The 72,089-nt window shown below is 38.5% G+C and overlaps 4 protein-coding genes across 4 annotated transcripts in view; 2 read left to right on the forward strand and 2 right to left on the reverse strand.

Moving 5' to 3' along the window:
- Positions 1–2,700: 2,700 nt before the first annotated feature.
- On the reverse strand, positions 2,701–7,001 carry LOC149815673 (universal stress protein A-like protein). The gene is made up of 4 exons (XM_089990603.1): positions 6,818–7,001; positions 6,374–6,477; positions 5,486–5,604; positions 2,701–2,791 (listed from the first exon to the last, which is right to left on the reverse strand). The coding sequence occupies exons 1-4, from the start codon at positions 6,999–7,001 to the stop codon at positions 2,701–2,703; spliced, it is 498 nt and encodes a 165-aa protein (XP_089846729.1).
- A 5,099-nt stretch (positions 7,002–12,100) lies between these two features.
- LOC149815674 (MAP3K epsilon protein kinase 1-like) lies at positions 12,101–51,415 on the reverse strand. Its single transcript, XM_089989955.1, has 24 exons — positions 50,976–51,415; positions 50,162–50,296; positions 49,495–49,515; positions 49,315–49,388; positions 49,031–49,121; positions 48,874–48,957; positions 45,551–45,652; positions 38,730–38,861; positions 38,401–38,472; positions 38,072–38,178; positions 36,291–36,405; positions 35,433–35,903; positions 32,929–33,258; positions 32,714–32,758; positions 31,292–31,471; positions 31,050–31,133; positions 30,791–30,882; positions 30,630–30,713; positions 29,595–30,439; positions 18,530–18,930; positions 18,294–18,428; positions 13,049–13,455; positions 12,832–12,946; positions 12,101–12,499 (listed from the first exon to the last, which is right to left on the reverse strand). Exons 1-24 carry the CDS (start codon positions 51,036–51,038, stop codon positions 12,323–12,325), a joined length of 4,362 nt encoding a protein of 1,453 aa, XP_089846081.1. The 5' UTR covers positions 51,039–51,415; the 3' UTR covers positions 12,101–12,322.
- Positions 51,416–55,341: 3,926 nt separating this feature from the next.
- LOC149815675 (uncharacterized) lies at positions 55,342–56,049 on the forward strand. Its single transcript, XM_089990604.1, has one exon. It carries the CDS (start codon positions 55,342–55,344, stop codon positions 56,047–56,049), a length of 708 nt encoding a protein of 235 aa, XP_089846730.1.
- A 3,915-nt stretch (positions 56,050–59,964) lies between these two features.
- LOC149815676 (desiccation-related protein At2g46140-like) overlaps positions 59,965–72,089 on the forward strand; it is a 13,415-nt gene continuing 1,290 nt past the window's right edge. The window contains exons 1-2 of the mRNA XM_089989956.1: positions 59,965–60,119; positions 61,404–62,350. Coding sequence (XP_089846082.1) covers positions 61,406–62,350 — 945 coding nt within the window. The 5' untranslated portion in view covers positions 59,965–60,119; positions 61,404–61,405. The remainder of the gene's footprint in view (positions 60,120–61,403; positions 62,351–72,089) is intronic.

The raw sequence follows: 72,089 nt of genomic DNA on the forward strand, positions 1-72,089 counted from the left end.
TCACCTAAGGATACCCAACCTAGAGCGTTGGAGATCTCACATGCCTAGGTTCAATGGGAAACGAAATGGTGAATGACAGATATTGAGCATATTTATGTGAGCTCGTTACTGATGTTTGCTCATGAGCTGTAACTAATATAAGGGTTGAGCTAATAGCTCTTAATGAGTTTGTGGGCTTTAAGGCTAGGGTATCTGTTACAGTGCACCTAGACAAACTCACCTATGTGAGTGTAGAAGTGTAAGCCGCTTCTTATGAGATTTGGCGATTCTCTAGAGTACTCATGAATCCAGGAAAGCATAAGGCTCAAAATGTGTCAACATGAAATCCACACAATTGAACTTTTGGAAACCTATGCATGATTTAAAACCCGTTAACAATATAAGGAACTAAGTTCATGGTAGGTCCACTTAGCACCTTGGTTAATTTAGGTTTTCTTTCAATGAGTTGGGGTTCAAGTCATGCAGACACTCTCATTGATGCATAAGTTTCTATGCAAGCCAACTATATTTTAAAACTAGTGAGGGATTGTTAGAAAAGTTTTAAAATATAACTATAAAGTCTTGGTGATTTATTGCTTCCCACCAAAAGTGCTTTGAAAATGTTTAGTCTCATATCTAAGAGAGATAAGTTTTTCTGGTAGTTTAAATAGAGGGTTTGTTCTCTATTCTTTACTTTGGTAATCCTTTGAGTCTTTTAGATGGCTTGCGGATGTTGTTGTGCATCATGCAGCAACAAATGCACTATTCACACACACACGTGTGTGTGTGCGCAAGGGCGCTTGAGGCGCAATGTGGCATTTTGATGGCGCACTTCACACGCTCATTGCGGCATGAGGTGCATAGGTCCATTTTGACTTTTTGGTTTTGAGTTATCTGGCCATTTGAAAGGCTTTAAAATGCATTTATATAGATATTATGGTGTTTTGTGGCTGTTGAACGGTTTTGAAGGCCTTTAATCAATAGTCAAAGGTGGGTGACCATTTAGGGACCTTTTTGTCCTAATTTCAATCCATCAGATTTATGGCCATTAATCTCATTTATCGCAAAAAGTTTTGGCCTTTCTAAAAGTCTATAAATCTCTTCGTTTTTCATCTTTTGAGGCATCCGAATTTCTGACTCTCCAGTTTTCTTCTTTCTTTCTTCCTGTTTTGGCTTGCAGAGTTCAAGTGTGGGAGAGGTCATCTATTCTTGTGAAGCAGCGATACTTTTAAGGTTCAAGCCTAGTTGTATCCTTGGAACTTAGTCGTAACAAACCCCTTTTCGCATCTTCGGAATTCCCGGAATGGGGCGATTAAAGTTCTAAAGATAGCGATCTTAAGAACGTGCTTCTAGGCTTGAGATCTTCATTTCTTTAAATCTTTATTTTTTCACCTGTTTGCACTAACGGCTGTATTTATGGTCTTTTAGGGGGGCAGGTTGTATGTCCCCCCCCCCCCCCCAAACACGTCGAGCGCTACGTTGGTGCTCATTCGTCTTTCGTGTATGGAGGAATATCTTGGGACCCATGATATTCTTCCTTACACACATGAGCAGCCAAATGAGCACCAATTTAGCGCTCATTCGGAACACCCCCCCCCCCCCCCCCCCTCGTGGGGAACATACAACCTGTTCTCTTCTTTTAGCCCGGTATATCAGTATTGGCCCTGAATGGTCAAAAAATAATTTTAAAAAATATTTCATGTCAATCAAAACACGTGTTAAAACTATTTAAATAATATTAAAAACTAATTTAAGCATTTTTATATTTATTAAAAAATAGCCAATTGTGGTTAGTAGATTTTTGGTCGATACATGTCGGCAGATTCAGGCCGATAGTGACAACATTGGGTTGGACCCGAGGGAATTGAAGTGGTTATGGGGAATCAATGTTTACATTATAGGATGTTTGGAACAAATCGTTAAAATAAGAAGAGATGCTCACCTGTAGATTTCTAATTTGTGATGTCCTGTCTGTCCATGGGTCACCCGTAGCAGATGAGTGTGGCCCACGAGGGCTAAATAGTTTGGATATTGGTAAATGTTAAATACCACATAAATGGATATGGATGGCTTTACGTCATACTTTTGGATTCGGACATGAAACCTCTAAAACAGATCTGGTGCCGGATAACTGAGCTTGGGTATAGTCAGTATCCCGTTTGCCGGATATCCTGCAGGCACCTGATCCACCAATCTGGCTCCGAGGTTTCTCATTACAACATGGATTCCTTGAAACCGTGGCCTCATTCCCACTAGTGTATTTTCATTCCTGCGAACCAGGGTCTAACTGGAAATCCATAATCCAAATATCGCCATAGATAAACATAGGGGAACTTTGCACCTCATTTCACGCAATGAGGGGGACTTCACTACTTAAGCCTTCAAAGAAAAACAACAAAGGAACGATTTATATGTTTAGTGATCTTAGTAGCATTTGACCAATATGCAATTTGTGATTAAAGCAAAAAATTTCATGGGAACCAGCTTGCTAATAAAAAAAAGGAACCTACAATCATTTAGGGAGACAACATTAACAAGTTTGGATTATCTTAAACTTAATTGCACTCAAGAATACTAAAGAAAGCTTCAATAAACACTCTAGTATTATGCTGATAGAACCCCAATGGCTGGGCCTACTCTTCCTTTAAATCGTCTTGTTGTGCAAGTGGGATTATGAAGACCCTTTAGCCTGGTGCACCTACTTGTACACAGACAAAAGAGTCAAAAGTCTTGTTGAGCTCTTTTTACGACAACCACAGTACACTTGGCATGATCAACACAATATTGTCCAATGTTACTTCCTGTGAAGAACCTGAAAAAAAATAGAAAAGAGATAAATGCTTCTGGACCCTTGATTTATGAAGATCTTAAAAAACATAAATGTAAATCACAATCACATGATCTAACAATTGTTCCGTACTAGAAAATGTATTTATATCCATAGGATTTAATCAACAAAAACACTAAACAATTGAGAAAAATAATGTGCCTAGGCTCTCCTACAGAACCTTTACCATCTCTCTCTATCTAGAGATGGTAAAGGTTCTGTAGGAGAGCCTAGGCACATTATTTTTCACAATTGTTTAGTGTTTTTGTTAGGTTAAATCCTATAGAACCTCTCTCTCTCTCTCTCTCTCTCTCTCTCTCTCTCTCTCTCTATATATATATATATATATATATATATATATATATATATGTGAGAGAGAGAGAGAACTGGAATATGAAAACTAGAAATATGATCATTTTCAATATTTTTTTTGCAAATCCAACCACGCGGATGTGCTTAGCATGGTGAATTTGATAGGAATCAACCATTGGATGGTATATTTTTTATGAAAAAATGTGATTTTTGAATGCTTGAATATTTATGAAGATTATGAGCCATTGATTTTAAAGCCTTAAAAAAATCTTGTTTATGCATCAAAATCCGATGATTCAAGAGTGTGTTCTTATAAAACCAAACATATAGATCACATCCATATGGTTAGATTCAAGAGAAAAGAACAAAAAACCTATGAAAATTGCAGTTCACACATTAGTTCTCATAATTTCAGTTCTTATAATCTAGTGACTAAATATATATACATGAAAACCCATAAACTTGATACATGGATCACATTTGGAGGGCCAGATGTGCACAAAAACTGAAAAAATGAAAATATTATATTTTTTTATGAGAAAGTTCCTTATATATATAATAATGATATGGTGCTCCCGAAGTACCTACTCCCTCTTATTAGCCGTTGGATCTTTTGAGATCCAACAGCTGTGATGCATGCGCTCCCACTTTAAATTTGCATGCAATAACTTAAATGACACTCTCTCTCATCCTTTTCCATGCAACAGCCTTAAAATTACATGCTACCACCCATGTAGTGCGTAAGAGAGAGCCATTTAAGATCCACCACCGTATCACTTAAGAGAGAGAGAGAGAGAGAGTCATTTAATGCAATTGCATGGAAAAGAATGAGAAAAAGAAAGAAATTTTAAGGTTGCTGCATGGGAAAGGATGAGAGATTGTCATTTAAGGTATTGCATGCATCACAGCCATATCTTTTGAGATCCAACGGCTGTGATGCATGCAGAAATATAATTGCTCCCACTTTAAATATGCGCATGCAATGCCTTAAATGGCACTCTCATCCTTTCCCATGCAGCAACCTTAAAATTTCTTTCTTTTTCTCATTCTTTTCCATGCAATTGCATTAAATGACACACTCACTCTCTCTCTATCTCAAATGATACAGTGGTGGGTCTTAAACGGCTATCTCTCACACACTACATTGGATGATGGCATGTGCATACGCCATCAGCCATGCCCATGTATGTCATTTGGTTTTCTAAAAAAAACGTTAGTTTCCAACCACCTCTCTCTCTCTCTCCTGCCATGTCCATGTATGTCTTTAAGGTCAATTGTATTTGTATCCAGAATTCTACCATGTGTTGCAAGTCGGATCCAGATACAAACCGGACCCAATCATTGAAAGTCTGATCCAATGCCAGGTCAACGTCTCAGACCCATTTGAAACTCTATTATGCAATATTATCATAATCGAATCACAGTCACCAAATCGATTGGCTTCAAGGATGAATCAAGCCCTACTTAAAATTTCTCTGGGTTGAAATCAATAGAATTGGGCTGAATCGCCCCAGTTCAAGTTGATTCACGATTGAATCAGCCATTTTTCTTGTATTTTTTTTATGATTTTTTGAATTAAAAAATAAATAAATCAACTGACCCAGCCCGATTCAAGTCAGCCTGTACCGGCTGATTCCCTAAATCATTTTGAATATCAATTAGGGTCAGAAACCAATTTCCAACATCGTACTCTTTGATGCATCAATTGGGACCATATGTCTATCAACACGAATGAACCTGTCCTCCATGGATCAGGTTTTGACCAATCACCATCCCGATCAGTGTCTACTAGAACCAAAATTGAAACCAATGAAATGGATCACAATAGTTATTTGAGCTGCACCCATAAGATCCGAGTAGTACCACAGACTGACATCTGGTTTGGGATATTCTAACCAGAATTGGACCCAACTCTGACCCGAGTTCCGGTTAAGATTCACTGGTTATAAAAGCATTAGGATTAGGCTGCCATAGGTCTTTGGCATGAGACATACAACGTCCATGTCCAATACCCACCACAGTTTCTATTTGTGAGAGGTAGAGAGTGTCATTTAAGGTTGCATGAGAAATGATGAGAAAGAGAGAAATTTTAAGGCTGATGCATGGGAAAGGATGAGAGAGAGTGCCATTTAAGGTATTGCTTGCATATTTAAAGTAGAATCAGTTATATTTCTGCAGGCATCAGCCATTGGATCTCAAAAGATCCAACGGCTAATAAGAGGGAGTAGGTAGTTCGGGAGCACCCTATATATATATATATATATATATATATATATATATATATATATATATATATATATATATATATATATATATATATATATATATATATATATATATATATATACAGAGAGAGAGAGAGAGGACCTTTTCAACCATCCGCCATCTTGAGTACCAACAACAAGAAGGTCCACCCCAAGCTTTTTGGCCATATCGCATATCACAACCTTTGCCTCACCAAGGAACACCTTCACTTCATATGCTACCTGCCAAAAGCATTGTACGAATAATTGCACTAGATGCAATCACTGCTCATCAATGTACGATTAAGGTATCTTCCTGTGCATTTTTCAATGACCTCTCTTCCCCCCAACAAAATTTGCACCAAGTTGCTTTGGGGATTTTCTACTTTCTAGTTAAGACCGTGTATCCAAATTGAAACCACAAGGTGGATTTATATACCTTGACTAGAAAGCTAGTTTTTGTGAGGTTATCTTAGATTCTTCCTTGAACTTATATTTCCTAGTGCATTAGAACTTTTGATTACGGTTGTGTTCCTTAAAGAAAATATGGAAATTAAAACCTTTTCCAAACAGAATTTTCTTAGAAACCCATTCTAAGAGAAAAAAAATTAATCCGACCTTTTACTTCAATGAAAATGTCTCCAGGCAACTTAACCAATAAAACCATTTTCCAAACTTCCATGACACACGTCAAGAACAGTTTGCTTGGACAAAAGATGCTGGATCTCAAGGTAACATTTTTTTCTGTTGGTTTACTTTCTTTTGCATCAAAGGACCGTTAAAGAGTATGATTTGGCATCATTTAAAAGATACCAAGTCATGAACTCTGATTTTTACCATTTGACACCACTACAAACAAGAGATAGTACGTAGGTGAAATGAACTGAAATTGTGCCGTGTGCACTGCCCAAATACACTCATGAGAAACTGACCAAAACTAAACAGGAGACCCAGTAATTTAGTATTGATATTAATGTACTTCACTATAAAAACTTAATCATAATGTCCTCACATCATGTTTCTCACACAGCTTCCTAGCTTGTTCGATCACTTTCTGCGCCGTTCGCTTTTGATTCCTCTCCAAGATGCTCAAGACATGGTTCGTAAATGCAACTTCTGCAATAAGGAGAAAACCCAATTTTTCTTTTAGTTTGTTTTGCGAAGAAACCACACTCGGGATCAGAGGCCTAATAATGCTGGTCTTAACCTACCATCACTGTCCTAATGGTATAAAAACCCATAGGAACCCCCCTGGAACCCTAGGAAGCATCCTTGCAGAAGGGGTGCCGATATGGGGATTTGAATTGCAGATGGGGAAGACCTCCCAATCCACAAGTCTGAGACCATGTTGGCAACCCCTTGGGGTCTGATAAACACAAGAATTAAGAGAAGACTTTTCCAAACAAAAAGAAAAAGGAAATTAAGAGTCATTTTCCAAGCAAAACTATATATGTACCTTTCCCTGTTAATGGAGTGCTTGACATAGCTTCTGGAGCAACATATAAAAGCACAAACCCACTTGAATTGGAACCAACAACTGGAGATGCAAGATGATTCAAAGCCCATTCCAATGAATAGATGCTCTCTTCATTATCTTCAAGGGCCACCATGATCTTCCTTGTTGGTCTTCCAACATCCATTTTGGTTTATCAATTGGAAGGGGAAAGATTTTCTGCTTCACAACTCTCAGGTTTTACTTGCCTCTTCCCCTTCCACAAAAGCACATATTTGAAGACCAGAAAAGAGTTGCAGAAATACTACACTTGATCTTTCACACATGTAACATCAACTTGGCTTTTTGTTTTTGCTTTACAACAAACCATACAACAAATATCTCTGAACAAAACGTGTATTATTTCTCATTCTCTTTTCAAAAGCTGTAGTCCAATTGTCATCCTAGAGAAAAGGATAAGTTCAGAACCCAGCAGCCACTTTTGAAAATCTCTCTAAAGGAAAAGGATACACTTCTCTTGAGTGATTTCATTCTATCTTAAAAAAAAAGGTAATGGGGGTGTGCCCTTCTAGCATTGGGTAGTGGGGGGGATCTAAGTAGTAGAAATTGGCAAAAGGGAAGGATCTTGGGGTTCACACCACACTGCCTGGAGTCTGGAGATGATGATGGATATCATGCCCACTACTCTGAGTGCTGGTAGTTCATGATGGGACCCACATAATGGAAAATCATTGCTTGTTCTTATATTCTATTGATGACCAGCAATTAGAAGGTGGCTAGAAATCAAAGATCCGTTTAGGCTATATTTGGGAGTCCACATTGGAGTGCAGATGAGAGGGTGATCAGAGTGGAGAAGAAAATGGGTGATGAGGCGGGTGTTGTCCACTACATCCTTATAATAATAAAGTTGAAAATAGCCCATCTACACTCTACTCTCCACTCTCAACACCATTCTAATTTCCCAAATCAGGGTTCCCAAACGCCTGTACAGGTAGGTGGCATTACCCTTCTCCTAGAGCCTTAATTGTGAAAGTGCCAAGAACATTTCATTTCAGTTAATCAAGGAGCTTTTCATTGTTTCGAGAATTCTAGTATCTAACGGCCTGATTTGGCATGGGGCCCATACCAGATCCTAAATTTTACAAACAAGGTATCTCAAATCCTTGATTGTGAGATTCTCAAAAACCCCAAAAAATACATGGATCTTTGACTCACCGTGACTAAGACCCGAAGCAATCAAACATAGAGACTTTCTATTTCTGCAGAACCATAAAGAAGGTTAGGTGAAACTGACTTTGGAAACTTTACTAGAGAAAATTATCCTAACTGAGGACATATGTTGATGTGCGTTATATGTCAGATTTAGCTGCCCAATTGATGCATCTGGATGGTTAGGATTAGTCTGGTTGGTGTGAATGTGAACCAATCATATCTGTGGGTTGAATACTAGGATGGACATATGATGGCTCCCACCGTCATACTATCGCTTCATAAGGACATTTAAGCCCATGAGGTCCTTGAAATCTAAGACAGCCAACAGTGAACCTCTAAATAGTCTTAATGTCTTTTAAAGTATACAATTTACAACTCAAATCACCAAAGTAGATGCAAAAGGATACAATTTAGAGCTCTTACCCAATTCCTGATATCCTAGAAATAATTGAAAAAGATGCAAAATGATTCCTCTTAGATGTTTTATTTTCTCATATCATGTAAAGTAGGGATGCAACAGGATGGAGCTTTTTAATTTTTGGTTGTTCCGGATCCGATTATGATCTGAATCTCTATGTACTTGGAAATCCAAACCGTTTGCATCCCAAATGTAAAGATTTCCATTTTTTTATTCAAACAAAAGGTAAAATAAAAAATAAAACAACAAGAAGCTTATTCTCACTCATATCCTCTCTCATGTATTTCACATAGTTGCTCTCAAGTGGCCGGCGACGGATCTTCATTGGATTCGCCCTCTTTTTGTCGGGTGCACTGCTCTCCTTGTAAAGCTTTGGGACAGTCACTCATCGTCTTATGCTCTATCTGAATCTTTCAGTAATAAAATTAAGTTTGCCTCTTCTTCAAAAAACAAGAAGAAGCTTAGCTGGGAAGGGAGCTTTAAAGTACTAAAAAAAAGGAACAGTTTCATTGCAAAATAAAAAGGGCTTTCAGAGGTGGCCGACCTCCTAAGGCAGGGTGATCGTGGGGTCCCACCTGAGGTTTTCCAGAGAAGATTCCTTGTGATAAAAAAAAGTCATGTAAAAACGCTTTTAGGCAGATCCTACTAGTTATATAACTATACCATTGGGATTCGAACTTGCAACGTCCAAACACAAGGTAACATGCACTAACTGTTCCTCCCAGACAAGTATGGACGAGTAATGAGGTTCTACTCGTTGACACTAAAATTCACAGAAATCTGTACCGAAGGCTTTTCGTAGAACTACCATGACCATCCATCTCATGGTGAACAAAGCACATCGGTTTATCCAAACTGTAAAAGAATTAAAGCAAACTAGCATGGCCTTGAGGAATCCTAGTGAAGGAAAAAATTGTACGTTTTCGTGATGGCTAGTGGTCCTTGAAGCAATTCATGTACGATATATTATTGAAATGAAGGTAACAAACGAGAAAAAGCAATCCCACCTACTCCAAGTGCAATTGAAAAATAATAATCAGCAACAATGAATTTTGAAAGTTTTATTTTACAACATATGATAAAATGGGCAGCCTAATCTAACATCATAGATGTGATCTATAAGTTTTGTTGAGTCAATTTTTTGCATCGCTGGAAAAACCTGCACATCAGATTCTGTAGATCCCACAGCTGATTGCCAGTAAACAGATATGAGAGATCACGTCTATTATTTTCTCAATCATTATTATTATTTTAATAATTTTCTGGCACGTCATTCTGATTAAAAGTTGGTAGCTTCATCTCTGAATTGATATTGCCTGTTTCACCTAAATCATTTGTAAAACGATTCGTGGCCCAAGATGATTCTTACGACATCATTAGCTTGTCATTTATTTTTGGTAAGACCCATCTTGTAAAAAAAATCATACCGATCCTAGTTGATGATGATGAACAGTTATTTTGCAGTATCGAAACCTATAATCAATTGCTAATTACAAGATGCACATGCTCACGGATCCCATCATTTGAGATAGGATGGGTTTCATCATACATTCAATCTTAACCATCCAATCAAGGCTAGATAGCAACCCCGTAAGTCAGCCGCATAAGTCACCATTTAGCTTTGAAGATTGGTCGCTCCACCTGCAATTACATGGCACAAAATTTATGCATTAAGCACAAAATCTTGGCAAAAATCCTGGCCAATCGGCCAATGCCATTTCTTCCAACTTTGGTCTACCTCAACCAATGTGCATTCATCCCCATTCATGACTTCTGTAGAGGACTCTGTCAGGGATGTCCGTTATCCCCCATGCTTTTCGATCTTTGCTGGTCTTTTCATGAAAGCAATTGATCTCGATCTCATTGAAGGAGAAGACCTAAACCTTCTGAAGCTTCCAAATTTCTTTGGCCTTCAATATGCAGACGATTTTTTAATTATGGAAGTTGCCTCAATTCAGCAAATGTCCCGTATATGGCTCCTTATTAAAGCTGTCGAGGCTGCTACAGGACTATCCCTCAGTGAACAAAAGCGCCAACTCGCAATATTTAACGCCCCCCACCATATAGTTTGGCTATTCTGATATTTTATTTGGGTGTGCTAATCTCAGTTTGCAGCTGAATTATCTTGGATTGCAAATTAGTGAAAAGAACATTCGGAGCTCCTTCTGGGATTCTATTGAAGAGAAAAAATCCAGGAAATTGGATTCATGGTAGGGTCTCCCTCTTCTCCAAAGCTGGCAATGAAACTCTCATTCGTCACTCTCTAGGCCTTTTCCCCATGTATGCATTAAGCTTGCTTCGTCTGCCTAAGAAACACGAGCAATGCATTTACAAAATTGTTCCGGAAGTTCCTGTGGGGGTGGTAGCGGCCCATCCAAGGCTCTCGTTCCTTGGGGTGATGTCATCAAACCGCGCTCTAGGGGAGGTCTTGGCATCTGGAATCTCTCTGCCCTTAATCAAGAAGCTCTTCTCTGCAGAAGGTGGTGGACGCTGGCTCACAATGATGGCTTTTTGGGTACCTTTCTTAAAGGCCAAATATAAGCTCTCGGGTCCCTCAAAAAATTGGGCACCTTGTAGCTCACGGCATAAGGCTTCTTTCATTTGGAAGGGTGGGCCAAATTTCTTGATTTTTCTTCAAGCAATGGAATCGATCATGACAACAATGGGGTTGACAGCCTAAGTGGGTCCTTGTAAAAGATGGTGGCTTCTCCACCAATTCGGCATATTTGGCGGGCCTTCAATTAGTTTCCAGACAAGTCTCTATGGATTTGAGGCCCGTCCCCGAAAGCATCCTTCTTCGCTGACCAAGTTAAAAGGTTTGGGGCCTGCCTTGCCAACAGATGCGCAAGGTGAAATTGAAGTCTGCTGAGCATTTGCTCTGCTTCCGTAAGGTTTTTCAACGCCTGTTCAACCATGCTTGGCCTGGTATCCATGTGCACATTCGATCAGGTTCGTTTTCCGTGACTTACTGTTGGGCCCTCCTATGTTCAAGTCATCCTCTAAATGGAAGCTAGTCTGGACGTTTTGGTTAGTTGCAGCTTGGTGGAGGGTAGGGCCGTCATCGGGCCGGGTCAGGGTCAACCCAGACCCACCCATATAATTAATGATCAGGTTCAGGTTTTGCCGGGTCATGAAAACAAAATCCCAGACCCGGATAATTTTAGAATTTTTTTTATTAAAAATACATATAAAATACTCAGGTCAGGTCGGATACCTGGCAAATAGCTGGGTTGGGTCAGGTACCCGGCAAAAATCATAACCCAAACCCAGCCTGCATATTGCTCGGGTCTGGTTCAGCTCGATCCAAATATTATTCGGGTCGGCATTTTGAAGACCATACCCAGGAATTCAGAGTCGGGTCGGGTACCCTATACAAACCCAACCCGTTGACAGCCCTAGTGGAGGGTATGGTGCGAACAGAACAGGCTAATCCGTGGTGCTGTATCTTGGGTCTCTTCTGTTATTTCACAAATTGAAGCAGATGTTTGTGACGCTGCTTCTCTGTAATGGCCAAACACCAACTTGTATTGGGTTGGCCAATCCCGTATTGGATGTAATCGCCCATCTCTATTTGTCCCCAGGTGACTTCTCGTAGCCTTTCCTTTCTGAATAATAGAATTTTTTTCTCATTAAAAAAAAAACTAGTACAGGAATTATTTCTCACACAACAAAAATACACTAACTCTGCCAAAAAGTTGTTAAATTACAGCTTATGGAAAGGCCAGGCAAAAAAACAAGCAGCCTTTATCCCAATAACCTGATCGAAATGCAGGTCATCATATTCCCTTTCTTCCCGTAAGAATTCCTATTATACAAAACATGGAAAACTAATTACATAATGGCTCTCAATCACAAACTTTACAAACGCCATAACTGTGCTATAGAACAGTGTTGATGTGGAGAGCTTTGAGCAGCGCCGTTGCCATCTGTTTAACCAGTACTTGGCCCCCAGAGCGCTCTCCATCTCTACGCTCTTCGATCAAATTCTGTAGCTTCTGTGGCAGATCGTTCTCCACTATGAGTTGCTTTGGCCGAGGGTGATGCTCATACACAGCCTGCCCAGACAAAGATATAGTATCAGTATTGATCGAGATAAATGAATACAAGCTTGCAACCCATTGTCCAGCAGTAAATCAGGCCCTAGAATGATAAAGGTCACCATATGAAGGCCCCAAGAAGAATGACGACTCTCTCTCTCTCTCTCTCTCTCGAACAAACAAGGTTTGTGCAAATGGTGACCCTGACCAGCTTGTGCAAAATAGAAGCTTTGAGCATTTGTATGGATGATCGACATCTTCCCACCACCAACTGTTTAGGTGGCTATAATTGAAAAAAAATACCTATAAAGCAAATCAAAACTTATACCTAGAAAACAGATCCATCTTACCTTTATCAGTTTGAGAAGGTTTAGACGAGCAATGGCATCTTGATGGTCGAGTCTTGCAATTAGCAATGGTGTCAGTCCGTTAACAGCCAATGTTGTATTAATCCGTGGTGATTTTCTGTGTTGCAACCGTGACTTATTTAGCCAATGTACTCAATTAAATCATTGATAAAATTTTACTAAAATATTAATTAAATCCAAGGAATAAGGCGCAACTTACGTTATAATCTTCAAGAATGGTTCCAAAATGTGTACAAAGGACGCCTCCGAACAGCACTGGAAGAACTTCACCAGTTTCTGGACAGCTTCCTTCTTCAATAATGCTTGCTCCACTTTCTTATGATCATTATCATGTGCTAAGCATACTGCAAGAGAGTCCAGTGATGTCACCGACCACACTTCATCATCTAATAGACTAAGGTATACATCCAATCCTCCATGAGCTCTTAGCTGCTCTCTCGAATTACGTGATGCATGGGCCATATCACATAACAGAGGCAAGGCATACTGCTTCAGTGGAGAATCAGACATGATAAACCGCATCAAGTGTGGAATGATTCCATTTTCAGCTGCTTGTTCCTGCCTTCTCTTATTTATCTTGCAAAGGTTGTACAGTGCATTGAGAACCTTCAACGACCAACATATCAGAAATAGAATTAGTATATATCGCCCAGCTTAAACATAGACAGGGGAAAGAATGTAAAAAAGAGTGATGTTACAGATCTCATTCCCAAATTAAAACCAAACTCCACACCTTTCAAAGAAATAAAGTGTAAAACCCATGAAATTTTTTAAAAAAAATTGGACCCGGGTCGGATCCGGACCCGGACCTGGGTCGGATCCGGACCTGGACCCGTTAACCTATTAGGGTTATAACGTGATACGCAGGGGGGCGAGGGTCTTTTAAAATCCTCTTCCTCCCCCGCGCTGCTCTCCCTTTTCCCCCTCTGCGAGAAAAAAAAAGGAAACCCCTTTGGGGTTTCCTGAATCGCGCACTCTCCTCATGTGCCTTTAAAAGCACGCAAGGGTGAGGGGAAACCCTCAACCCTGAGCTTCTCCTCTCTTCTCCCTCTCTGACGACCTGTCACGGCTGTCGCCGGCGACTCCACAGGGGAGCCCGACATCGACGCCGCCTCCTCTCTCTCTCTCTCTCGTTCCTCGCTCCCTGCGTGCGATGCCGGTCGACGCCGGCGCACTCTCTCCAGGTACGTCTTCTTCTTCGTCTTCCTCTTTTCAAGCTGTCGGAGGGCCGATCGGAGGCCGGCGGCCCCCTGTTGTGCCTTCCCCTTCCCCCCTTTTGTGCTCGCAGGGAGGCCGATGGCCCCCTGCCGTGCCTCCCCTCTCTCTCTCTCTCTCTCTCTCTGCATTCGTCGAGAGGCTGGCAGGAGGCCGAAGCCCCGTGTTGTGCCTCCCCTCTCTCTCTGGGCTCCTTGTTGGAAGGGGAGGGGCTGAGCCCCTCCCTGCGCCCTCCCTTTCTGTTGCTGGCGGGCAGGGGCTTGCCCCCTGCCACCTTTGGGATTTCGGCAGGCAGGGGCTCGCCCCTGCTGCCCTCCTGTTTTTGGCTGGCAGGGGCGATGACCCTACCACCTTTTGGTTTCTGGCAGGCAGGGGTGACGCCCCTGCCGCCCCTTTGTTCTCGACAGGCAGGGGTGATGCCCCCTGCTGCCTTAGTTCTCGGCAGGCAGGGGCTCGCCCCCCTGTAGCTTCTGTAATTTCAACAGGCAGGGGCATGCCCCTGCCTGATTCCCCCATTTCGGTAGGACCAAAGGGGGCACTGCTTGTGTGGCAGGAGCAGTTAGTGCACATCACCTTGTGTTGGGACTTGGCAAGTTCGAATCCCAGTGGTATAGTTGTATAGCTGGTAGGGGATTGCTTAACCTCAGCCTTCGGGTTAGCCGGTCAGGTCTGGGCTCGCCAGGTTGTCGAGCCCACACATGTCGCCCCTACTTCCACTGCATGGGGTCAATCCTGACTCGGTCAAAACTTTTTGTATGTTAATTATCACCTTTATTTGTTTACAGATTTGCGCAACAGAGCACGCTCACCCCCACGTCAATTTTGAAGTACGGGTCTCTTCTTTTGACATAAGTGAAAAATCGAATACCGATTCGATTCTCATGCTATACCATGATCAAAATCATGATAAAAGAATAGATATACGTGATAAGATATACGAAATAGGATCTATGGATCCCTTTTCATGCATGTGTTTTTGACTCTTTTCATTCTTTAAAAATAAATTTTTGTACCTACTAATTTCTGTGTTAAAACTGAATTTTTAAGTAATGTATATGCTTTCGTTTGATGCCTAGTTCTTGTGGGAATCGATTCCTATGAGTGAATCATGTCATGGACTGATTAAATGCATGAAACTGTATGTTGAAATCGTGGTGTATGCATGGTATTTTACAAAAAAAAATGTGTAATGATGTGCTTGCTGAAAACATTGAATACATATGCTTAGTGGAATGAGCATACACAAGTGGCTTAGTGATTCTGTTAGACTTTATGAACGTGCATATGATTTATTTTGGATATTGTCATATGTGAATGTAACCATGTTTAATCTTTGCATATTTAAGTCTTAAATCTGTAAAAACATGTATGTGCAACCTTGAGAATAATTCCAGTGTGTTCGTTACGGAACCTTGCATGATACATGTATAGTTGTTTCTAAAAAGAATTCTGTTTTAAATGTTTTGTGCCTGGGGCAGCCGGCCCTAGCCGACTGGGTCGGCTAGGCTGGTGTCGAGCTCCAGCCGACTGTCAGTCGGTTAGGTGGGTGTAAACCTTCTTCAAAAAAAATTTGGGTATTCAGCTATGCTTTTTAAATTTATTTCAAGACTTGTTAATTAAATTAAAGTTGGCTTGTTGTGTACAAAAGAATGAGGTTTGGTTTCATATGCTTGGAATTGATACGATATGCATTAGCAATATACTATCTCTAGTGATTCCAAGTACTCGTGTACAATAAAAAAGGAACGAGCCTAGTCATGTGATTATTTTTCAGATTTTTGCCAAGTACGGTGGACTTAATGTGAAATTCTTCTTATGCTTTAGTTTGAATTTAGCATGTTGGATATGAATGCATACCTGTTAACATGTTATTGCAAAGTTTGTTTTGGTATAGGTGCATAGATGATATGAAATTGTGCAGCCCTGAAATTCAATTTCTCGATCCGGGTTATGTTCATGTGTGTGAATGTTAACACATGTTATGAATGAAAAGTTTCATATGCCTACATTTAGCATGTACAATCCTGCATAAATGTTCTCATGTGTTTATGAATCATGAATGAATGCATATGTTTTGGTATACCAAGAAAGTGACACTTGTAGGCGTGGAGTGTCTCTAGTGTCCCCAACATTAGATGTGGAGGTCTAACGTTCCGAAGGTGATTCGGTCGAAGGCTAGGTTTGAAACCTAATAATAAAATATAACTTATATGTTAAGTTACCTTGTGAACCTAACTTAACCTCGGGGATTTTACCCGTTTGGTGTATCCGCGGGCAACAGTAATTAAAAAGAGGAAACTTAAATTGTGTGCATTTAATAGGGCATACATATGGAAAGAAAAACTTTAAAGAGAATAAAGTGTTAATGCATTGCACATAAATCATGCATAATCCTGCTATGCATTAAAACATGCACGGTTACTTGTTCATTTAATTGTTACATGTTGATTGATGCATGATGTTTAACTTCTGATGCATGTTAAATGTCTAGATTACTTAAATGGTAATCCCTGTTGTTGATTAATGTTCTTTCATGCTTAATAAATGTTTCATGTTGCATGAATTCTCAATTGAATTATGTAATTATCATAATAACATTTCTCTGAATTATTGCATGAAATTGTATACGTGCTCTTTATGCTCATTTATTTCATTTGAGGGATATGTATGCAAAATTCTTCGGATTTCTGACCCCATCTTTCTATGTTTTTTCGCAAGCGACTGGCTTCTAGGAGAGTCGCGGGTGTCACGTAATTGCTAGACAAATCACAGATGGATAGTGTGTCTCTACTTTTATTTCCTTTTTATTTCATTTAATTGATATTGCACTCTAAATATTTCATTTATGCATTTGTCTCGATACTTATCACTCATTAGATCAATAAAGGTTTGGTTTGATATGGATGATAATTGTAAGCTCTATTGTGGTTGATTGTTTTATCCAATTGGGAGTGGAACTGTAAAGGCCCCGGGTTTCTGGAATTGTTTCCGCAATGGTAAAAAAAAATCTGCATTTTCAAGGGGTATGGATTGAGATCGTTATAAAGCGCTTTGTAACTTAAAACGAAAACATGGCATGAAACACAAATCAAATGCATAATGCAGGAGCTAACACGAAATAGGACTAGCTTGTTATATGGAAATTTTCAGCAACAATCACATATAACATATCATGATGAAAAGAGAACAAAAAATAGAACCAATATGATGATGAAGTTCCCACAATTGACGTTGTTCCATGATGAACTAACTTATAAATTAATTGTTCACAAGATACGAGGGCATCCATATGCTTTGACAACTATAAGTAAAAAAATTAAAGCTATTTCCTAATTAACAATATCTCATTTGCCATAGAAAAAAGAAATAGTATAGTTATCAGTATCATTCTTTGCAATTTCTTGTCGAGGGTTTTGCTCAGCATATTTTTTTCAAAAAGTGGCCTTAATTGGAAAAATCTTGGAACTCTTAAAAATTGAAAAAATATAAAAAAAATAAAGATAGGAAAATAATAGGTTTTGTATTATTTTTCTCGCAAAAAATAAAAATAAACAAGTTTGAAACTTTTTTAAACACAAAAGAAACATAAAAATATAAAAAACTAGGCTTAAAATGTACAAAAATACGATTTTTCAAAAAATATCATGATAATATTGCCAATATTATTTATTTTGGCAATATTTTGAAAATGCCACAATAATTTGCCTATATTATCGGCTTACCTTGAAATACCGACATGTAACCGGGATACAACACTTAGCGTGTCGACACGGGGTACTGGTACCTGGACACAGTATTTGTCGTGTCCTATATTATATTATATATTTTCAATATATAATATATATTTTAGATATATAATATATATTTTCAGTATATATTTTAGATATATAATATATATTCTAGATATATAATATATATTCTAGATGTATAATATATATATATATATATATTTTGAGTATACATTTAGCCATGTCCCTATACCCACAGTTTTTAGAATTGCCATGTCATACCCTCTGTACCCGTACCCGTACCCGTACCCGTACCCGTACCCGTACCCGTACCCATACATGTACCCGTACCCGTACCCGTACCCGTACCCGTACCCAGGTGACGTAGAATACCAATAATATTGCAATATTTATATTTAGCTACATCAGCGACCATGATCCAAAGAAAGATGTGAAGCTCTTTACATACTCAAGAAGCCAAAGAAATTCATGAATCCTGACCTCAGTATGTATTTGGGGGACTAAGGGCCCATCATGGAGTTCAAGATTTGGAATCAGATGTTTTATTGCATCTGCACGTTGAAGGTTCTCCAAGCAGTTTGGATCAGTTGATAAATTATTAATACATTTCAGTACCTGCACTCAAAAACACAAGGAGAATCATTTCACAGATTGTTAGTATTTGGAAGAGCTAAAGTAACAAACATTTAGTTAACTAATCAATGATGGCTACAAACCTTTAGAAAGATAGGCTGCTCAATTTTAATAAGCATCTGGAAAAGACGACACAGTAAACCTTGGCTACACATGTAAGACTTCACGGTAGTGTCTGCTCGGGAAAACTCAAGTAAAAGGTCAGATACTTTCTCTAGATACTCCCTTGCAACATCAGCATTCAATGCGGATATCATATGGGACAGTAACCCTGACGATGTTGTACTTCCTGGTCTTGCATTGAGGACACCAGAACCAGACAATATACCAGATGCAGTCTGTGACACAAGTCCAGATGCCAAAGCAGCTCCTTCGGTGGTATTTGATGACCCTGAAACCAGTGGGCCAACCTTTTTGGTTGCTTTGGGAGAAAGTCTCAAACTTGAGTCTAGTGGACCATTTTCTCTTCCACGCTGAGATGCCTCTGTGAACCCCAAAATGCATTTACTGTAAACAACCAAGAACTAATACAAGTGCATAACATAACATAAGCCAAAACTATTTATGTGCAAAACATCCATTTTAAAGAAGATGCAAAACATCCATTTTAAAGAAGATCGAATTTTACCTAATTTAAGATTCCAGTCTCAACTGTGTGGTAAATAAAGCTTCACATAGCAAATAATTGAAAGATATTAAAATGGAATAAGCAATGAGCACAGAAAACATCTGGTTAATTAGTAATACTGGAATACATTATGTGTGTGTACATGCGCACCTGTCTATGTATATGTCTGTGTTAATTTAAGAGTAGCCAGGTAGGCATACCCCTTATTCAACCAATTCATCCAAGGGAGTACTACTCATCTCCTCAACACCTATTTAAACTGAATCTTTTCAGCATAGCATCTGAGGCACTGCAAACAACTTACACAGTTGAGTGTCTGATTCCTCTGTTAGCTTTTAAGATTTATAAGTTTTACCTTAGGCTGCATTGGGAAGAGGGTATCCTAGGAATTGAGAGGGTGTCGGATGTGGTTATTTGAGTTTAAACAACCCGAGGATTTGGTAATTGTTTGGAAGAAGGGAGATGAATGAAATATAAAAAAAGACATGGAGTCTGCTGCCTCCAAATCACTGATTTGCTCTTGTTTGAACTCCTCGAGGAGATATTTACAATTTTACAGTTCCTTGTTTCTAAAGGATTCCGGTGGTCTCAGGCTGTCTCCAACAGATTGAATGTTGATTTTCTAAACATATTCCCAACAGATCATTTCTCATGGATTCCATACCACCACCATTGCCCACGACCACCAATGTGCTCCCTGTACCCTTCATACCGCCTACTAGTACTCACCACCACCACATTGCACGTCCCACCACAAATCACGGTTACCACCAAAGCACACATTGCCTTCCCCATATCAATACAGCCGCTCCACCACAACTGAAGCTGTTAGCACCCACCCACCCACCCCCCACCCCAGCGCACCCCTGGCCCATCACCATCTAAGCAGTGTCCTCCTCCACACCACTACCAATCTCCACCGCTGCTGCCTCCTAAAAAGTCACCTCCTCCAGACCACTATTGGATTCCACACACCACCACCTACACAAACACATTTTTTCCAACAAGATCAGGAACTAAGAAGAATTGGAAACCATAATGCCTGAAGTACCTTCCACACAATAAAAAGGATCCCTATATCCTCAAAACCACTTACCTTGAATCTGTCCAAACTCCAAAGTGTCTCGTCCCAAATGCAGCCTTATTGATTATTCACCCTAAATATTAACATTAGCTCCTAAAATTCTAATCTGTATCATCATACAACAGGTAACAGCTTGAGTTTGTTCCCATAATCGACACCCCTTGACTATATCCAAATGAACATCCACAAGTTAGCATACTAACAGCACTGCTCAATGCTTATACAAATGATACTTAAAAGAAGAATTCCAAAAAATCATGTGCCTCAATGATTCAAGGTTGTCTCAAGGCATTTTAAAGGAAAAAAACTCCACTTTGGGTTCAAACACATTCATACTCTATGGCAGACAAGAGTGTTCTCTGCAGCAATTTTGATCACCTAAATATTACAACTCCAACTCCACCTTTTTTCTATGTTAATTTTGATATTAATTTCATTTTACTTTTACTTAACTTTAAGCAACCTTCAAATACCCCCCTGCTTCTTGTATTGTCAATGATTACAATTAAGTTTTCAAGCTTTCACCTTGTTATATTTCGAGGTATATACCTCACTTCAAATTACTGCCTTGCCTTTTGCCTTCTAAAACCCTGCTTACAAGCACTTCAAGATGCTAAAGACATCTCAATCTTGTAATGAAGAGAGGCGGAAGCACCAATAGAGCAAAAGCACTCTTTAAGAGTGACCACAAGAGCCAAGAACACAAACACTAAAAGTGTATACATAAAACTCACAAAAGTAGAAAATGACTTAATGTCATAAGTTGAATATTATTGAAGAAAGAAAGAGGAGGGTGAAAACCCAATGCTTTTACAAGGAGAGAGCCTCCTCTATTTATAGAGGAGGAGAACTAAAAGGAGACCATAAAGGGGGCTCCCTTCTAGTCGTTAGGAGCCCCAACGGTCATAAATATGATCGTTGGGGCCCCAACGACTAGATGGGTGGGGCCCCTTATGGTACTCCAAAGAGAAAAATAAGAAATAAAAAAGAAAAAGGAAAAGGAGAAAAAGAAAGAAAAAAAGGAAAAAATAAAAAAGGAAAAATTACATGGTAATTTACCAAAACACCCCTATCGGGTTTTTGGTTGTACAGAAAAACAGAAAAAGAAAAAGAATTATGTATATATACATATATGTATATATATACTTATATATACGAATGTATATATATATAAGTATATGTGTATATATATATATATATATTAATATATACATAATTTAACACGCCCCCTTAAACTTTACGGGGAGAAGACCGAAAGTTTGCTAAGAAGAAACATGAATCATGGAGTTGGAAGTGCCTTGGTGAAGAAGTCAGCCTGTTGATATTCTGAAGTAACATATGGTAATGTGATGGTCCCTCTGAGATATTTGTCTCGAACATAATGGCAATCCATTTTGATATGCTTGGTCCGCTAATGAAAAGTGTGATTGCCGGTAATGTATATCGCACTTTTGTTATCACAGTAGAGCTTGGTGGGAGTGGAAATGTGAATGCTCATGTCACCAAGAAGACTTCTGAGCCATATGATTTCCATAGTTGTCATTGCCATGGCCCGATATTCAGCTTCAGTGGATGATAGTGAGACCTTCTGCTGCTTCTTGCATCTCCACGAAATGAGAGATTCACCTAAAAAAATGCAAAGACCCGTAATTGAGATACGATCATTGGGATTTCCTCCCCAGTCAGCATCAGTAAAAGCAGTTAACTCAAGAGATGAGGAAGAGGATAAGAAGAGTTCCTTGGAGATGGTATTTTTGATGTATCGCACAATTGTCATTACGGCCGCCATATGAACCGAAGTAGGTGCATGCTGAAACTGACTTGGTGCATGAACCGCATGAGCTATATCTGGACGTGTGATGGATAGATAGGTGAGGGATCCAATTAATTGACGGAAGGGGGTTGAATCCTCAAGAGAAACACCATCCTCAAGTCTCAGTTTTGCATTGGCAACTTCGGGAGTCTCAACTTTCTTTTCATCGGATATTCCTGATTTGGTACAGATTTCTGCAGCTAATTTCATTTGAGATAGGATGTATCATCGCGCGGAATAAGCCACTTCAATTCCTAAAAAATATCTTAAGTATCCAAGATCAGACATATCAAAAGTTTCTTTTAACATAGACTTTACATCATTTACCCCATTTTTGTCATTCTCAGTGATGATCATATCATCAACATATAGCAGAAGCATAACAATGGAGTCACATGTCTTCTTAACAAAAAGAACAGTGTCAGTATAGCAAGAAGTAAATCCTAAATTGATTAATACATTACTAAACTTGTCATACCAAGTTTTAGGAGCTTGCTTAAGTCCATATAAGGCCTTTTTTAATTTTAAAATTTTTTCATTTAAATTCATACCTGGAGGAGGTTCCATATAAACTTCTTCATTTAAATTGTCATTCAAAAAGGCATTTTTGACATCAAGTTGAAAAATTGACCATTTTTTAATAGAGGCTATAGCAATAAGAGCTCGAACACTAGTCATTCGAGCAACTGGGGTAAAAGTTTCATCATAATCTACCCCATACTCTTGGGCATATCCTTTGGCTACTAACCTAGCCTTATATCTTTCTAATGAACCATCACTCTTAGTTTTTACTTTAAAAACCCATCTACATCCAATAGGTTTCTTGTCATTGGGTGGATCAATGATTTCTCAAGTTTGTGCCCTTTTAAGAGCATTAAGTTCAAGTTCCATAGCTTCACTCCAATGAGCATATTGTTTAGCATCATTGTAATGAGATGGTTCATGAAAGGAGTGAAGAGCAAGTAGACATGTTCGAAAATTTGGAGAAAAAAAATCATAAAAAACAAATCTATATGGTACTTTGGAAATACGATTTGATCTTCTTTGAGAGGTTTCTTCGATCAACTCACTTTGAGAGAATTTTTCAAGGGCACAAGGTGGATTTCTTTCATTCCTTCTAGAGTAGACTTGTATTTGTCTTGAAACATTTTCTTCTAAATTTTGATCATCATGATGTTCAAAATGATCTTCAATGAGAGGTTCACTAGGATCAATATGATCATCTATGATGTTTTCTTGAGGCAACAAGTCAAATAGAAAGAAATAATCAATATTTTCATTTGGTTGGTGCGAAAAACCATTTTCTTATTCTAAGAATGTGACATCTTTTGAGATATAAAGTTAGTATGTCAAAACATCGATAACCTTTTTATTTTTCGCCATATCCTAAGAAAATACATTCAATAGCCCTAGGAGAAAGTTTATCATTTTTGCGAGTTAGAACAAAGCATTTACATCCAAAAATTCTTAGTCTTTTATAATCGGGAAACATATTGTAAAGTTTTTCAAATGGAGAAAGATTTTTCAAAGAAGATGAAGGGGTTCTATTGATAAGGTATGTTGAGGTTAGAATCGCTTCGGCCCAAAAGGATTTTGGAATATTTTTTTAAATTAATAGCGTTCTTGTGGTTTCTATTATGTGTCTATGCTTTCTTTCCGCAAGACCATTTTGTTGCGGAGTGTTGGGACAAGAACGTTGATGACAAATTCCATTTTCTTTTAAATAACTTTGAAATTCATTGGACATGTATTCGCCTCCCAAATCAGACCTAAGAATTGATAGATTTTCTAAAAAATGATTTTTAACCATCGCATGGAATTCTTTAAAAAATGAGAAAACTTCGGATTTGCGACTTAAGAAATAAATCCATGTAAATCGAGTGAAGTCATCAATAAAGACCACATAGTACGAAAAACCTCCTTTGGACAAAATAGGAGAAGGTCCCAATACATCGGAATGAACAAGTTCAAAAGGCCGAGTGGTGAAATAATTTCTTTGAGGAAATGGAGTAGCTTTAGATTTCCCAAAAATGCAATTTTTACAAGTCATGTGATTGTCTTTACAAGTATTGTTCAAAAAAGGGAAAAGAGACATTTTTACAAATTTTGGATGACCAGGTCTCTCATGCCAAATTCCAATACTTTTGTCCTTTACAAGATTGCAAGATGACTTAGATGGAAGAGTCAAAAAATCCATAAAATAGAGATCACCCCTTCTATGGCCTTGCCCAATCAGCTTCCCTGACTGAAGATCTTGCACGGTGCAATCTTTAGGTGAGAAAGAAACTTGGTATCCATGATCGGTGATTTGGGAAACAGAAAAAAGATTTAGATTAATCTTTGAAACGATTCTTACTTTAGGAACGAAAAAGTTTTGAGAGTTTTTAAAATCAAGTGTTCCAATACTTTCAATTTTTGAAGATGTTTCATCGACCGTTGAAACATAAGAGGATATAGGTTCGGAAAAAACATTAGAAAGAGAGTTTTTATGAGATGTCATATGAAAGGAAGCACTGGAGTCTAATATCCACATACCTGGAGGTGATGAAGAATAGGCGATGGCGGCTCCGGATGTTGAAGAAGAAGTCTTGAGAAGATGTTGGAGAACTTCGGAGATATGATTAAGAGTTTCTTTGATATCTCCCTCTTTGGCACTTTTTTCTTCATTCTTAGGAGAATTTTCTCCAACCGCGGCTGCTTTTCCTTTAAGCTTTGGACAAACCGGTCTAATGTGCCCCGATTCATTACAATAATGACATATTACTCCCTTTCTAGGCCCATTATTTTTGTTAAAGTGAGGAGGTCTATATGTTTTTACATTTGATCTGGGCCTAGTAACGGCCAAAACTTCATCACTCTTAATGCTTAGGCCAAGTCGAGTTTCTTCTTGGCATATTTCGGCAAGGGCATCTTCAATGGGTAAGGTTTTACTTCTATGGAGAAGGGATGCCCTAACTTGTTCAAATTCCAGTCGAAGACCATGAAGAAATTGGAAAAAGTGCTCTTTTTCAATTTATTCCCTTCTTAACTCAATATCTTCCAGAGTCACCCATTTAGACTCAAGAAAAACAAGTTCATCCCAAAGAGGAGTTAGAGAGCTAAAGTAGTCTCGAACACTCATATCCATTTGTTTGGTGGAACGGATTTTTTCTTGACAAAAAAATTGACGGACAAGATCCTTTTGGGTATACATACCCTTAAAAAAAATCATGCCTCATTGGCCCTCCTAAATTTGGCAATATTAGCACAATTTTTTAGGTCTACATTGTTCATAAACCATGCCAAAATTTTGGCATGGTTACTTTCCCAATCCTCAACTTTGGATTGATGGTCATTGATAGCTTTGATGCGTTCATCGCCATCTAAAGCTTTTTCAACCTCATTTTCGATTTTAGTGAGAACAAGAGAAGGTTCGGGAGTAGTTCCCATAACAAAACCCCATAGTTTCTTTACCTCTTAGATGATTTTTCATAGCGGAGGCCCACATAAGATAGTTGGACCCATTGAGCTTAAAAGAAAGCTCAACTTTAGAATCATGTTCCATCGGCACCAAATATTCTTTCTTTCTTCAAAAGCTTGAGAGGCACACATCCCAAGATAGCAAAGAGAAGCCCAATCACCAACCAAGCTCTGATACCATGTAATGAAGAGAGGCGGAAGCACCAATAGAGCAAAAGCACTCTTTAAGAGTGACCACAAGAGCCAAGAACACAAACACTAAAAGTATATACACAAAACTCACAAAAGTAGAAAATGACTTAAAGTCATAAGTTGAATATTATTGAAGAAAGAAAGAGGAGGGTGAAAACCCAATGCTTTTACAAGGAGAGAGCCTCCTCTATTTATAGAGGAGGAGAACTAAAAGGAGACCATAAAGGGGGCTCCCTTCTAGTCGTTGGGAGCCCCAACGGTCATAAATATGATCGTTGGGGCCCCAACGACTAGATGGGTGGGGCCCCTTATGGTACTCCAAAGAGAAAAATAAGAAATAAAAAAGAAAAAGGAAAAAGAGAAAAAGAAAGAAAAAAAGGAAAAATTACATGGTAATTTACCAAAACACCCCTATCGGGTTTTTGGTTGTACAGAAAAACAGAAAAAGAAACAGAATTATGTATATATACATATATGTATATATATATATACTTATATATATATACAAATGTATATATATAAGTATATGTATATATATATTAATATATACATAATTTAACAAATCTCCCCATTAAGTCAATCATTTTGACTAAAATTATATTGGCCTTTGTATCGCTTAAATTGCCAAACATTGCACACTCATTCCCAGACAAGTTCCTAGAACATTCATTGCTTACAAGGGAAAAGCTTCAACTCGCTTAGAAGCAAAATGGAACCATTTAATATTTAACTCAATTCCTTAACATCTTCAAAACATTACTATAAAGAAACAAGTGGAAAGAACTCTCTTAAATCATTGAAATGATACTGGATAAAGAGAATCATCCAAAGGGACCTGCCTTATCAATTAAAAGTTATGACCTCTACTTCAACCTCACATGATTATGTAGCACTCTTGTCACAGAGGACTCAGGAAGTCAGCTCTAATGCACAGGTTGATGAGGTTGTCAATAACAGCACTCAAAAAATGCATATGACATTATTCAATCTTACTGAGAAGAGAATCACCCAAGGGATACGACATTTGTCAACTTTACATGATCTACTACCACTAATTTCTTATAATGGAATTGCTAAGCACATTGACTCGGGAAGTCAAGGATATTGCAGAGGTTGATGAAGCTGCTAGCTGTGAATGAAAAGCAAGGTGGAACAATACATTAGATTTGTTTCTGCATAATGGAAAAGAAAGTTCAAAACTCTTCTAGCATGGCTAGCTAGAGATAACTGGAAACTAGATTTTCAGAATACAATGAAAAGGGTTCATCCACCGTTCTCTCCTTCAGGTATTTCTGGTAGCAGTCATATAGCAATTATAGTAAATGGCATAAACTGATGGTGCACTAAGTCATCACACTATTCCATAGTCAAAATACAGCATGAAAAAGGAGAAAAGCAGACGTGAAAAGGATAGAATGAAGAAAAAAGACCTTAGGAAAGCTTAGACAAGCAAGGAAAATCATGTCAGAACAGAAACATGAATTACTTAATGGTAGGATGGATGACAAAGATTTATGAGTTTCATAACATGTGTGCATTCGTGCTTGGCAATTCTTTCAGCAATTTTAGAAATAATAATATGGTATATAAAAGAGCACACATTGTAAAACCTAGAGAGGACCAGGAAAGGAAAATATTTTAAGCAATTTCCATATCTTAAGAAACAACTACGCCTTCATCCCAAAACAATTGGGGTCGGCGATATGAACCAAAAAAAGAAAACCATTCTGGGTCTTCCACATGAATCCTTCTCCTCCAATCATTTCTATCCAATGCCATGTCCTCGGTGAGGTTCCAAGCATTCATATCCTTTCCTATCACCTCCATTCATGTCTTCCTAGGCCTACCCCGACCTCTTTTAACTAATATATTTTTCTCATTTCTTCATTCTTCTAACTGGAGCATCATTAGGCCTTCGTCGAATATGTCCAAACCACCGTAAACGATTCTCTCTCATCTTATTTTCAATGGGTGCAACGCCTACCTTCTTACGTATCTCTTCGTTCCGAATCTTATCTTTTATTGTATTTCCACACATCCATCTCAGCATGCGCATCTCAGCTACACTCATTTTTTTAATATGATGTCTCTTGGCAGCCCAACATTTCGTACCATATAGTAAAGCGGGCCTAATAGTCGTCCTATAAAACTTTCCCTTCAACCACAATGGCATTCTACGATCGCACAACACTCCAGTTGCACTCTTCCATTTCATTCACCCAACCTTTATCCTATGATTTACATCTCCATCAATTTCTCCATACTTTTGAATGATAGATCTCAAATATTTGAAACAATCATCCACCGGCATTTCTTGCTCACCAAGCTTCACTACACTCCCATCACTACTTTGTTGCTTACTAAATTGACATTCCATGTATTTTGTCTTACTCTTACTCAACTTAAAACCTCTTGCTTCCAATGTCTATCTCCATAATTCTAACTTAGCATTAACCCCAGCTCTAAACTCATCAATCAAAACAATATCATCAGCAAACAACATACACCACAGCACATTTCCTTGAATTGATCTCGTAAGCTCATTATCACTATAGCAAATAGGAAAGGGCTTAAAAAGGATCCTTGATATAACCCAACCGTTATAGGAAAATTGGTTATCACCCCTTCACAAGTGCGTACATTGGTTACTACTCCTTCATACATATCTTTAATTAGTATAATTAGTAGTTGAGAGAAACACTTTTCTTCATCATTGTCCACCAAAGAACGTCCCTAGGTACTCTATCGTATGCCTTCTTCAAATCAATAAAAACTATATGCAAATCTTTGTTCCTCTCTCTATTTCTCTCAATAAGTTGTCTAAGAAGATGTATAGCTTTCATAGTTGATCTTCCAGGCATAAAACCAAATTGATTCTCCGATATCATGACAACCTTCCCCAACCTAGACTCAATCACCCTCTCCCAAAGTTTCATAGTATGACTCATGAGTTTTATACCACGATAGTTTGTACAATCTTGTATATCACCCTTATTCTTATATAGAGACACCAAAGTACTCTTCCTCCACTCATTAGGCATCTTATTTGTCCGCCAAATCTTGTTAAAAAGATTTGTCAACCATTCTAAACCTTTCTCTCCCAAGCATTTCCAAGCCTCGATAGGAATACCATCTGAGCCAACTGCCCTTTTTTATTTCATTTTCTTCAAAGCCTCTGCAATTTCTTTCTTTTGAATATTGCGCATGAAGTCATGATTCATCTCATGAAAAGGAATGGAGAAGTCTCCAAGATCCTGAGCATGACTTTCATTAAATAGCTTATCAAAATCATTTTTCCATCTCTCCTTAATCTCCTCATCTTTGACTAAAACCCTTTGCGTTCCATATCTTAAGAAACGTCGTTTGTTTTTCCTTTTAGTGGATCCAAGGGTGATAATATTTTAAGATATTTAATAAGTAATATTCACATTTACCAATTTAAGGATCACACTTCAAATTCAACCTACAAAACACAGGAATAGAAAGACATGCAGAAGAAGTATCTGGGAAGCAAGCTTGCAAGCCCAAGATATTTAATGGCAATCTAGTCTCTTGAAACTGATTGGCTCAAGAATCCTAGATTTTATGAGTTTAAAAATATTTTCCCTTATTTTAGCTTGAGAAGATCCTTTTAGGCTTTTAGCCATATCTCAAAGACAAAATGTATTTTTCTTAAGACAGTTCACATACAAGCACGGAATTCTGCCCCATTGTCATAGCATGTGAATATTCTTTTAGACTTATCTCTCACCCTGGAGTAATCACCTCCTTAACTGCCAATACCTTGGGGCTAAATAAAAATAAGTGATGAAGGTAGAATTTTAGAATCCCAAACGTTAGTTATAGGCATTTAGCACAGACAGACTGCATTTGAACATCAAAAGACTACCATCAAGGCAAATTTTATTATAAAATCATAAATTTCTAGAATATGTGTTAAAAAACTATGTTTCACATGGAAAACTGAGTTACCTGCAAATTCTGCGATTAGAAAATCCAGTTCACCATTTGGTTTCTTTTCTGCAGTTGCATGTAGAAGTGGTAAAATACTTTCATGCCTGTCCAGACCAGAGAGGTGTTTAAAATACTCAAGCTGACCAGAAACGTGCCGTGAAGGAGGTTCCTTTTCTAGCAAGCTTAGGAGAGGTTGGACTTGCTCATGATGAGAAGCTTGAGTATTAGAGCTTCCAGCCATTCCGTCTGATGAACGATCCAGTTGCTTCAAAGGCTTATCGACTGATAACCTACTTGGATTAGTGAGACGCTGCTGTCTATGAGTGTCAGACTCTGCCTTGGAGGATTCAGGTTTCCTCAGATCCAATTGATCCCAATCCTTGGCCATAGGACTTGCACCGTCTTTACTTGTTGAAGATCTATGATTTTCCTGATTTACAGTCTCCAGAGATCTAGAAACTAGTGATGGTTCAGGATGCTGATCAGGCCTTTGAGGATGTGAGACCAAAGCCTTAGATGAATCTAGAGCTCCAGTGAACAGATGAAAGTCATTCAGTCCAAGTCTAACCTTGGAAGGTTCATGTTCATCAGAGCAGGGGAGAGGTTCACATTGCACAGAAAAAAAATTGTTAGGACCCAAAGGACCAGAACGAGGCCGTGAAGTTGCCCCATCAGCTCCGGCAGACCCACCACCTACAGATATGGAGGCCAATCTAGCAGCCTCATTTAAACTATGAAGGGTGTTAACAAGCCTTAAGAGTATCCCGTTCTTAGCAGCTATCCTACAAAAATCATTTCTTGGTGTGGAACATTGGAGCTTGAAGACCTGCCACATGCCATCAATAGCAAGATGGACCATTTCCCTGAGGAGAATATCAAAGGGAAAATGTCAGTTACTTCATGGCAGAAAAAAGGAGAAAGAAAATTGAGGAGAAAAGTCCTCTGAAATGATCACATATATGATGATAATCAAGAATAACAGCTATTAATCTGATATATATAGTTGTGATCAAGTATGAAGGCATCTGTATATAAACACAGGAAAGTCCATACCTGTACTTTGCATAATCTGCCTCCAGAAAACCCACTAAAACTGGTATTCCACGACAAGCAATGAACATTTGCAGAGTTAAGGCACTGTAAAAAAAAGAGTCAAAAATTAGTTGAAGCAGATTAGTTGCATAAGAATCGTATACACAAACTCAAAATAATACCTTGACTGACAAAGCTGTTGCAAGAAATATGCTGCCTGCATACGAACTTCACGAGGCCGATCAGGCACTGCAAATTCCATAACTTGAGGAATCTGTAGATCCAGTTGCTTGCACTCATCAGAAAATAATGGAGAACGGGGGTAGGAGGGATAAAAGTAATACTAAGAAAAAGTCTTTGTTGAAGACAACCATGGCCTCAAGCCTGAAAAGCTAAGACACTGAAGACAGAGAGAATGGATCCTATTAAGAAAACACGCACCAGACCAATCAGACAAGCATTTTCTTGAAAATCAGCACTGTCTTTCACCAACTGGTTAATAATTTGCAGTACAGAACATATAACCTGCACTTATAGAATATAGATCATCAGTTTGTGTACAAACCGATTCAAAATGATTTGTCAGGCCATCTGCTGCAAAACCAGGTTTGTGTTTGCCCTACCAAGCAATTATTAGAGAACTCAAACATGTAATCTAACTATCATAAATAGCATTTACTCACACGAGTTGTTGGAACTTCAAGAAGTTCCATCAGAGGCAACAAACCGTGCTGAGTAATGAAAACATGTTTCTGCTCAGGACGCTCGTGAAACAAAACAATAAGCTTTTGACAAGCAGAGACAATCACATCTTCCGGTTCCTCTGGCTTCAATGAACCAACTAATTTGCTGAATTCAACAGCCTGAATGCAAGGAAAAAAAGAAAAATGAACATAAGAAACATAATTCACTTTTGGCCAGGTTATCAGGAAAATAGTTAAAACTGGTGACGAAAATCATGCAAGAGAGTAGAATATAGAAACCAAGAAAGGAATGCCCATTTTGTCCATAAATGAAATCAAACATGTATCATTTTGTATAGGACAGTACATTGACTCTAGCACATGAACTTTAACCTTTTTTTGAAGAGATCTAAACAGACCAAGATTGATTTACAAATTTGCCAACCTTTTTTTGAAGTGATCTTCCACTCCCTCCTGCTGATGCTAACTATCCCTTGTCGCAATCTGGGCACGCGGCTATGGCGTGAGCCCATTTTATCTGTCTAATGTTCTTTTCTCTTGTGCTTTCTTTTGTTTTGGCTTTTGTTCTTGTTCAGTTCATGGGTTCAACATTTTGTTGATCTTCATGAGTGGTAATGTTGAATTACTTTCGGCTCAAAATAGAACAAAAAAAGTAAAAAAAAAAAAAGTGAAAAACATTCAGGCAGTTTATGCCCATTACTTTTAACTAATTATATTTTATGAAAAGATTGTTCTATAATATGTCAAACAGCATATTCCTTCACAAGCTTAAGTGTACAATAAATTACTTTAATATTTCACAAAAATAATGATTAAGGAATATAGATTTAACCATATGTTTGACAAAAGCAAAACAGCGATGAAGAAAACAAGGGTCATCCATTGCAACGTGGCAAAGGCACTTGCCTAAGGAAGCAGCTGGTCCACTTCACATATATTCCTCTCTTCCCAGATCTCTCTTATCATTACTAAATTTTCAAAAAAAATCAATTTACTTTTTATTTTTAGAACAATATAAAAATTACCTTTTATTTTTAAATCAATATAAAAATTATAGAAATCTTGTCATTCTGCTTGTGATGTGAATGAAGTTTCACATCATTGGCTACAACTCCAAGGTCCCTTACAAAAACAAGTGAACTAAAATGTCTAGGAATTGCACTGTGACCATTCCTCTCGCTGTGTACATGCTATAAATAGTCTAGCTGCAACTAATAAACAGCTTAAGCTTTCTAATGAATCCAGGACATAATTATCATTTTTTTTTATTATGGAGAAAGTAAGATTCCGAGAACAGAAAATTATAAAAGAAGTGTTCATCACTATGAAAAGATCAAATAACTTCACAAGTGAAACAGTTCATACAAGTAATTTTTCAGATATTCAGAAAATAGCATGAACCTGTATAGGAAAAAGGTTTTCTCCAGACAACTTGCCATCAAATACCTGCAAGTCCAAAGGTCAAAACACTTGCAGTCAACAAAGTTGTAAAGATCTTCCTAAGCAAGTGGGTTTCTGAACAGAATATGTAGTACAACCGATGGCAGTCCAGTTCTATCAAGAACAAAAAGAACAGAAAATTATATTAGCCAGTGATAGTTATCATGATAGCTTACCAGACCATCAATACCCATTACATCCTCCCTAAGAACACCCATCATGAAAGACATCAGGTCACCTCCACGTTTCTGGCCTTTTTCATGTTCTATTTGTTTCTGAACCATTGTAGCCTTGAGCTTTTTCGCCAGGTCAGTTTTTCCAGATTCATGTGTGTTTTTGTTGTGTTGGCTTAACTGAGCAGAAGATGCAGAAGTTGAAGATTCAGCTACGTGCTCGTCATGAATTCTATCTAATGGCTCCTGAAACAAGTCCTCCAAGGAAGAATCTGCTGGTGTGTCACTGAATCTACTCAGTTCAATACCAGAAGCAACAGATGGTTTCATGTCCTGTCAAAGAAGTGAATGCCAAGTATAAACAAGAAGATTGTATGAACCACCAATTAAGGACTCAAAACACATGCATTTGAAGGAGGGAAAGAATATTTAATTTTATAACTCGAACAACTTGGTATGTTATAACCAGCTTTGCCTTGGCCTGTCAGGAAAAGTGCTTGAAACATAGTGACTTTTAAGGACTGATCAAGGGTTCAACCGTTCAAGCCTTGGTATTCTCCCTCTCTACACCTTGGGATGTTATAAGGCAATAGTCTAACTAGGAACTATAACAGGCAACTACAGACGGTTTTAGTGAATGAGAAACGTAATTAGCACTGGTAAAGGAGAGAGTTCGTACATGTGAATCATGAGGTTCTGTCCACTGTGTACCAACTTTTAGCTTGTACTGTTGATTCTCATTCTCAAGTGAGATGAGAATAGTCAAAGATTCAAAGTAAATACTAGAAAAAGCATATTTCAAGTCTTAAAACATCTCCATGGGCTTAGTACAAGAGACCCTTCACCCACATTTAGTTGACTTCATGGTACATGTTGATACTAGTCTACTGTTGACCTAAATTGTCTGTCCTTATCTCCCTTGTGCTTCAAGGTTGCTGCTTTAGTGTACATACTACATAGCCAAATGTCACTGTATGTTATAGTTGAACCCCAAAAGAATGTATCTAAAATTTTAGGCATTTTACTATTATTAAAGATGGAGAAAAGCTGAATAGTCAAACAAATTAATATTTAATGCAAATATTTAATGTTAAATTTATGAATAATTCTTTGATTTTGCCATAAAACTTGACTTAAACACATTCTGAGAAAAGAGAATCAATACATAAACATTGAAACAAAAAGGCAATGGTGAAGACAAAAATAAAAGTTCCTAAGACCCAATAGCTAGGGGCCAAACCCAATAAACCCCTGGAAACCAGCCACTCGACCATGGAAACTAAAAAATGTCTTTCTGGATCCTCCAATGGAAGAAAAGAGCCCCACAAGATCATGCATTTTTTTCTTGTAGGGTAGACCAAAAATCTGAAAGCCATCATTTTACAAATTCTATAGCACTGCCAAAATATGTGATTGATAATGTAAATGACTGACTTTGACATTTTTGCCTCCATAGACTCCTGTAGAGTTTAAATATGATATTCTAAATCAAAACCAGAAATTGCAATTCATACATTTCAACCTATTTTGAAACAACAAATAGGGGGAGAACAGCACAGAGCTTAGGCAGAAGGCTAGAAAATTGACTGTAGGATTTGGAGAACAGTGACCAATATGTGTGTGTGTGTTTTCTCTTTTGTAATAGGTTATACCCTCCAGGGGTATTTTTGTAAATCTGTGAACATGTAATAGGTACTGCCCATTAGGGGCAGATTTGCCTTTTTTATTTTCTTTTTATTTTTTCCTATTTGTCACTTAAAATAAGATTGAAGGCTTTTTAGTCAAAAGCCCTTATAGTCGTTGGGACTTGGGAGCTTCGCAACAGCCATATGGGGCTCCCTTGGCCACTTTTGAAATGTATATAAAAAGGGACCACTTGTCCCTATTTTCTTTAACGCTTTCCTAAGCATTCTAACTCAATAAAGATTTATTATTTTTATGTTTTGTGCTTTCTCTGTATGTCCATTGGTGGCACTTGTGATCTTGTGTGTTGTCCATTTGTGGACTTGTGTTTGTGCACTCTCTTTTGATCATTGTATACCCTTGGTGGCTCTTTTGTATTTCTCTTGCTTTTTTTACAGCCTAATCAGAGAGGAAGGCCAGATGGGGCTCAAAATATCAGAGATGTGATGTGCAATGCAGTATAAAAATATTCCCCAAAAACCCTTGCCACCATTGGGGGGGCAACCACTGGGAGCCAGACCAATAAGCTTCATGCAGAAAGCAAGGGGTTCCATTCCATCAAAAGAAAGAGGTCGATGGAATAATAAGTCAATGCAGATCAGTTAATCCAACATTCAACTATACCAAAGCAATTCATGAACTACAGAAAAAGGTTTCAACAAATAGATGGCAAGGCAACCAAAAATATTAAAACAGAGAAGACATCACTATTGCACTTAACACTTTTGCTAATCTAACAGGCAAGAAGATGTTCATCCACAAAATAGATCAGTTAAAAGTAAAAGAAGCAAGAACTAATGGGAGAATGACTGAAAGAAAAGAACCTGTTGAGGGCTGTATTCTTGAGCATTATGGTCCAAGCCAACAAAGTCATTATCTTCATGTCTAAAACTTCCGTTGCACTTGGCTTCTCTAAATTTAGCATCAACAGATGAAGCATTAATCAAATTGTTTTTCTTCCATCCTTTGGGAGAGTTCGTTTCCTCATTTAAGGATCTCCTGTCAAGCTCCTCGGTATTTGACAAGATTACAGGCTCCGGAGAATCAGTCACATGCAAATGATGTTCTTCCTCAGCAGATAATACCTTATCCGAAGCGGTCCTTTTTAATGACTCTTCATGAAAAGTTAGTGTCGGGTCTTCATCCAAAAGCAAGTTTTCCTTAGCCTCGAGATTATCTGACTGCAAATTGTTTTCTGCACGACTGGGAACACCTTCAACGTGAGCATTATGAACCATATCTGATCTGCCCATTTCAGCTGCCTCAGTTGGCATTAAATCATTTGCAGCATCACCCTAGCAATCAAAAGAGTTAGTTTGGCATCCTTCCATACAGAAGGACAATTGAGAAACAAAACTTAGTTCTCTTACAATTAGATATTCCAAACTTAAGCTTTTTGCAAAGTCAATAGATTCAACAGTTTAAACTGATAGATTGAATGATAATTAATTCCATCCATGAGGCTACAGTCATCTGGTAGGGGCAACTTGTGAATGTCACCAAGTTGACAGGAAATACACAGATTCAAAACCCACATGTGCACATCCCTTGCCACAAGGCCGAAGCTGGGTGTATGCACTAGTGGGCAACGGGAACCTCAGGTTTTATGCAAATGAACTCGGGGAGCAAGGTCCATATTGAAAGAGTTGAAATACAAAAGAAAAAACTACATCAAGTCTTACAGATTCCAATTCAGAAGCCTCCACTTTTTGGTTCCTAACAGAGTTGTTTTCATCACTTCTTTCACCATCTCCAATTGACCTCTCAACCACAGTTGAAACACCTTGAGGAATATTCCTAACATAGCAGAGTGGAAATTAGTTTTGATTATGATATGAAAATTTTCTACCCAGAAAGTTACATTAAGAGTTAAAATGTTGCAAATTTGCAAATAGGAAGAAGATAAAGTTCTGCAAATTTTCCAGATGGAAGGTGTGTGCCTGTTAAATAATTATTGGACTCTGATACAACAAAAACAACCAGAGAACTAAAAATAATTATTTCAAGAAAACAAAAAAAGAGGAGCGGGGGGCATCTTTGATGCTGCAACAAAAGAATTGGTGAAGCACTTCCATCAAAATCCAAATCCAAATTATTAAGAAATATATAATTTTGAGTACTGAGAGAAAAGGTTATCATGGAAGATGGAAAAAAAGAACATTTCTAAGCCTGAAATCAGAATAAAACAAACATAAAGCTTGTTTGGATAAATAGCTCTAGCATAGGTGTAACATAGTAGTCAGTCTGAGAATGGTAGTTATACACCCAATAGATTGGCATTTTAAAAAAAGGAAATGATAATGGATTTGTTATAGGCAATTCCCAAGTAATCAGCTAGAGGCTTAGAAAAATGTGACCAACCAGGTCAACTCCTTAGTTGCCTAGGATGCATTAGTGAGAAGGATGCGCATGATCCCCAGGGAAAACCTAATCCTTGTAGTACTTCTTTTAGATGGTATTTTTTATACTCTTTCACCAATTTATGGGTGTGCATTTTGAGTTTTTAATTTAGGCCCTACCACTAAATTCACACATTTTTTACTATCTTTTGAAATCAAATAACAGCTTTTTAATTGCTTTTATTTTGCTTACCCTGGTAACTTGTCGATTTGGGGTCTGTCATTCCCTTTTGCAAGAACTTGTCATTTTTTATTGTCATCTAGAAGATTGATTTCAATTTTTAGATTTTTTAGCATGATCACGGGCTGATTCAAAGTGTATTAGAAGATTGGATCAAATATACCTTTAAGATTAGCTTGGTATCTTATCATGAATTCTATGATGTTATTATGCATTTGATTGCATACCCATCTTCCTTTCCCTTTAGCCTATGTGCTTCACTACTCGCATAGTGCAAGCATCTTTCAGTTGAGTTCCTGGTTGTGCATGAACACTTATAATTTTATATTTTTCACATTTGTGTTTTGTACTAATATTTGTGTACATATTAAAACAGGTGATATGGTGTCAATCGTATGGTACACACCTGTGTTCATACATGTGTGTGTCTTTAGGTAAGATGCTAGAGTATACATGAGGAAATGCAATAAGCCCTGAAGTAGATAGCTGTAAACCTCATGAAGGTGCACACATCAATCAATCTTGCATCTCATTGTGGCCCCTCACGTTAAGGCACAAATCTCATGCCTCGAGTCATAGTTTTCCACTACAGAGACAAAGACGAGAAAAAGAGAAGCATCATACCTTATGATTTATGCAGGTACATATATGTTGGAGATTCCCAAGTCAACAACATTAGAAATTCTTAAAATTTTGCATGCTTAATTTAAGCATAACATGCGGATTTTCTTTTTCTGTTTAAACTTTTTTAGAGACTCCAATTGTGGAAGAATTACTGATACAATCTATAAATAACACAAATGACTTACATTCCCTAATGTCTGTGTTGGCCACAGAAAGAAAACATAAAATCGACTCTCTGACATAAAGCAACAAGAATTACCTAATTATTCCACCAGTTCTCTGGAGAGAGGATTGCAAAGCACGCCTTGAGTTTCTAATCCATGGGTGTCTTAGCAATTTCTTTGCATCTGGTCGCTGCATTGCATCCTGAAAAGTGATTTTCATTATCACAGACATGTCTATTGCAAGAGAACCTAATATAACACATAGAGATACAAAGAGTCATTCTAGAATCATAATCAAAATGTGTAACAATGAAATAATAACATCTAATGATCTAAACTACAGTAGCTACACTTTCCAGGTAAATTTTAGAGGAAAAGAAATAAATTGGCTGAGATGTTTTGTATACGTTTATGTTTTTCTCACCTTCCTGAAGCACTGAAGCAGAAAATCAGTTATGCCTGGTGACAGGTAATCAGGGATGGGAGGATGTTCGTCCTGTGACATAATAAGTCAACTACAAAGCCTAAAGCTAAAACAATGGTATGGAAAAGTTTTAGGATGTTCTATAAATGGCCAAATGTGTTCAAGAATTCAAAAAAACAAAAAAAAAAGAAAAAAACAAGGGTAGATCAGTGATATCTAAGAGTGGAAGTTGGGTGGAGTCCATAATAAGTGAAAAAGACAAAACATATAATACCAAGAAAGAGTCATTAACAAGAACCAACTCTGGTAACAAGTACTCATGAAGGAACCTGAACAATCCGGTAAAGAGCTGGCATAGGCTGCAGATCATAGTAAGGAGGAACACATGTCAAAAGCTCTATTGCCGTGCAGCCAACACTCCAAATGTCTGATGCAGCACTAACCCCTGACATCTCGATGACCTGAATAAGCAAAACAACCATCAACTTATGGTATGTCCCTTAAGCTGTGGTGACCACAACATACAAATATGATTCTCATTCCTGCAACTGAACAAAGAAAAGATGAAACATAGAATAAAGTATCTAGAGAGCAAAATGTCAGTGATGTCAGGAAAACAGAGGGAGAAATAAAGGCAGGAATAAAAGACAAGAAAAATGTTGTAATTTCAAGTTAATGTACATACAACCATTTTTTTTCTTCCTTTTCTTCCCCTTTTTAAGGTAAAAATGCCTTTATTCAAGTATAAGGGAAAACAAAACACAAGCATTACACATAATTGATCATGAATTACATAATGATATCATGAAATTACAAATAAATTTTTGAAAGCCTACAAGTACTCCAATAGCATAAAATTGGTACAGTTACATAAGTTTGCAACTCGTAGCCTATAACTGAAAACTAATTAATAATACAGATAAATATATGTAAACAATAACAAGTAAAAGCAATTAATCTTTTGAAGATGACACCTTATCATCTTGTACATCGCTGTACACATAACTGTTTATTTAATTGGCTGATTCTTTCTTCAAAACAAAAATAATGGAGTTCAAATTAAAATCTTTTGAAGCAAAGAGAAGGAAAAATAATTAATATAAAGTACACAAGTCAGTGACCAGAAGCCGCCGATTGATCAGAAATGAGCACAAGCACGTAAGAAATCACTTTGTTCCCTTGAAGATGGGGAGATAAAAATAAAAGATATGCTTTTCCAGTACCATGAAGACGAAGAGCATGAAAATAAAAGGTATGGATTTGCCTTTTGTAAAAGAGAACTTAGATCTTACAGATTCTGGGACCGGGCATTCATGTCAACATGTTGAAACTTAAAGGCAGATTGCCTGCCTTAATATATCCAGGAATTGCCTGAGTCAGCTAATCATATCCAAAGTCACCAAGTCAAGCTTTGGCGATTGAGGGTAAGTTTTGAGTTTGCTAACCATACTTAACCTTCGACTATCAAGACCACCAATATCAATAGGCTTTGATTCCATATTCCACAAAACTAATGGTAGGCAACAAGATCTCCCACCAACCCAAAGGAAGACTGCTTCTCCTAACTGCTTCACCAACCTCCTTCCATTTCCTTAGCAACTAAAAAATATAGACATCATATAAATTGGGATACTAGCTAAACATCCTTTATTAATGTACCTGTCCAGCCAAGTGAAGGTATTTTTCTATCCATAGTTGTGATCTTTTAACCACCTGAACTTCTATATTCTCCCAACGCAATTTTTTGAAGCATCTCAAAGTTAGCTTAATGCAGCTGGCTGGCTTCACAACCAAAACTACAGCAGGCTCTCTTGTGTTCATGTCAACGTTGAATAACATTCGTTTGTATTTTGCTTGATTTGAAGTTACTTTACATGGCTCGCAAAAGCCATTGAAAAGAGATAAACTTACAAAATTGAATTGAGATTGCTTGTCCAAACAGTAAAACATTGAATAACATTAGTTTGCATTTTGCTTGATTAGAAATTACTTTACATGCCTCGCAAAAGCCTCTGAAAAGAGATAAAATGTAGAAAATTGAATTGAGATTGCTTGTCCAAACAGTAAAATATCATCGGCAAATATTAGTTGTCATGCTTAGGTATACCAAGCAATAATACTCTTGCAATAAGGCCTACACCAACAAGCTTAGGTAGAATTATAGTTGAAAAAGCAATGAGACAAGGGTTTAGTGAAAAATTAAAAATGCATCAAAATATTCAAACCACAGCTTTAATCTTAAATTATAAAAGTAAAGGTTAAAAGCTGCTGAGGTTATTATAACCAACAAAAGTAAACTTGTTGCCAACAGAAAGATGGGCAAGCCAGCAGTCTTTGTGAAAAGATCATCTTGGAACAGCAACATTGTCACACTTGTTGGATTGGGTTCCATAGTATATGATTCGGTAATTTGTCGCACTCATTACCCTTCTTCAGAAAAAAGACATACAGGGAATATATTTGGGAGTGTATACATATCATCCTATCCCTATAATTATATTAGTTTCTAGTTATCTGAATCTAGGATGCATTCTTGTTTTACCATCTTCCTGTGTTGAACCCTACATGGCATCTCCTAGTCCTATCAGATATGCCCATGTCACCTCCGATACTTTCGTATTTACATACTTCTTCCTTATCCACTTCTATGAGATTTGACTAGTCCAGCCAAGACAGAAGAATTCGACTCTAGAACGGACAAGCTGAAAACATTGATCAATCCCACTTCCTACTGCAACCAGCCCTGTGCAACAAGTGGGAGTGATTCGTCAAGCATCGCCCACCCTTCCACTCCTCAACAGATAGTGTGAAGAGTAATCCTCAAGGCAGCAAATGGATCCCATAGGGAACCCCCTGGCAAATCCAAATCCATCATGCCCAGTGATAAGTGTTTTTCTATGGGCTTGCAACCATTTGCTAGTACCAACCTATTAATGGCTCTATTATTGATAAGCTTGTCCAATGTTTAAACCTCAAGGTTTTGTTGGAGGTAGGTTTCCCCCTGGACTATTCAAAAAAAAAAACTCGCTGACTCTACTTGACACGCTCAATCATTTATTGGGTAAACGACCCAGCATTGCACAAGACTCAGCCGAGCCAATCGAGTTTTCATGACTCACATGGGTCAACTTATATACATACATACATACATACATATCATAGTCACCTATATTGTTCAAGGAAATTTCTCGGCAAGGGTTTTTCTCGGAGATATTTTCAAAAAGTGATTTTTCTCGGGAAAATCTCGAAAGCTTTAAAAATTGAAAAATATAAATAGTGATAAGCTATGTAACACGAACTCTTCTAAAGGCCAATGCACCCATGATACACCATGCGGGAGAGACACTTGGATATGGCTTTCATAGTTTTAGGTATAGTCAAAAGCACCAAGGTCCATTTCTGACCAAAACTAGAACCGAGTCCATTTTTATCTATAGTATATACTTAAATACGTATTCACACATACAACATATATATATATATATATCCGCACCCCAGAACCAAGTTCTTTGAAACTGTCATGTCACACCCTTTGCACCCGCATCCACATCCACACTTATATGACATAGGTGATAAAAAATATAGGAAAACAATATGTTTTCTATTATTTTTCTTAAAAAAAATATAAAGAAACAATTAGAAAAGTTTTTTAAATATGAAAGAAACAAAGAAAGATGCCTAAAATATATAAATAAAAAAGCCTTTTTTGAAAATATCGAGAATATCTCAAAAAAATATCATGATAGTTTCGATTCTGACGATATTTTGAAAATCTTGGGAAACTATCAGCTGACCTTGAATACAGATAATATCATGATATTTTTAAAATATCAACGATATCAGTGACTATGATATATATATGGAAAATATTGGCTACACTCTAGAGCATCGTACTTTCTAGCTGAAACTCATAGATGCAACTTTTATCTGATTAATTTGACCCAACAAATGCATTCAAAATAATCCATTACTAGGAAATAGACTTTGGATCGAGTAATTTTGATGCAAAACATGATTTTGTCAATCGCGAAATTGTGATGCATTGTGGACTGTTGAAATTTGAAAACCTTAAAAAATCTACTCATAAAATGTAGTCAGATTATCTAAAACTTGTTTTCAACTAAAGAAACCATATATTTCATATCCATAGGGCTAAATCAGGGGGGAATCATCAAAATGAGAAGAAATGAGCTGTTTTTACTAGAGGGTATGGTAGAGTTGAGGGTAGCCAATATTATATATATATATATATATATACGAGAAAAATATTGGCTACACTCTAAAGTATGATACTCTCTAGCTGAATCGCATAGGTGTGAGCTTTATTTGCCAATTTGACCCCACGAATGCATTCAGCAAATGCACTTTGTGTTAGGCGGTTTATGATTTTCTTAATGTTGAAATTTTGAGGCATTGGACACTTGAACGCCAACACTGACACTCCTAGACATTTTGTGGACACTTTATTTTTCAACATATAAGGGTCCAAGAAAAAAATCGGCACTCCATGTCGTATGTCCGACAATTTTGAGTGTCTCAAACACGAAGTGTTCAATGTTGAACACTTTGTATCAACCTTGTTTAAACTTATTTTATCTTCATATATTTTATTGGGTCCTAATTCCACAAAAATGAGTAGGAACGTCCTTTTATTGTACAGAAAGCTCTCTCTCTCTCTCTCTCTCTCTCTCTCTCTCTCTCTCTCTCTCTCTCTCTCTCTCTCTCTCTCTCTCAATTTTGAAGGAGTCAAGCTAGTTGGTAAGAATATTCTCTTGTTGTTACCACAGTTGAGCACCGTTCAGTCCCATTTAAAAACTAACTCTCCTTTTTCACAATTTTGATGAATTATGTGGTCCTACAGTCCTACTGTATGTCAATGTCCAAGTAACATAATTGGCGAGTCAATTCCCATGTGATTGGGCATTGAACACCGGCCTTTTCTTAGTAAAGAGGAAAAGACAAATACCTTTTTGGATTAGGACAGGAGGATCCAATTACTACTGCATAGCATTTCATCCCATTTGTTACCCCATATTATTTTCTACTTGTCCCAATCAAGGATCCATTTTTGTTCTATCACCTTCCTATGTTCAACCCTATATAGAATCTCCTATCAGGATGCTTGTGTCATGTCCCATACTTTCTTATTTCCACAGTTCTTTATCCACTTCTATGAGATTTTATTAGTCCAACCATCAAAGAAGAAATAGGGCCCTAAGACGCACAAAGCTGAGATATGGATATTCCCATTGTTTACCCCTCATTGCCCTTATCAAACCATATCCAATGAGTGGGAGCGACTCTTCAAGAGTGACCCCCCTTCCATTCCATAATCGGTGTTGCAAAAGATAATCCTCAGGGCAACAAATGGGTCCCATGAAGTGGCCTATTGTTGATCCCAATCCATCATGCCCACCATCGGGTGCTCTATGGGTATTTTTCCTAAGAAGAAAGTACTCTAATAGGTACTTAAATAGTTGCTAGTATCAATCTTGTTCATAGCTCTCGTATTGATACCTTTTTCTAACCAAAGGAGAACAATAGGCTAGTCTTTTAAATCAAGAGAGGATGACCAATCAGAGCTAATAATGTTCCATCTAGAGATTTAAAGGTGAGGCCTTTTGCTGCAATCCCTCTACAACCGAGCACCTCAGAGAAAGATCTTCTCATCAACACTATAACCAAATTCCCCAACTCCTCCAGAGGAACTTCAAAAGGGAGCAACCTCTGCATCCAATCTTTGTGACAAAAAGATCTTTTCATTAGTCAACGCTAACAATTACTCTACTAACTCCTATCTAACTTGCTAGCTCCTTTACATATGGATCTGACATCACCCTCAAACTAGCCTAGCAACAATTGACAATAAAGAAACTGGCTTGGTAGTTAGAAATCCACAATAAGTTCATAATATTTATATATACATCAATATTGAAATTAGCTTTGTTCCTATAAGTGGCTCAGTCTTGAAGAAACCAAAAAGGGTCACTATCTGAGTCTAGCATCAACTATGGATCTTCACAGTTAACTTGTGTTGGTTGTAGTGCAGTTTGAGGAGCTGCTTGCTTAACTAAGACTGTCACCTCACTTTTTAGGCCTACAGGATCTTAACAAATGGGCTATTGGGGAAGCATGGTAAGGGAGGGGAAAGAGATGTCACTGCCTGAACAATACAGCCAAAAGCCAGTTCCAGCTTGTGAAGCAGTAGGATAGGCTATATATGTGTCATGCGGGCTTGCTTCATGTAGGTGATACTCACTGTTAGTCTACACTCATAGTAGAGAAAGTGTAGGCTATACTCAAAGCAAAGATGCTTATCAGCTGTGGATGCATCAAATCAAAAGGATATGAACTTGTAATCTACTGGACTCATTACATAGGGTGACTCATTCTCACTGTAATAGTAATTATAGTTATATATATATATAGAGAGAGAGAGAGAGAAATTGGTTCCTCCTAACCGTCCATACGGTGTGGACATTGCTGATTTCTTATGTTGCAAGCCATGTTTGGCAAATCTGACCTCACAGGTGTGTTTAGCATATTCCATTTGCTAGGAATAAACTATTGAATCACATTTTTTTGATGAAAAAATATGATTTTATGAGTTTATGTTTATGAATTTTGAACCGTCAATTTTTGAAGCCTTATAAAAGCCTACTTACATGGCATAATCAGATGACCCAAAGGCCTATTTCTACTAAACAGCTCATGTACATCACATCTCTAAAGTTAGTTTAAAAAAAAAGAATTAAAAACTTGAAAATTAAGACTGTCTACACCCACCTACCTTTAGGAGGAACCAATCGCTATATATATATATATATATAGATAGATAGATAGATAGATAGATAGATAGATAGATAGATAGATAGATATAGATATATGCACCACTAATACAATGGTGGACAGTTCAAATGTTCCTCAACCGGTTGACAAGTGCCAAAGAACTTATCCCATAAGGAACCACAAACCAGATCAGGTCCATTATCTCTTATAAAATCCAGTATGGATCTGTCAGCTATTGACTGTGAAATTATGCCAACTAAGCATATGAAAAATAGTTCTTATATTAATGAAACAAAGATATTAACTTGTCCACAACTGAGAACCTAATTCGTGTCAAATTCCAATACTGAAAGAGAAGTACCTCAGGGGCCATCCAGTAAGGAGTTCCAACAACTGAGCGTGTGTTAACATCTGCTTCAGTGAGTTTTGTTGCCACCCCAAAATCAGCAAGTTTAACCAGACCCTGCAGATATATGAACATCAAAAATATTGTACATATACATGAATACAAAGTTGAAAACTCAATTAATAAGCAAAGTAATAGCAAATAATCAATATGGAGTCATGGACAACACCCACATAAACAAAGCAGCATTTTCTTATGCTAGGATCTAATTGAATGACAAACAAAATGGGAGTATGCAGAACATCTGAAAATTGAAGGCAAGGAATTAAAAATTGCTTCAAAATAAGAAGGATACAAGGGAAAGAAGGATGGCAGGAGATTTGCTGATCAAAGAAATTTTATTTACATGTTTTCTGAATGTAATCAGTGCATTTTAGGTTAATCGGTATTAGATCAGTTCAATATTATATATAGTAATCAATCCACACAGAGACCAGCTCATCAAACTACAGAGGCTTTGATAACCTTGTGAATTATGGAAAAACAGATAAAAGAACAGAACTTTGGCATGTCAGACTGTGAACCAATTCATATCTGTGTCATCATCAATTCATTAGATACATATATTGGTCCAGGATTCATATGGAGAGATCTAGTCCACCGCCGTTATCATGACCAGCTTAAAACATCAAAAACATCGATTCTTGCCGATTTACTGTGTTGCAAATAAGAACATGCTACACAAGCAACCAAAAGAAATTTCAATCCCACGAAGAGGACCAGAAAAAATACCTAATCATATTCTGAAAGGCAAGGATCCAATAAGATAAATAATCATAGCCCAAAAATTAGACATAAAAGTAATGCTAATATTATATTTCAATTCTGGACAACAATTAGTAAAAAGTAGACAATGGATTTGTTGGTAAACCTTTTTATAGAGTAGTAATAGCCCAAATTTGAGTTTCACTGCATTCTCAAAATAACAGTGATCCTATGTCACAGGGACTCTTCAACTAGGTGCCGCACCCACATCGCACCCGCACCCACACCCGATGTGGTCAACCTGACCCTGGGTGCAGTCAACGCACCCAGGGTCATTTATGTCCAACTTTTGGACTATATATATATATATATATATATATATATATTTATATTTTTTGCCACACACCCAAGTTTTTTTAAAGTGCCGCACCCCCGCACCCGCACCCACACCCATGTGACATAGCAGTGATCATGCATGACTTACAGTGGAAGAACCTAGTTTATGATCCGGTGCATCACATTTCTCCTCAAGCTAGTTGATGATGTGCAGTTTAATGTATTACTCAACTTTAAAGTTTATAGAAAAGGACAAGATCACTCATCTAGTTATGTGATTTGCAAGACAGTGAAAACAATTAGGATTTGGCCACAGAAAAATCACCACTTTGGGTTGATGGGCATCATCATATATGTAAAGGTAGATTGGAAAACTAAATCCATTATCCAGGGAGACAAGTCAGTTTTTAATCGATCAAGGTCACATTGGTTGCAAAAGAGCTACACTCAGGAGCATGGTTTCGACTACAACGAGATGTTGAGTTCCAATGCGACAATGGGAACGATCACAAGAAAGAAGTGTATATGAAGCAACCCCATGGCTATCCTAAAGGGAACACGAATATCAAAGTCTTACAATTTAAGAAGGAAATTTTGGACTAAAACAAGCCTTGAAAGCTTGGCTTGACAGCTTCTGCAAAGTTCTAAGAACTCATGGTTGCATATGTAGAAGTGTTGACTAGTCTTTATTGTTTCTAGATGCTACCATCATTCTATTGTATGTTGATAACATAATGACAACCAAAAATAATGAGTCAATATTTTGTGGTACTGAACTACCATAACTAGTGGTAGTAGACTCTTGATTTACGTAGATTTAATCTATAAAAACAAAAACTACCCTTTTTTATCATGTTGAGCATGTTCTATTTACTATTTTCACATGTCAAAGTTCACTCCAACATGGTGCTTTGGGTCATTGTTAGACCATCCTCATCTTCATGGATTGCAAGCCATCAATTTTTCACTAGCTTGGAAATTGAATCTTATTAGTTATTATAGATTGGATAATGATTAAACCTACTAATATAGTAAATAAACCATATTAAAGACATCTGTACAGTTAGATCTAACATTTGGTGGCTAAATCCATGCAAACATGAGTGTGCACCACCATGTGGTATTGTAGTTTAAACCACTATATTTTCCCATGTACATACATTCATATATACACATTTATATAGTTGTGTTTACATATCTAATTTTTAAAGCTCAACGTATCTGATATTCTGTACCAGTGTTCAACACCAACACCAATATCAGGGACCAGCTAAGTAGGGCTATGGTGACAAGAAGTCACCAGAAACAATGGAGTTGTTGAAACCTGATGGTGCTTCAGATGACATGTAATAAATTTTAGTATCGCATACAAGTTTCATAAAAATAAGATGACATTGAACATGCTATGGTAAATAATGATAAGATACTGATACAGCTAAATTATTGAAGTTTCAGTGACAAGTGACAGAATTATTGGTAAGGGACCTTTTCTTGAAACAACAATAGTGAGAACATATTTGTTGAAAATTGTGACTTGAATATCAATGTAACTTATTTCTTGAATAAGTGAATATGAATAACATGATTTGAAGCTTCAAATCAATGGTAAAAGGAATTTATGGGTTTTGCTACAAACTGTATGTACATCCATTTTGTAAGCATTAGCACTTAATTAACTCTCGTTTTGCTTGTTTTTGGGCATGTTGGCTTGTATAGAGATATCAGCAAACGCATTTGATTTCTTGACTATCATGTAGACGATTGAATAACGTTAAAGCTTTACATGCATCCATCACGTGAAGAACAGATACAATCTTCACTAGTTCCATTTTTTTATGTTTAAAGTTTAAACATACATCATGGGCTCTCCTTCATTGCTTATAATATTCCTACTCTATACAGTGCAGGAATATAGCCCCATTGATGACCCCCCCTCTCGTCATCTAGTTGGAAACATGCATCAACAATTAAAACACAGGATCTGCATTCAAGAGCGAAAATCATCCAACCAAGAGGAATAACCATAGAATTTTTCTATATATCAACCACAAGTGTAGGAACCTTAACAATTATAACTATTGAAATTTGAATATGCTTTTACAACAATGACACCAATATACAGTAACATGAGTATCAGAAAGCAACTACTGTTTAAGTAGATAAAATGAATTTCAAGAGGAAATTGACTCATAAATAGTATCACAAGAAACAGATGACATCTCACATTTCAAGGTTACCTCTTTTGTTGTTAATATATTTGCACCCTTGATATCCCGATGAATAACCCCTTGCTCATGAAGGTATACCAAGCCTTCCAATACCTGTTTGGTGTAATTATTAAAATGTGAGGAAGAAAAAAAAAGAGGCATTAAAAACACTAGCTTCTGTACAAACCTGAGCTATGTAAACGGCCACCAGAGATTCTGGGAAGGGTCCAAATTTATTCGGCTTAACAATGCTAGCAAGTGAGCCATTTTCTACATATCTAGGAAAAATAGAAAAGTATCAATTGATGAAATAGTGAAAGTGAAAGAATGTTCATAATTATGACAGAAGTCCATATTGTGAACTCCCAAAAGCATAAAAATACTGTTTTGGAAGAGAGACAGAAAAGCAAATAAAATATGAGCTATACTTTTATTAAGTTCACACTAACTGACTATGGCAAAGATACTTACTCAAGAATAATATGGAGGTGGGTCTTTGTCTTGAAAGATCCAAGATACTTCACAATATTTTTATGGTTCAGATTCTGCCACCAAAATGTACACCATCATTCAGTTAGATTTCAAAAGAAAACATTTAATTACATTTCCTGCTGCAAGCAGCAATTATCATCTGAAAAGTGTGGGACAAACCTTTAGTAGATCAATTTCTTGCTGAAGTACATCAATCACGGCCACCATCACCATGAATCATGACAGTAGAAAAACAAAACCATGTAAGATTTGCAGTCATACAAAGCCAAGCAGACAAATGTTCAAGAGGCTTAAAACTTTCCATCCACAAAAGGCCAATGCCACTTCCATTCAGATAACTGGCATACAGGTATTAGAAAAACCTAGGAGGATGTTTTGATGAAGAAGACTAAATATAGCTGTTTGACATTTGTCAAACATTATGAATTTACTTGAGGAATTCAGGAAAATCCACTTCACAAGAATACATTAATTATATTAATTCTAGGTTAAACTTTAGACGACTTTCATACACAACACAAACTGTTGTGATTAGACATGCTTTTCTTAACATTTTAAGAAATGAAATGAGCGAATGGTATATTTCGCAGTGGAGTGGGAGAGAGAAAACCAAATTATTAGAAAATAAGCAAATTAGACGTTTTTTCTTTCTTTTTTTCAGCAGAGCATTTGCATTTTGCAGCTAAGAAACCAAACAAGCATCTAAAACCTATGGCTTCAATGTGGCAGACTTGATTAGCATGAACACTATCGAACTCAACGAGCAAACCATAGAATGTGCGCCACAAGTTTAATGCATAAAGTATTGTAGTTAAGAGGAACCGACCATGATGATGTTAAGGTCCTCCTGGGGAATGTTTTCCAGGGAAACTTGTTTGATGGCAACATAGTTCCCGTTCTCCAAATCCAATCCCTTATAGACGCGTCCGTAAGCTCCCTTGCCGATTTCATCTCCAAGCATCTATTTCAGTCCAATTCCAAAAAACAAAAGTCATATAAAAAATTAAGTTCTCCAAAATGCAGAGAGAGAGAGAGAGCATTATTTTTTTCTTGAATTCAGCGACATTAGGAAGAGCAGAACTCAATCCTAAACCCTGGTCACCAAAGTTCAGAGGACAGGAGAACTTCAAATTTCTTCCTTTCCCTAAAGAGACTATTATATTTTTTTTTATGATTCAGTGACCTTAGGAAGAAGAAAACTCAAATTCGAAACCCTGATTATCAAACACCAGCCACGCATCCAAGTAGAGGGATCGAAGAGCTTAGAAAATCTTCCATTCCACAAAGAATAACATCATCTTTTTCATGAATCCAACCACATTGTGAATAACAAAACTCAAATTATGAAACACCAATCAGACACTCAGAAAGAGGGATCAAAGAACTCCAAAAATCTTAGTTTCCGCAATAGATCAATATCTTTTTCGCGAGTTCCCCAACATTCCTAAACCCTGACTACCAAACACCAGCCAACCGTTCCGAACGAGTGATCCCAGAACTTCGAAAAAAACTTCCTTTCCCCATAATTCGAAACAAAAACAGGAAATTTCAACAAAAATTCTTCCTCACAAACCTTAATTCCCAAATTCCACGCATGCAACCCCATAAAAGAGAGAGAGAGAGAGAGAGATCTTCCTCACATATTTGTCATTGAGAGTTTTGGATTTGTTGTGAAACTGAGCGGGAGTGGCCTGCCGAGACATCTCGTAGAGCCAAACACGACCACCATGCGAACACGAACAAAATCAAGAAGAAGAAGATCCGCCAAACGAGTTCCCGCAGAGAATCCGTTCTCGTCTCCACCCCAAATGCTCACCATCACATCCCTCGCTCCTCCCCTCCAACCCTAGCAGCCCACTGCCTATCCACCCCGACGCCCAAGATCGCGAACGAGATCCCGATTTCGCGCCCCGACATCGCGAACCCCATGAAACCCCAGAATCGAAAAGCCTCGACTTTCCCTTCTTAGGTCGAGTTGGGAAAGCCGCACGAGAACGAGAAGACGGTGCCGGGAAACGGAAGTCCGACGCCCCGCCGTGTACCAAATCACGACTGCCCCCCAAACTCCCCTATTCCGCCATAGATTTCGCTCCCACATTTGTTCATGTGAGCGCTTCGTAAATTTCCCTACTTTTATCCAAAATACCGGTTATACCACTACTCGAGCTTTGCTTGGTCTACTAGCCTCTTGGGCTTGATCCAAGGCTTGGTGGTCCACACTTGCAAAGATGGGGATGATGAAAGTTGACTTTGACTCGGCTCGAATACTTTGAACTTTGGTGACCATGGGGATCAAACTGCCCTCTTTGCCTGTGATTCGCCCAAACATGTTGCGCTTAACTTGGCTTGAACTAGGAACTGGATTAATTTTGTAAGAATCTATCAAATTTATCTAAGTGTGATGAACCAAGTTGATGATACTAATCGCAACTTGAGTTGACCAGTTTTCTCTGCACCTTAGCCAACTCGCTATGTCAGCTAAGTTAGGTGGGTTTTCATATTTCAAGAGCCTGACATGGGATCAAGTGGTTTGGTAGGACTGAGATAAGCCCAGTGGGACCTTGTTGTGTCGAGCTTAGGACTTGTGACCCTGTCAAGTGTGCTAGGTTGCAGGGATCCTAATAAGCTAGCAATTGGTGGGGACATTTTTTTTCCATGTAGTGGTATTATTGATATTTCGTGTTAATAGGTGGGCTATTTCGTTGTACTACAGCTGTCCGGCTCCTCTCTCAGTCCTCGCGTGAGCTGGACTCCAACGTACAGACGAAGTGCAAACTATGAACCTGACCGGCCAACGTAAACTGTGTCAAATTACGCTTTTGTGCTTCTAGATTCCACAATATTACACTGATGTCTTCTACTTTTCTTATGGACCTCCCCAAGAAATAGATTATGGCCTGACCCGGTCCGATCCATTATTATCTTGGATCACACTGACAGGGTCTTCAATAGTGTATGATCTTCTTTGGGTGGATCTTATCTGATTATTTGGCACTCCAGTGCAGGTAAGGCACTTCCAACCTTAATGTGGTTCCTACAACCTTTGTTTCGTTGGTTACATTTTCCAGTTTTTTTTAGAGGAGTTTACATTTTCCAGTTAGGACACTGGTTTGGGGTTGGATCGCGGAGCGAAGTAGACCCAGTTATTGCATATTCATGTACAGAAAGATTGTTTCCGACCTTTCGGTTCTGGGTCCAATCTGATTCAAGGGTTCAAATTATGGACCCATTCAAATTTCAGATTTGGTACGGGTTTAGGTGACACCAGCCCAACCTGATCAAAGATTTGAATTTTCTGCTAACATTTATGATTTCATTTGCATGAGTTTATTGGTAATTTGGTATGCATTTTATGAGAAAATAATATATTAGTTAAACGGCCAAACCCAACTGGGTCCAGATTGGGTTCTTGGTTTGCAAGACAAGATTAATCTCAACCGAACCCAACTGGATTCAAGGCGTTGTTGGGCTAGCTTCAAGTTGAGCCAAACCGGGCCCAACCTAACCCAAATCTTGCACCATGGAGAAGGACGAAGTTCCATATGGGGATATGAATTGGATGGATCGCGCTATGGTCCAACTTTAGGACCCTTTGCCTTGGATGAGATCTTACAAGATCTAACCAAATCAGGAATTACTCCTCTTATCAGTCTCCTATATGAGAAGCATCGTGAAGATGGTTTTGGATATTTGGATCTATACACATCGGATCCATTATGGTTGCACGTATCTTGAATGCATATTGATTCATATCCAACAAAAAATAGGTCTTGCAAGTTATCTTTAGTTGAATATAGTTGGATTTAATGATGTAAACAGTTTGGATTTAAGGATGCTTGACTGAATCCAAATATGATTACACGGATTCGGAAAAGAAAGTAGAAACGGATTTATAATTGGAAATGGATTTGGTATGTAGTTTTTCATACTTGAAAACTGAACCTGAACTCAATCCAAATTTGTCAGATAACCTAACTTGATTATATGTAAAATGTATCTAATTAGCTAAACGGATCAGATTCAATATACATTTTTAACGTCTGACTCTATATCTGAATCTGAATCCCACTGGACTAAATCCGATCATGTTGGTTCAGTAATACCTAAATCAGAACCGAGTCTTACCCATTTACACATAATCGGATCTCCAAACATGCTGCATTCCAAAAAAAAAATTATTAGATTCCAATTTGAAAGATAGCTAATAAAGTGGACTTAAAAGTAGGCTGGGTGTGGAGCCTGGCTCCTCCTGGCCCAGTTAGTACAATCCTAGTTTAGGCCAAAAAATCCAGGACTGAACCAGACCCACTCAACATGTTCAAAGGGAAAGCTAGGTTTGATGAACCCTTGGCTCATCAGTTTGCCATCAAGCCTGCCTAAATTTACACCCAGGTTGACTCAAGTTGGTCTAACCCTCTTGTCTGCCATCGATTTATGTTTGAGCAGCCCATGTGGTCTGATGGGCTTGAAGATATAGATGCAGCCTTTTGATGGGCCAGGTTTGACCGGATTATAGCCTCATAACACCAGTTGGCCCATCAAAGAAAAAGGATTGAACCAGCTCGATGCTAACTCTTGCATATGTTCAAACCATAGTTACCAGAAGTGCCTATGTGCTTAGAGAAGTATGGTTTTAAAACCAGTGGCTCGTCACTCTCCTTGAGTGACCGGTGACTCGGTGGTGACTAGTCCGGGTCATGTTAACTTTATATCTTATATAAAATATGTAAATATATGTATATTTTACAGTATTTTATCCATATATTATATATAATATGCATTATATGATATTTTTATAATATATTTAATGTACAATTTTATTAATATATATATACTCATATTTTTATATATAATATACAAAATATTTATATTGTTTATATATATATATATATGGATGACTCACCCATGACTTGGTCCGATCAACTCTCAGTCAAGTTTTGTACAAAACGAGTTTGTACTCATTTTGTACTCAATGACCGGGTGATTTGGGTCGAGTCATTGGGTTGACCCAAATAGTTTTTAAACCATAGAGAGAAACGTACTTATAAAGCATGAAGCATTGCACTTCTAGAAAGTAGGGGTGCACCTCTGAAGCATGAAGCATTGCGCTTCTACTATAGCGCCCTTAAAATTTTAACTCAGAAATATAAAAAAAAAAATCTAACATATAATAATGCACTGGCTTTAATAAAAAAAATTCAATTATATGAAGCACTAGATGGCCTACCTCAATGCAAGTGAGAGCGTGTCTTAACTTTCTATTACCAGATTTGGTACCAAACTACCATTATCAAACTGATTGAATACATTACATAAAAGAATCATCATCTTAAATGATTCATCAATGATATTATCTTAACTGAATTAAGCTTTAAAGAGTCAGCATACACATGTACTAACACTCCTTAGAATAAAGTTTGAGAAAAGAGCATTTAATCGACAAAAAACTTATTTTAATTATATTAAAAATAGAACAAAAATTACTAATTTAAAATCGATTAAACATCTCGCATGGGTTACAATCACGAAACATATCACATTCAACCATCAATATAAAATTATTCTAAATGTCAAATGGTTTCACATAAAATATAAATCATTCACATATTGTCGTAAACTTAAGAATTTAAACAATTAATTAAAATGTATAAATAAAAGTCTAAACAGATGTCCTCGAGACCCAAACGAATGGTTTAAAGTAGCAACCCTGCAACATCTGGCATCCGCTCTAACTTAATTATTCATTACCTAAAAATTTACTCGAAAGCAGGGGTGCACCTCTGCCACGATGATCATTGGCAGGATACATGTCCCAATAGAAATCGTGGTCAAGGGAATGAAGATAATCGTGCACTCGAGCTGCAAATATTGTTCAGGGTGACAAAGATTATCAGTCTGATGAGGCACCAACGGTTGGCGCAATGCAAATGATGAGTGCAGTGAAGGTGACAGCTCCTGCAGAACCGAGCATATGTAAAGAACTGATGTATTTGGAGCTTCTGCTCAATGAAAGACTCACCGACATTGGTAGACACAAAGGCCATACATAATTTCATTTTGCATGATGAAGCAGAACAGTTGGGATTACAGTGGGAACATAAAGAGAGCCGCATGAAAGCGGTTAATTCAGAGGCCAAGGCCATCTACGTTATTGTCCATGATGTACCAGTGCGAATCCATAACTGGCCGGGGAGAATTATGTTATCAGTCGCACCTATAAATGATTTCAAAGTCATCATCGTGATAGAATTCTTGAGAAGCATCAAGGCAGTGTCGATACCCCACCTTAACGTTGTCAACTATGAGAGTGAAGATCAGTCCTGCATGATTAATGCAATATCAGAGAAGCCCTGTGAGCACTTGGTGTCTGCGCTCCAGTTGAAGAGAGACATAAAAAGTGGTGATGAGACTTTTCTTGTCACAGTTTACGCTATAGACGAGGCAGAAGGAGCCGCGAATGTCCTAGAGGTCTTAGCGTCAATATTAAAGGAGTTTAATGATGTTATGCCCACCAAAATGTCGAAGAAGCTATCTTTGAGACATGAGGTAGACCATCAGATTGAATTAGTACTGGATGCATGGCCACCCGCAATGGCTCCTTATCGCATGACAATTCCTGAGCTGCAGGAGTTACGCAAACAACTGAATGATATGCTCGAAGCGAGAATCATCGAACCATCCAAAGCTCCATTTGGAGCGCCTGTATTATTTTAAATGAAGCACGATGGGTCGAAACGGTTGTGCGTCAACTATAGGGCACTGAACAAAATGACGATGAAGAACAAGTACCCGCTACGTTCGATTATAGACTTGTTTGATCAGCTTGGAAAGGTGAAAGTCTTCTCTAAGTTAGACTTGAGACCTGGGTACTGGCAAGTCAGAGTTGCAGAAGGGGATGAGCGAAAAAACTATCTGTGTAATGCGATATGGGGCGTTCAAATTCCTTGTCATGCCCTTCGGCTTGACGAACGTGTCTGCTACCTTTTAGACCTTAATGAATAAGATTTTCTACCCGCACCTTGACAAGTTTGTCATCGTGTACGAGGATGATATAGTGGTGTACAATGATTCGATTGAGCAACATGTTCAGCACCTTCAGATTGTGTTTCAGACTTTAAAGGACCACAAGTTGTATGTCAAGCGAGAAAAGTGCCTATTCGGTCAGAAGAAAGTCTATTTTCTTGACCATCTTGTGGGAGGAGGCACTGTCAAAATGGACCACAAGAAGATTGAGGCTATTCAAGCATGAGAGCTGCCCTCCAAGGTTTCAGAGTTACACTCCTTCTTGGGGCTTGCAAATTATTATCGACGTTTCATTAAGAGATACTCTCAAATTGCTACTACGCTCACAGATTTGTTGAAGAAAGACATATCATGGCTATGGTCTGATGTCTGCCACAAGGCTTTTGATGGGTTAAAGCATGCTCTGACAGAGGAGCCAATGTTGAAGTTGCCTAACTGTCGACAATCGTTTGAAGTACAAACCGACTCGTCTGACTTTGCTATTGAAGGGGTGTTGCTCCAAGAAGAACATCCTATCATATTTGAAAGCAGAAAGTCGAACGACGCTGAGCATCGATACACTGTGCACGAGCGTAAGATGTTGGCAGTCGTACATTGTTTTCATACATGAAGACACTATCTTTTAGGGTCACAATTTGTTGTGTGCACTGACAACGTTGCGACAGACTCATAAGAAGTTGAGTCTAAGGCAAATGCACTGACATAATTTCTTGGCAGAATTTAATATGGTCATCGAGTATAAGCCAAACATGACCAATATTATGGTCGACGCCCTGAGTCAGAAGGCAAAACTCGTAGCTTTGCTCGCTTGGAATGGCAGTATGAGCCAATCGATGAGCGATCTTTTTGAACAGGTTCGAGAAGGTTCAAAAAGTGACTCGATGGCTCAATAATTGATCGCATTGGTGAAGGAAGGGAAGACACAAAGATTTTGTCTAGAGAACGATTTGCTCCGCGTTGTGGGCGACCATCTATATATTCCACGACAAGATACCTTGAGGAGGCGCTTGATGCATGAGCGACACGACACTACCTAGGCAACAGAGGACCTTAGTGTTGTTAGAACACACGTTCTACTGGCCACAGATGCATGACGATATAGATGCTTATGTGCGGAGTTGCTTAATTTGTCAATAAGACAAACCCATCAATCAGAGACCCGGTGGACTACTGGAGCCCCTACCTGTGCCAAGCCATCTGTGGAAGTGCATAACCATGGATTTCATTGTGATTTTTCCAAAAGCACATGGTTGCAGTTTGATCTACGTGGTTGTGGATAGGTTTTTAAAGTATGTTGTCTTCGTGCCTACCCCTGCCACTTGCTCAGCTGCAGATACAACAAAGTTGTTCGTGTGGAACATAATCAAGCATTGGAGAATTCCGGAGAGCATCGTCAACGATCGTGATACACGCTTCACTGACAAGTTTTGGTGAGAAGTGTTTCGCTTAATGGTGACAAACTTGTATTTCAACACAAGTTTTCACCCCCAATTCGATGGACAAATAGAGAAAATAAATGGTATGCTTGAGGAATGCCTGCGACACTTTATCAGTGCCAACCAAACGAATTGGGTTGATTTACTTGATGCGGCTCAATTATGCTACAACCACCAAAAGAGCGAGTCCTCCGGCCACAGTCCATTTGAAGTCGCAATCAGGCAACAAACTCTGCACTCCGTTGTTGCGCGATGATCTGGCAAAACACCTTATGCATACCAGTTCGTAAGGAACTGACAAGATCCGACAGAGTTGGCAAAAGCATAACTAAACAAGGCGACCAAGCACATAAAGAAATGAGTAGATGAGAAGCATCATCCAACAAAACTTCGTGTTGGTCAAGCTCTTTCCCGACCACACAACTATCTTTTGAGGCCTTATCCGCAAGTATGATGGTTCCTTCACCATTATCAAACGCGTGAGAAACTTGGCGTATCGGCTGAACTTGCCAACAAACTTTTAAGTGCATTTGGCGTTCTATATATGTAACCTGAATCTGTTGCACGAAGATGAAGGAGATCCTCAACTTGCTCTGATCCCGCAATGGGCACCCTCAATGATCAATGTACCAGACAGAGAACCAGAAGCCATCCTTAACCATTTCAACAACTATCTAGGGGAAGTCAAAAAGTACTTAGTGCAGTGAAAGAGATTGCCAAAATGTGAAGCCACCTAGGAGAAGGCTAGCAACATGTTTCAACATTGACAACTTGTATAAGACTACTATGAACAATTGGCGTCGATGATGACGCCAACTTAGGAGGGGGAGTGTGTTTCAGACCGCCATGTTTTTCACCTTTTTGCTTTGATGTATATACCTCTTTGGCATTCTCAAATGCCCTACAAGGCCTTACGGCTTAAGCACCCCATGTATTCAGACCCTCTCTTTTTCTCTTAATATACTTTGCTTTTAAGTATATATAAAGAAGCTTTTTGTATTCTTGCCTCTTTGCTCTTTTTGTGTTTGTGCATATACATACTGTTGCTTTCGCTCGTGCGTGTGTACTGTGTGTTGCTTGTATGCTTAAAAGGTCTGTCTTTGGTGTTTGTGATTGCTTGAAGCTACATCGCGAAAAAATGAGTGTTTTGTTTGTATTGTCACTTGGCCCGTAGACGCACAACATTTATATGGAAAGCTCCAACTTCTTGAGACATACAAGCGACCTTAATCATTGTTTATAGAAAAACAATTTCAAGACACTTTAGGCTTTATTTAAAGAACCTATATTCAAATAGAGTTTATGCATTTAAAAAAATGTGGGCTACCAAATCCATTCGTTAGTGCTAATTCTTACCATAAACTTTCATTCCACCAAACATCCACCACCAAGATGGTTGAACCACACCAACGAGTCTCTGATCTGTTTGTGAGAGCAGTTTGTGCAAGTCACCATGTGATGGGACGCTGAAAATTCGAATCCACTGGTAAATGGGTGGTTGAATAACTGCTCAGTAGTATCAACAGGCATCTAGCCTGTCTGAGTTGGCGACCAGGTTTTGCCAAATGCATTAACTGAGATTCCACTTATCGTTTTCCAAACAGAACCTTAAGAAAAAACTAAAAAAGGTAGGCTGATAATCATGTTCCATGTGAAAGCGTTTTCTATGCCTTCGAGAAAATGAAAAGGGGGTGAAATGATGATATAGGGAAGGAAAAACTCTATTTAAGGTGCCTAGTTTTGGCCCTAATTGTAAAACGAGACTTAAGTTTTCTTAATTTTCTGATAGTACCACAGGTTTGCTGATAACTGCCTAACAAAACAATAGATTAACTTCCAAAAGAAGAAGCTTATTTTGGGTTTTTCTATATCACATTCGAAATTGAAAAATACTTAATTACCATCATAGAAAAAAAATGCACGTATTTTAGTCATTTGTAGGTACTATTATTATTGTCGTTATTTGACTCAATTTAACAGACATTTAATTTAATCTGAGTTAATGGTCAATGGTAGGAATAAGTATATGTTTGACAGTTAAAAAAAAAAAGAACATAAAAACAAGAAATTCAGAGATTTGAATGCATTCTTTGAAATTATGGTAAACAATTGGGCCTAAATGAAAATTTTCCCGACATCGTAATTAAAGGTGGCAATGAAAGATCTGTCATACTTTTCCGCCTTAAATGCGAGCGACCCTTCCCTTACCTTTTAAGGTCAACCCATCTGTTCTGACGCAGCAATTCCTTCTCTCTGGGAATTTTAGACAAATCTCCTCGCCTTCTGATATCTGAGTCTCATCCCTACGCCCCTCATACGATCAAGGTAACTCTCTCTGTCTCTCTCTCCTTTTGCTTGGGATGAGTTGTGATACTGTAGTTCTTTACCCGTAATGTGAGATACTGGTTTATCCCATTTTTTCTGGACAAGTTGGTGCATGGTGGTCGGATCAGTTCCTATCTGACTTTTAGTTTTCTCTTGAGTCTTTTATGGGTTTGTTCTTTTGGCTATGATGGCTTTGTAGATCAAAGCAGCTTGCTCCCCATTTACATGAATCTTCAACTTCAATGTAGATCTACAGCCTTGAGTGAAATGGACTGCCAACTGCAGGGAGTCAACCCACAACCACACATGATCTGATTCAGTGCAACAATGAGAGTTTCTCTTTTGATCATGGTCTCTGTGTGGATCGCGGCTCTTAGCAGCCCATTTCCTTGAATTTAATGACAGAAATCTCGTTCCCGGAAAATCTCGGTTAAAATCTAGCGATACCTTGGCTAAATCTAGTTTTTATTGGGAAAATATTTGGGATTATTGACATAGATAACATGTGAAAAGGGTAAGAACCGCATAGGAAAATATAAACGAGTATGAATAATGTGAAAATAATGCCGAAATTGTTTTTATGGCACCAATGTTGCGACAAAATTGGATAGTTTCTCGTGTTTTTTTTTTTTCAGAGAGATTTTTGACATGGACCTGAATCTTCGATTTGAGTTTGCAATGGATATGTGACCTGATCAGTTCATGGAGCTGCAAACTACCACGAGGCCACTTGAATTTGGCTTTGGCTTGATTCAGTTATTCATGTTGTCCGCGTGGGATCGCAGCAGTTGGTGTCCCGTTTTACGTAATCTTCAGTTATAATCTGCTATAGATCTATGACCTGATCCAGTAAAATAGCTGCCAATTGCTGTGACTCAACAGAAACCATCTGTGGCCATTGCAGTTTAATGACTTCTCTTTCTTTTCCTTTCCTACCTTTGGTGACTTTGGTAGCTCTATGGATCATAATATTGATCAGATCAAAACCCCGAATCTTCCATGAGAGTCTAAAATTGACTTATGTCCTGAATCAGTGCAATGGGCTGCAATTGTTTGTCACCATTGTTCTTTATTACTTTCTCTCATATTCTTGGTTTTTTTTTTTCGCTTCTAATTCTTTGGACAACATAATCAATTTTTGATCTTGATACTGATAATCTGTTTATCACCATCTAAATACCTTTTTAAATTTTGTATTCTTTTCTCTCCTTCTAATTTGAGAACATAACCGATTTTGGTCTTGATATTGATGCTCATCTATATACCACCATGACTACCTGCAAGGTATGGCATCGTCAGATGAACCAAAAGTCATTGAGAAGAAAGTCAAAGATGACAACAAAAAGGAGGAAGATAAAGATGAACAAGGTGGTTTCTTTGACAAGGTCAAGGATTTCATCCACACCGTCGGAGAGAAGATTGAAGAAACCATTGGTTTTGGAAAACCAACTGCGGATGTTGCAGGGATTCACATCCCCACCATTAATCTGAAGAAGGCTGACATTGTTGTTGATGTGCTTGTAACAAATCCGAACCCCATTCCAATCCCGTTGATTGATATTGATTACCTTGTTGAGAGTGATGGGCGGAAGCTTGTCTCTGGGTTGATCCCTGACGCAGGGACTATCCATGCCCATGGCTCTGAAACAGTCAAGATACCTGTCTCTCTGGTGTATGATGACATCAAACAGACTTATAATGACATCAAGCCTGGAAGCATAATTCCTTACAGGGTGAAGGTTTCCCTCATTGCTGATGTCCCTGTTTTCGGCCGATTGACAATTCCCTTAGAGAAGACTGGTGAAATTCCAGTGCCATACAAGCCTGATGTTGATCTGGAGAAGATTAAATTCAACAGGTTTTCATTTGAAGAAACTGTTGCAACTCTGCATTTGAAAGTGGAGAACAAGAATGACTTTGATCTGGGGCTCAACAAGCTTGACTATGAGATGTGGCTTGCTGATGTGAGCATTGGAGGTGCGGAGCTCGATGAGTCTACAAAGATAGACAAGAATGGTAACACACTTTTGGAGATTCCAATCACATTCCGACCAAAGGACTTTGGATCTGCGCTCTGGGATATGATCAGGGGCAGGGGAACTGGATACTCCATGAAGGGGAATCTCGATGTGGACACACCCTTTGGACCAATGAAGTTGCCGTTTAATAAGGAGGGTGGCACCACTCGGCTCAAGCAAACCAAAGAAGATGGCGAAGAAGAGAGTGATGAGGTAAGGCATTTTTTCAGGGCATTTGAGCACACCCACTTATCCAGTTCCATAGATAATTTGGAAATTGCATTTATAGGGCACAGTCTAACATCTCAGTTTAGCCAAATTTTCTGAATAAGCAGTAGCATAGTAACAGTCCATTAAGATTTTAGTTTAATCACTGTTTTTTTTGTTCATTGTGGATAAAAAGAAATAAGATTTTTATGGAAACTGTACCTTTTGGCCAAAAATCAACCCTATGAAATAATACACTCAATATTGATTTTTATACCTCTTGATTTGTTTGGGAGTTGGGACATCTTTAAATAGATTAGCAGTTCTTGTAACATTGAAACCTTGTATTGGTTATATGAATCCAGTCACTTTCCTTTTCATCACTTGTGGTCTTGAAATTTCCTAAAATATTTAGTGGTATATTTCCAATGGCTTGTTATCAGTCTGATTTTGTTCTAATCTAGATAGTGTCCAAAGGTTAAAATACAAAATAATTCACTTTCCTGCCTTTAGTTTTTATGACTTACATGTAAAAAAGGAAGCTTGTTATTGGGTGCTAACAGAATTTAGATCCATACCATTCTGTGAGAGGATGAAGAGATCTTATTTGCATGTTGGTTAAGTCCAAAGTTCCTGGTTTTGTCCATGCTCACAGTGCAGTTTTTAGCTGATTTATCATTTATAGAAAACCTAAACTCAATTCTGGCAGAGTTGTCTTTTATGTTACATTATGTCTTATGTACTCTTTGCTCTCGATCTATAGATATTTTGAGCTTTGAATCTCCTGTGATTGGTGAACTGATACTTTACAGATGGGCTGATTTTTTTCTGTTGATTTTTGGGGTTTGATTATGCTAAACTCTGCATTGTTGCTAGTATTTGGTAGTATGGTCTGTCATTGCTGAAAGTTTGATTGAACTTTAGTGTCACTCCTTGACAAACTAGAACTGCTTCAAACTATTTTGGTTCACTTGAAGGGATCTCAATTTTCCTTTTGGCCCTTTTTGTTCCTTAATGTGATCCATGAAAAGAAATTTGTTGGTGTGACGCAACAATTAAGCTTAAAGAAGAGGTTGAGGAATGAAAGATATGTTCATTCATTGTGGTTGTCATGGATCGAGCTTTCGGAATGGGGCATGTGCAATGCGGAACTCTACTGAGTGAAAAATGCATCGAGTGTAAGAATGCGTGGTATGTGTTAGCTTGATTGGTGACGTGTGGTGGTAGCACGACACGCGATAGGCATCAGTATCGTCGTTAGTGCATCGCTGTGTGGCAGCACAGACGTGAAACATTGTTTGGTTAAGCAGTGCCAACGGATTAGAGGATGTTGCTTTTGGAGATTTGGTTAAGGACCTCTCGGCTTGTAGTGTCCTACGCGTAGTGGTTGAACGCATGAGAGTGCGTGTGGGTTAGGGCTAATTCTCTCAGAGATTACATTAGGTGATTCCAACCGAGTATGGTAACTCGGGGCTAGGCGAGTGAATGCCTAGGTGCCGGTGAATGAGTCTGGGTGGTGCTCTTCGTTATGGTGTTCAATCATCAACTAGTATTTGGACTGGGGGCCCCAAGGTCTTGTTCTTTCAGTGGTGAGGTTTTGTTGTGTCGTGCGCATAGAGTCGTAATATACTCCATGACACGCAAGGCTAAGGTAAAGTTTGTGCCCTTTTTGGAAGTGATAGATGGTATGGGACAACTATGCACTAAGTGACATAGACTAGATGGAATTCACATTTGAAAATGCGTTTGATCAGCTTCCGCTAAGCAGCTGCGCACAGGGTGGTGCACAAAGCCAATAAAAATGATTTAGCACATAGAAATGTGTTGGTACACGGTCTTTGGCCGTTAGGCTGGCCAGATTTGGCAGTTTGGCGTGTCGCGGGTTTGCGAAGAATTCTATGTCTATGACAAATTAGTTGCGAGTGAGCGATCAGAAGGCTTATGATGGTAAGGAAGGACCATCGCGCTGCACTGACTTATGGAAGAAATAGACCCGTGACAAATTGGCATTAGAGCAGAAAGATTCACGGAGACCTTGTTGTTCATTGTGTGCGATACTGAAGATGACAATGATGGTTTATCTTGGTTACGCAAATTTTTGCAGTTAAAGTATTGTTGACCAAGCATAGAAGCAAGATGTTGGCATGATGATATGGGACATCTTGACCATGGTAAGCAGAAGTGCAAGGTTGCTGTTTAGTTGGCTAAGAGAACATAAATAAGCTAAAGATTTCTACCAGTTATGCGTTAGGCTCGCAGGTGGAGCGTGACGTTTGCCTTGCGCATGCAGATAATGCACGTTGGATTCAGCTCTATGGATTTGCACTTTTGGGTATAGGAGACTCAACTAAACTTCTAGATTCTCTCTCAAGACTGTGGGTTAGCGGAGTGCCCATGTTGAGCAAAATGCTCACTGTTTTGGTTCCTTGAAGTTGGCAGATCCTCTATTGATTGTGTGTGCGGAAAAAGTTGTTCGTGCCTCGTCGATTTCTGCGAGAACGTTTTGCTGACTTTTGATGAGAGTTACAACGTGCTGGTTCCGAGAGAGGAGTTGCAGCGTTGGGCAAAGGTGCCCTTGTGAGGATGAGTGCCCGGGAAGACACTTAAAAGGACCACTTTGGGGTGATACGCAAGATAATGTCCCCCCCATTGAGGACTAGTTTGGACCGTTGGAAAACCGCAAGTTGGTGCCTAAGAGAGTTGATATTTCCACGGCACACATTGGTGGTCGTCTTTCTCTGCGAGGACCACGAAGGGCTTCAAATTTCTCTTGTTGGGGTTGAAAGGCAGTGTAACCATGAGTATAAAGACGATAAGTTTGTCGTGCGGGCGATGATGACCTGCTTGTGTATGACACTGCACTGGGGTCTTACGAGTAGAGAACACTCGATGTTGATAAAGTAGAAGATCGCTGTCTAAGTAATTGGAGATGCGTTAAAGGAATGAGACTTGACGCGTTAAAGGTTTCGGCAATGGTGGATGTAAACCAGAACAAGTTGAGTAGGCTGAAAAAAAAGAGTAAACCGAAGATAAGTACAAGGGGAAATTGACATATCAGTGAAGACTGTGTTCTTACTTGCATCGGTATTGTCGAGGACAACAATGGTTTGGGTGGGGGAGAATGTCTCAGACCGAGCTTTTGGAATGTGACATGTATAGTGCAGAGTTCTACTGAGTGAAAAATGCATCGAGTGTAGGAACGCGCGATATGCGTTGGCTTGATCGATGACGTGAGGTGGTAGCGCGGCACGCGATTGAAAGAAATGAGCCTTCGATCTCCACGTTTGCTTGTCACAGAGAAAGAGAGAGAGAAAAGAGAGAGAGGCGATTCTTTCGACGACACGAAAGATGACAAAGGCAATCCAAAGGAGCAAGGCGATTCTTTCGACAACGCGAAAGATGGATTCTTTCGACAACGCGAAAGATGACAAAGGCGATCCATATGAACAAGGCGATTCTTTCGACGACACAAAAGGTGACAAAGCTATCCTTTGAGCCTTTTGAACTATCAAATGAGAAAGTTTCAATCCGTTGCTTGTTGGGTTTCCATCCTTCTTTCTAACCAGATGATTTACGGCCTCTTCATTTCGGATAGAGAGAGAGAGGGGAGAGAGAGAGAGAGAAGAGAGAGAGAAGAGAGAGAGATTTCAGAGAAAGGGGTTCAGTCAATAATCGGCTGACCCTATCATTCTATTAAATGTATTAAGTAAAACTAGGGTACACAAATACCCCTTTGAACATGTTAATTTACATATACACCAATTGGGTCTGGACCCGATCCAATATATAAATGGATAAGGTCAGACATATACACGGTGATGACTTCTTTTCAGCCTCCCTCAAGTTGTGCATGGTGCTGAACCATGTACAACTTGCTTTTCAGAAACCAAAATCTATCCTTCGTCAACCCTTTAGTGAGAATGTCAGCAACTTGTTTTTCAGTTGGCACATACATAGGCTCAATCTCTTTATCTTCAACCTTTTTTCTAATAAAATGTTGATCTATTTCAATGTGCTTTGCTCGACTATGGTGGATGGGATTGAAGGACATGTTGATGGCACTTTGATTGTCACACAACAACAGTGACCGAGCAATCGGTTCTCCCATTTCTGTCAGGAGATGTCTTATCTATGTAGCCTCGGCCGTGGCAGTGACCATGGATCTGTATTCAGCCTCAGTGCTCGATCTAGCAATCGCCTTTTGTTTTCTACTGCTCCAGGATATCAAGTTTGGCCCAATGAAACTGCAATAACCGGATACTGATCGTCGTTCATCTGGATCACCCGCCCAATCAGCATCAACATAAGTGACGATCTCATGGCCCTCGCCTGGATCTAATTCCCTTTTCTTGTATACCAGCCCATCACCAATTGTGCCCTTCAGGTAACGAAGTATACGTTTGACTGCCTCCATATGTGACATACGAGGTTCATGCATAAACTGGGATACCTGATTAACCGAATATACTATATCAGGTCTAGTAAAAGTCAGATATTGCAACATGCCAACTAAGTTGCAATGCTTAGTGGGATCTTCATATATGTCCCCTTCTTTTGAACTCAGTTTCTGATGAATGACACTTGGAGTTGTCAACGGCTTACAATCTGTCATGCCTGCTCTGCTGAGAATGTCCAACGTGTATTTGTGCTGAGTAAGGGTGAGTGTATCATTTCTTTTATCAACTTCTACCCCAAGAAAATATCGCAGCTCTCCCAAATCTTTCATCTTAAATCTCTGATTTAATAACTTCTTCACCTGCTCAATGTGACTTTTACAGTTCCCTGTGATGATGATGTCATCTACATATATTAATAGGAAAGTAGTGACTCCTTGTTTATTATGAATAAATAATGAGTGATCCAGAAGGGACCGAGAGAAGCCATGCCGTTGTATCTCTAGAGAAAAACTGTCGAACCAGGAACGAGAGGCTTGTTTCAAACCATAGAGTGCTCTCTTTAACTTGCATACATATTCTTTGGCTTCTCGTTCTGCATATTCAGTGGGTTGTTTCATGTAAACTTCCTCTTTTAAATCCCCGTGCAGAAAAACATTTTTTACATCCAGTTGGCTCAATGTCCATCCATATTTAATGGCTAGACCCAACACAATGCGAATGGTCCCCATTTTAACTACAAGACTGAAAGTTTCATCAAAGTCTTGGCTTTCCTCTTGTGTAAATCCCTTGGCTACAAGTCTAGCCTTGTACCTTTCAATGCTCCCGTTTGGTTTATACTTTATCTTGTACACCCATTTTGACCCAACAACATTTCTGTTTTGTGGCCTGGGTACAATCTCCCATGTTTCACGTTCATGTAGAGCTTCCATTTCTTCATTCATTGCTTCTACCCATCTTCTAGAGCTCGCAGCTTGATAGAACATGAGGGGCTCTTCCTCTTTACTTATGGATGTCAAGAACAACTGAAAATCCAATGAATTTTTTTTATAACTTATCCACCTGTCAAGTGGATGTCGAATCTGTGAGGATCTTCTGATATCCATTGTCTGTGAAGATGGATCCGTACTCGTACAAGAGACGAATGATGGCTCTTTCTCTCACCGAGTGTACACAATACCTTTATACCTTGCTGGCTCCAAGACATGTGAAACAGTTTCTTCCGTTTGAGTTCCATTTGCTGATTCCTCATGTGTCTCCTTCTGACTGCAATTTTCTGGACAGTCTACTTTACCATTTGAAAAAAGTTCTGAATTTAACCATGGGTAGTATACCTCAATGTTGGGGCTTGAGTTATCGGCATGAAGGGTTGAATTAGCATCCTGAGCATCAAAGTTCATCTCATCGAAAATTACATTCCTTGATATCTTGACACGCTTACTCAGAGGATCATAGCACCTGTACCCTTTGTAGTCTTCTGCATATCCTATAAACTTGCATTTTAAGGCTTTATCTTGGAACTTGTGTCTGAGTGAGCTGTCAATGTGAACATAACAAACAAACCCAAACACACGTAATGCATGGTAATCAGGTTGTATGCCAAAAAGAGAGAAATATGGTGACTTATTTTCTAAGATACTCATGGGCAATCGATTTATCACATGGACTGTGGAGTGAAAGGCCTCAGTCTATAATGATACATGAAGATTGCTCCCGTGCATCATGCTCATTGCAATCTCTATAATATGTCGATGCTTCCTCTCAGCAATCCCATTTTGTTGAGGTGTATGCGGGCAAAACACTCTTCTCTTTATCCCATTATGTTGAAGGAAACCAACAAAGTCATTCGAGGAGAATTCACCTCCTCCATCACACTGGAAATTGAGAATGTTGGTAGAGAAATGATTTTGAACAAAAGAATGAAATCTTTGGAACAATCCAAAAACTTCTGATTTGTGCTTCATAAAAAATATCCAAGTATAACGTGAGTAACTGTCAATGAAAATAAGATAGTATTTACTGCCAGAAAGAGAAGTAATTGGGGCAGGACCCCAGACATCTGAACAAATGACCTCAAATGGCCTTGAAGCTCTTTTATTGATGGAAGCAAATGGTAAGACATGACTCTTACATAAAAGACAACTAGAACACTTTGTATCAACGACCTCTGAACTCAGACTGGACTTAGGAATAAAATTATTCAAGACAAGTTTTTCAATAAAATGATGACCACAATGGCCAAGACGACTATGCCAAAGTCTTGGCTTATTACATTCAGAAATATTAAATATAATATCAGAATAAAAAAATTGACGTTGGTGAGGCTTCAAGGATGAATAGTCAGAATGAATGGAGGAAGGATCTTCTTGAAAGATATACATGTTGCCCCATCGTTTTCCTTCAGGGAATGTCTTCCTCGTGCGAAGATCCTTGACATAAACATAAGAGGGAGTAAATTCAACTGAAGCATTGGCATCATCAACAAGTTTTGAGACAGAAACAATGTTCTTTTGAATATTAGGTGCATGGATGACACTTGGAAGTTTAAGAGAGGACTTTGACATTGGTATAATGGCATTTCCAGTATGTGAGATTGAGTGATGAGATCCATCTTCTGTGACTATGCTATTCTTACCAACATAAGGAGTAAGTGTCAAGAGTTTACCTACATCACCTGTGACATGAGTAGCTGCTCCAGAGTCGACATACCAAATTCCTTTATCATTTTGCTTCATATTCAATCCTGCCAAGGCTGCCAACAGCAACTCCTTTACTTTTCCATCCTTCCTAGCCTCTGCTTGTGGAGCTTTCCCTTTGTTTTGAGGATTAAACCAACAATTTGCTTTAATGTGTCCTTTCTTGTTGCATAGAAAACAAGTGGGAATGGGTCTTTGTCCTTGTATATTGGGTGTCGGAAGTATGCCACGACCTCCATAGGTGTTTCTCCCTTGGCCTCCTTTTCCTCGAAAAGAACTTCCTCGTCCTCGACCATAATTCATTCTCATAGCCAACACATCTTGTGTTCCTGAATTCCCATGAGAATCTTCAGAAGATCCTTTCAGAGTCATCTCATATTGCAATAATTTCGCACGTAGATCTTTAAACTTTGGAAGTTCTGGTAAACATAATAAGGTAGTTGTCATAACATGATAGTCTGACCCCAGTCCACTCAAGGTTTGTTGTACTTTATCCTTTTCACTAACAAGACACCCAACAACAACCAGCTGGTCCGTGATGCCTTTCATTTTGTTCAAGTATTCCATAACAAACATGAAATCTTTCTTCAGCATTTGAAACTCTCGCTTAAGATACATAATTCTTGCCTCAAAAATTTGTGAATACGTCTGAACTAACTCATCCCACAGTTCCTTGGCCGAACAATCATAAGGAAGAGCAATAAGGACTTCCTGTGAGAGAGTTGAAGTGATGTAGGCCACTAACGATTGATCCCTCTTCATCCAAGTAACATATTCTGGGTTCTTAAGAAGAACAACAGATTGTTCTCCTTTATCGTCCGCCTTTTCCTGTGAGGGGAATTCTGGAGGCGGTGGAACAAATCCATCCAGATGATCAGAGAGGTCCTGACTCTTTATAAATGGAATGATCTGTCTTTTCCATGTTAAGAAATTGGAGTTATTCAATTTTTCAGAGACTAGTTGACCGAAAAAGCTTGAGGACAGACATGACTATCCATAAGATGAATCCATTTTTTTTTTTTGAGAAAACCTGGACTGACACTTAGGTATATCACAGCAGAGGACTCGGCTAACTGGGTTTTAGGTCTATCATAGCCGAGGTCTCGGCTGACAGGGCACTCGGCTGACACTTAGGTATAGATCAGCAGAGATGAGAGATACAATAGTTCCAGAACCCACGAAAATAACAATTTTAGAATCACGCACAACAGTTCCAACATGGGAGATACAACAACAACAATTTTAGAATCACGCACAGCAGTTCCAACATGAGAGATACAACAGTTCCAGAACCCACGAAAACAACAGTTTTAGAATCACGCACAACAGTTCCAGAACCCACGAAAACAGCAGTTTCAAAATCACGAACTCAAAAATATTTTTCACACAGCAGAAATACTTCCAAAACCCATGAAACAACAGTTTCAGAATCACGAACTCAAAAATATATTTTTCAGAATCACGAACTCACCGTGAATACTTCCAGAAAGGGTCGATTTCCAGAACCCACGAAACAGCAGTTTCAGAGTCACGAACTCAAAAATATATATTTTTGAATCACGAACTCACCGTAAAAAACTTTCATAAAGGATCGTCTGTCACCGTGAAAAGGATCTGTCTTTTACCGTGAAACGAAGGCAGCTCTTCACGCACAGTCGTCACGCTGCTCTGATACCATGAAAGAAAGGAGCCTTCGATCTCCACGTTTGCCTGTCACAGAGAAAGAGAGAGAGGGGAGAGAGAGATTTCAGAGAAAGGGGTTCAGTCAATAATCGGCTGACCCTATCATTCTATTAAATGTATTAAGTAAAGTAAAACTAGGGTACAGAAATACCCCTTTGAACATGTTAATTTACATATACACCAATTGGGTCTGGACTCGATCCAATATATAAATGGATCGGGTCAGACATATACACGGTGATGACTTCTTTTCAGCGATAGGCATCAATATCGTCGTTAGTGCATCATTGTGTGGCGACACAGACGTGGAGTGTTGTTTGGTTAAGCAATGCCAGCAGATCAGAGGATGTTGCTTTTGGAGATTTGGTTAAGGACCTCTCGGCTTGCAGTGTTCCATGCATAGCGGTTGGACGCATGAAGATGCGTGTGGGTTAGGGTCAATTCCTCTAGGGATCACATTAGGTGATTTCAACCGAGTATGGTGACTCGGGACTAGGCGAGTGAATGCGTAGGTGTCAATGAATGAGTCTCGGTGGTGCTCTTCGCTATGATGTTCAATTATCAATTGGTCTTCGGACTGGGGGCTGCAAAGTCTTGTTCCTTCAGTGGCGAGGTTTTGATGTGTCGTGCGCATGAAGTCGCAATACGCTCCATGGCACGCAAGGCTAAGGTAAAGTTTGTGTCATTTTCGTAAGTGATAGTTGATATGGGACGGGTATGCACTAAGCGGCATGGACTAGATAGAATTCGCATTTGAAAATGCGTTTGATCAGCTTCCGCTAGGCAGCTGCATACAAAGTGGTGCGCAAGTTCAATGAAAATGATTCAGCACATGGAAAGGTGTTGGTACTTTGGCCGTTAGGCTGGTAGCAGTTTTGAGTGTCGCGGGTTTGCAAAAAGTTCTCTGTCTATAACAAATTAGTTGCAAGTGAGCGACCAGAAGGCTTGCGGTGGTAAGGAAGGACCATCGTG

The sequence above is a fragment of the Nuphar pumila genome, chromosome 15 (genome assembly GCF_984573655.1).
Source record: "Nuphar pumila chromosome 15, dmNupPumi1.hap1.1, whole genome shotgun sequence".
NCBI lineage: Eukaryota > Viridiplantae > Streptophyta > Magnoliopsida > Nymphaeales > Nymphaeaceae > Nuphar > Nuphar pumila.

Bases quoted from the DNA above. Each gene is read 5' to 3' on its own strand.
- LOC149815674 (XM_089989955.1), bottom strand. From the start codon at position 51,038: ATGTCTCGGCAGGCCACTCCCGCTCAGTTTCACAACAAATCCAAAACT. The intron at 30,714-30,790 runs GTATTATTTTGA...TTTTTTTTACAG, and splicing joins CAACAGCTTTGTCAGTCAAG to TGCCTTAACTCTGCAAATGT. The intron at 18,429-18,529 runs GTTTGTAGCCAT...TTTTGAGTGCAG, and splicing joins AGCAGCCTATCTTTCTAAAG to GTACTGAAATGTATTAATAA.
- LOC149815673 (XM_089990603.1), bottom strand. From the start codon at position 7,001: ATGGATGTTGGAAGACCAACAAGGAAGATCATGGTGGCCCTTGAAGAT. The intron at 5,605-6,373 runs GTGAGGACATTA...TGCTTTTGGCAG, and splicing joins AGCTGTGTGAGAAACATGAT to GTAGCATATGAAGTGAAGGT. The intron at 2,792-5,485 runs GTCCTCTCTCTC...ATTTTTTTTCAG, and splicing joins GATGGCGGATGGTTGAAAAG to GTTCTTCACAGGAAGTAACA.
- LOC149815675 (XM_089990604.1), top strand. From the start codon at position 55,342: ATGAAAGACTCACCGACATTGGTAGACACAAAGGCCATACATAATTTC.